General features: G+C 42.4%; 1 protein-coding gene across 3 annotated transcripts; it reads left to right on the forward strand.

The window, feature by feature from the left end:
• Positions 1-35,901: 35,901 nt before the first annotated feature.
• KLF3 (KLF transcription factor 3) lies at positions 35,902-60,561 on the forward strand. 3 transcript variants are annotated; one of them, XM_082482863.1, is made up of 9 exons: positions 35,902-36,054; positions 40,163-40,201; positions 42,907-42,981; positions 43,086-43,227; positions 46,962-47,058; positions 52,945-53,440; positions 53,891-54,041; positions 58,598-58,758; positions 59,933-60,561. In XM_082482863.1, exons 5-9 carry the CDS (start codon positions 47,002-47,004, stop codon positions 60,112-60,114), a joined length of 1,047 nt encoding a protein of 348 aa, XP_082338989.1. In that variant the 5' UTR covers positions 35,902-36,054; positions 40,163-40,201; positions 42,907-42,981; positions 43,086-43,227; positions 46,962-47,001; the 3' UTR covers positions 60,115-60,561. The 3 variants fall into 3 exon arrangements, with proteins under 3 accessions (XP_082338989.1, XP_082338990.1, XP_082338991.1); XM_082482864.1 differs by lacking the exons at positions 42,907-42,981; positions 43,086-43,227; XM_082482865.1 differs by lacking the exons at positions 35,902-36,054; positions 42,907-42,981; positions 43,086-43,227 and having other exon boundaries at positions 40,063-40,201.
• Positions 60,562-60,948: the final 387 nt, after the last annotated feature.

A 60,948-nucleotide genomic window follows, 5' to 3' on the forward strand; every position in this document is an offset into this window, starting at 1 on the left:
TCTTCGTTCAAAACCAGCACGCCTCATTGCTTTGATAAAGTTCCCTCTTCTGGTGGGACTGATCTTTGTATCACAATTTGGTGATGGACCTTAAAAAGCACCTTGGAGCAAGGGAGGCAAGGAGGAGCCGGTATTGTGCATAGCGACGGAATAAGCAGCACATTAGGATAATGAAGAGGGACATGTAGCTATTAGAAAAAGAGGGTGGGTCTGAATCAGTCCAGCTGCCTGCCACAGCGATGCCTCACCTACAGCGAGTGAGGAGGAGCGCGGGCGGCTGCGTGCTCCCAGCCCCTCTGCACGGGGCCGTCCAGCGCCTGCGCCAGCTTCTGACCTAGCACGCTCTGGGGTTCCTGGTCCTCTCTCAGCCTCTCCAGCCACCCTCGAGAACCAATTCAGGGTCACAGGTACCACTTCACCACAGAGAGACTGAACTGGAAATTAAGTTCCAGAGGGTGAAAACAGCTTCAGCTCAAACCATTGCACAAAACCCAGTCCCCGGCTTTCCCTAGGGACAGGCTAATTTTCATCCATCACTTTCATCCTGCCCTTTCCTCTTCCACCTCTTTCCTGCTAGGTCCGTTCCCATTCCTGTGTCAGTGGCATGTCTTTTTTGTGTCACTTGGCTGAACACCAGCAGAATATAGAATCATAGAATCAGAATCATAGAATCATAGAATGGTTTGGGTCGGGAGGGACCTTCAAGATCACCTAGTTCCACCCCCCTGCCATGGGCAGGGACACCTCCCACTAGACCAGGTTGCTCAAAGCCCCATCCAACCTGGCCTTGAACACCTCCAGGGATGGGGCACCCACAACTTCCCTGGGCAGCCTGTGCCACTGCCTCACGTCCCTCAGAGTGAAAATTTTTTTCCTAATATCTAATCTAAATCTACCCTCTTCCTGATTGAAGCCATTACCCCTCATCCTATAATTTACGTGAAACTGATATAAGACACAGGGCCACTTTTCCTCTGTTGGAGAATCAACAGCCTCAGGGGGGGAGAGATTATTTTCTTTTCCTTCTTTGTTGTGCTGGGAGTGGTACGGGGGAAAGAGCTGACAAAATGATATTTTTGAAGATGTAGTCCCATTTAATAAAAATGGAATAAAAACAATAAAAATAAGCAAAGAGGAAAATGTCTTATGTCTGCATTCTCTGTGATACTTCACTTGCAGCATCCAGCCATTGCATTGCTGCTGGCACATTTTCCACGCAGCGCTGGGCTGGTGAGTGGGCTGCTCTTGTATATCACTGCCATGGCAGCACCAGGCAACACGTCTGCCCTCATCCTGAAATCAGGAAGCTGAGAAACAGAGCCTCTGCACTTATGGCTGCCACTGCTGGTATGGTAAAAGCTATGTAAATCTGGATTTGAAGCCTATGGACTGGGATCAAAAATACTAGAACCCCACGTGCAAAGCACTGATCTAGTATAAACTCACTCTGACAATTCCGAATGAACAAAAAAAAAATCTCTGTTGGGTTGACTTTGACTGGTACCTGCAGGCTTTATGCCCAACCCATTACCATGCCTGCCTGAGCCCCTCTAGATTTTCCCCAGCCAGGCCAGCGCACAGAGGCAACAGAAATGTGCTCTGGATGATTACACAGAAATGCGATCATGTGCCACACCTCATCTGAATCAAACATGTACTTCTGGGAGATCCAGTCATACGCGGATCCAGCGTTAATAGTCATGGATTTACAGCCCGAGAAGTTTCCAGAGCGAAAACTGCAGGGCCAGGAAACAGTCATGGAAATTGAAGGCAAAATAAACCATTACTGCAAATTGCTTCTTTGCATAACAAAGCCTGTAAAATCTTGTTCTTTGAGAGCTATCAATTAAGCAATTTTTAATTCACTTAATGCAGTGGGATTGTACTGCTTTCCTGTCAGGCACTTTTTCAGTCAATGTCATGGGGACAAACGCTTTTCAGAAGCCTAAAGAGTGGCGGAGGGTGTATTGTTAGCCCAATTCCTAATGTGCGGGGAGAAATGGCTATCAAATCGAAATCTAGCTACTACAAAACTATGTGGCCGAGCATTAATTATGCAACTATCATTTCTGTTCACTGTGTGCATGCCACAGTGGCCAGTCCACGATTTTACCTGGGATCGAAGCAGTTTCCCTGTTCGGTTTTCCACATTTTTTTTAAGCCCTAGCACAGGCAGATCTTTGCAGACCTCTGCCAGACGGCTCCGCGTGCTGAGCTTTAACGCGGGCGGTACAGAGAGGCACTTTGCCAACTTCGGCAATGCTCTGGGGAGCGATCTGAAAAATGTTTTAACTTCAGCAGTTACTGCTTCGTTGTCCTCCTCGGTGGGTAGGAGCTTGTTTCTGCCCACAGCAGGCAGAGCCGGCGCAGCGGGGTGTGAGCACCGCAGCCACCCAAGGGCGTTTGCACATCTCTCCCCTCCCTCCACGACAGCCCCGCCAGAACCTCAGGGCGAGATATCTCCTCCCTGACCTTCTCCACAGGCAGTGGGCAAAAGGCGGCCTGGTTAGGCCTGGGGTATTGGGGCTATTGGTCTCCAGTCCCTGCGGCAAGGCAGGACCCATAGAAAATACGCCGTATTGTGCAGCCCGATCTGCTAATCCTCTCTAGGCTGCTGGAAATGCTCTCGTCGAAGTGCAACACCCTGGCTGTGGGCTTTGGGAAGCCTGCTTGCAGTAATTACAGGCTGTCATAACATGAGTTTATTACAATAGTCGTGTTCGTGTAATAGACAGAAATGTTTGTTCACTTATGAAACGCACAGATGCTGGAAGATTTATGTGGGTAACGCAAATAATAACGCCATCCCAGATTACGAACCACACTTGATCTGCATATACTGTACTGAAGAAATAACGACAGCAATTTATAAAGTTATCTGCCTAAAGCCAAGATTTCAGTAAATTATTTCTCTTCGAGGAAGCGATATACCATCTCTCATTGCACTTATTGCGTTTATTGACAATCATAAGTTATTTGCTGCCACTTAAAAATAAAACATGAGGGGGGCTGAGGGGATTTGTCTGCTCGGGGGGAGGGTTTCTGTTGGCTTTTTAAGCGTGAACAGTCCCCTCCAGGAACCAGATACAGCATCGGTATGTCCAGGTAACGCCAGCACAAGCAGGTTTTAATTCCTGCACTCTGTTATTTTGGCTGCCGTGGCAGGCACCCTCTAAACACAACGGTGGAGACCTTGTACGCCACAGAACAGGCAGCCAGACCCCTGCGCCGCAGCTTGCTCATGGCAATTCCAGGAGCTGAAGGCCCTTAACACTAAAACAGTATTTCCCTGCCCTTTTTGATCAAAGAACCACCTCATTTCAGGGTGAAAAAAAAGCCCTTGAATCGTCCTCAACAGTACAGCCACAAGACCCATACACAACTTCTAAAAATTAATCTCTCGGTGTTCGTTTAGAGCGTTTTCTTCTGCATAGCTTGTTTCCCCGGGGCTCGCCCGCCTGGCAGTGTGCAAGCAGGGTTTATATGCGTTTTATTTCTTTGTGATTGCTTCAAGAAGCCTTTCTGAGGAAGTGTAGCTCCTCTGCCACTTGCTGACAGCGTTCTAAAGGATGGGGCCCGAAGGCGGCTGTGGCAGGCGGAGGGCTTGTGCAGCTTCTCAGGCCACTGATTCGTGTCAGTGTCACCCGAGAGATGCTCTGCATCTTCCCCCCAAAACCCCAGCTGGCGCCTCGGCAGCAATCATCTGCGCCCAGCCTTGAGAAAGATTCCATGGCACGGGTGACAGTTTAGTTTGTGTAAAACTGATACTTGTCTGTTGAAAGATAAATTTGTGTGACAAGGTTTGTAGCTCCACCCTCCTGCTTTCATTAGGGCAAAATTTGCAAGGGATACTTATTTTGCCTTCGGCATAATGGTTCATCTGTTTGTACAATCCACAGTAACATCTCTTACTTTGAGTCGGCTCTCTGCACACGGAGGTGTTGGCAGGACGCAGAGATGAGCGTAGCAGTGACACGACTGTTCCCTCGGATCTGCTGTTGACTCTACTTAAGGTATTTTTACTTAAGGCATTTTCCTCCTGCAAAGCAGCCAGGTACACACCAGTCAGGCACTAGTGGGGAGACCAATCAGTATTGCCTATCACTTAGAAAGCACCACAAAAATACTTGTCACTTTACAGAATATAAATTCAGAAGTGTTGAACAAACACGCAGGATAGTCCCTGCTCTGAGCAACTCAATTTAAAACCACGAGGTGATACAGTTAATGATAAAAAAAGAGGAAATAGAATAAACGTGCTATTGAAAATGATGCTAAAATCTTCTCTACTGAATAAAATTAATTACTTAAGTATTGCTTCAGCTTACTGCACCCTTTCAGAGCTCTCAGTGTGCTTGATGCTTCACTTTCTACTTAAATTTAATTATTTTTTGACACCATTGAAGGTCCTAGCATGCATAATACCCAGTGACAACAAATTCTATTTTAACAACGTGTTGCCTGAAGTATCATCTCCTTTTATTTGTTTGAACTTCCTACCCGATGATTTCATTTCATGCTCCCTAATTCTTGTACCACAAGAAACGGTACGCAGTTCATCCCCCACACAGCTTCTCCCTTCCGCTTCGTCTATCGATTGCCAGTTTATCCTCCCTCAGTTATCTCTCCTTGGGCTCAGGGATCTCGGTCTATTTAAGTATTCCTGATAGGAAAGCTATTCCACATCTTCGGTGATATTTGTTGACCTCCTCTATACTTTGTATAATGTTACTGTGCCCTTTTTGAGAACGGCACACAGTATTCAGGGTAGGGGAGTATCATGGATTTAGACAGTGGGGTAGTTTTACTGCAATGAGCAATTTAGTATCTTCAGCTTCTAATTCAATTACATTTTGGAAAGATGCAAAATGATGACAAAAACTAAATGTAAACCTGTTTGTAACTTCGGTGACCTCCCACTGATTCTGTGCCTTGATATTCAAGCTTAAGTTTCTCAAGTCTAATTACTGATTTGGGGAATCGAATTGCCTTACTGGGGCATCTAACTCTAAGTAATTTTGAGGCCGTAAGCAGAGACTTAGGTGCCTACATCCTCAGCTGTGGTTGAAAAAGATGTGATCTTTTTATTGTCTTCTCCAGATTGCTATGTGAGAATGGGACGGGAATGAAAACTCCTCCTTTTGTAAGTTAAAACATTACAAATTACAAATCTCCTCCCCACCTCTTTTTTCCTACTGCTATTTCTCAGTTTGCTCCTAGAAGCTAAAGACACAACCCGTTGCTGTCATTGGCCAGAAATAGAATCTTAAAGAACTGTATTAAGCAAATACATATATATATATAATTGTAATGGTCACACAGTAAGGAAAGCTTTTCATTTTATGAAACTGGTTATAACATATAGCCTGTCTACAAGGGTATATTGCATAGGTGGAGTACTTCTTATCACAGAGCATTCACGTATTTTGAACAAGACCTAAATCAGCGTAGGTTCTCTGAAGCTAATGGAGACATGCCAGTTGAAATTAGTTGAAACAGGATAAAGCAACTTTCTGACCAGGGCAGAATTGTAACTCCCCTATCCCTTTCCAAAGGACTTCCAAGAGCTCGAACAGCATGATTTACCTTGCTTTAGGGAGGTCCAGGCAATCCTTCTACTGCATTTGCAAAGCTTTTTGGTCACAGCCCTACTGCTGACAAAGGCGTTATTTACACTGACTGGTCTGATAAGAGAATGTAAACACCTTAAAAGTGCCATTCCTCTTGCACAATTAGCTGCTGGCTGCTGCATCAGCGCTCTGGGGACAGCGCTGCCTGCCAGCCTCGGCGGCTGTTGTTCAGCCCGCACCTATATCTGTGCTGCCATCGCACCATCTCTCTTCTTCAGGGCTCCGCTGGGGCCTCCGAGAGCCTAGCAGAGCCTTTTGCCACTCAGCACAAAATTGTCGTGCTCCTTTTCTAATCCCAGTATTTCATAAACTACCAAATCAGAAGATTAGCCAGCAGGGATAATGCCCTTTCTCACCAGGGCGGGAATAAGCGGTGAAAATCCTTACCTTGCATGCGTTTACCTTCAGGTCAAGTGCGCTGTTCCTGAATTACCAAACCAACCCCCCCTAGATTAAAAATATGAAGAATCCCAGTAACAACTATCGATTGTTTTAAAAGATTTTTTGCTTAATTTTGTAGGTTCTTGCAAGCACCCAACAACTCCAGGCAGTAAACCGCTGTACGATCTGGGTAGGGACAGACATCCTGCGTTTGCAAAACACACAGCACCACCTGAAATCCTTCATCCATTCTGGGTAAAAATCAATGGATTTGAACCACAGATAAAAGTTTATCTTTGATTATCATGTAAGAGATGACAGCAGAGCTGCTGATATGATCCAACAAGTGTTTGCAATCATATTATTGCATTTCATAAGCTGCCACTCCACATCTGTCAGCACATCCCTCAACCGTAGCTACTGTGCAGGCTGCAGGGCCGTAACATATAGTCTGGGTGCTGCGATCAGGTGGAGATGCCCAGTAAAAACAGATGCCCCTAACGGATTTGGTGGGTGCTCACTGCAGCTGTGTCACGGGAAGGTGCAGAGAGGAGAGAGCCAGGCTGCCCTTGGAGGTGCACAGGGGCAGGACGAGAGACACACGCTGGAACATGGGAAATTCCGGTTAGCTACAAGGAAAATATTTCCACTACGAGGGGGGGGAACATGCACTAGCACAGGTTGCCCAGAGAGGCTGCGGAGCCTCCATCCTTGGAGATATTTAAACATGGGCTGAGCAACCTGCTCCAGCTGAGCTGCTCTGAGCGGGGCCGGGGGGTGGACAAGATGACCTGAATTATTCTGTGATGCTGTGAGTTTATGGCCACTTACTATATTTCAGTTGAAGGAGTGCTAGTTAACAGGTTACGAGGATTTTCACATCACTGGAACTGTCAAGGGGAAGTAGCAATAAAGAATTAAATATAATTCAGGGACTAGAAAATAACAGTTATCGACAGAAAAAGAAACCAGAAATGTAGAGGTTGGAGAGGTGCTCCCCAATCACATTATCAGCTGGTGGCACAGCTCCTCAGGAAACTGAGTTCATTTAGACCAGGGGAATTTCCAGCACGCCAGAGTCTGTTTTCAACCAGATTTGAGGTGAAAAATACAGATGATATATTTTACAGGAAAAATCCAAAATATTTCAATTAGTAACAAATGTTAATACTGTTAAAGCATTATCATGTAATACACACACGCACATACATGCATGCACATAAATAATAACAAAAAAAATTGAACTGGAACAATAATACCAACACTGAAAGTTCAGGAAAAGTGATGCAGGAGAATCAAAATACAACAAGAAGAGACTATCCAAATGGGATCTTACATTTCAATTTTTAATTTCTTTGAAATTTTCCCGTTCAAAAAGCTAGTTGTTTTCAACATTCTGCTTCGTGAAGTATATTTTGCACCCAGTGGAGCAGCATTTACCAAAGGGAAATTTCCATTTCAAAACTTTGTATGAGTTCTCTTCAGCTATTCTTCTAAGACCCAGTATCTTTGAGGAATCTGGGCTTTCTTCACTGATACTACTTCATTTTTCCTGAGCCAGGATTTTCCTTTCCTCACAATAAAACCATGAATTCTTCATGTTTGTTACACATTCCTGTAGTGCTTTACAAAAAGACGTCTACAAATTTTAACTGCCCTGTTTCTTTCCGGACCACCCTAACAAACAACTTCTGCTTTATTTTGAGAATTAGCCTTTCTTGCTGGCTTTTATTTTCCTGTGCAGCCCCAACATGATTTACTGTAATTCAAATTTAACTATTAGCTTGCCGCTCTGTACACCTGACGCTATGGGACAAATAATACCTGTTCTCTCTCTCTCCAGGTAGTTCGCGTCCCTCATCACGTAGGCTATTTGAGTACCCCAAATATTGACAAAGAACATAAATAACATACCTCTCTTGCTTCAAAGTGTGGAGGAGAGGCAATAAGATTAGGTCCCCAGAGATCCTAGCAATCAGTCCTCACTGCATGAAAAGCTGCGACACTGCGCGTTATGTTCCTGGCTGTGAGCGTATAACATCTATGGAGGTGAGCTACAGCCAAGAAAGAAGGTTTCTACTTCTAGCGGTATAATGTGCTAAAGGTCATGTTAGAAGAACTGAAGAACTCTGTATGACAAATTTATTAAGAACCCTGATGTTTCAAACTGGTGGCAGTGAAAAATAAGAACATTTGGGGCTACCACACAGTTAGTGTGTGCGGCAGCTGCTGCTCCGCAGTCGGTCAGGAAAAGGTTAAGATTTTCTGGAAGTGGCGTCTCCACAGATGGCAAATTCCTCTTTCTGTTCAAATGAGACTGTCAAAAACAAAACAACCTCTTTCCCAGAGAGAAAGAAAACTAATTTTCCACGAATTCAACCCTTCCTTCTTCCACCACTTCCTCAGCCGTTGGTTCACTGCCAGCTCGCTGCATCCTCAGCCCTCGGCTCCCTGTGCTTCTCCACGAAGATCATGTTTGCTGCTCGCTGTTGTTTCCCAGCCCCCGGTTACCGTACTTTTGCCGTGGACATTACGTTCCCCTTTCCCCTGCTCTCATTCCTGCTTTTCCCTCTTGCCTTCCCAGTTCCATCCCCAGTTTGCAATGTCATGTGCTGTTGGAGCAAAAGACACTGCCTTTCCCTATAAACCTGACTCATTCACACCTCTGATCTCACAAAGTTAGTTGCCTCAGGGTTTTGTCTCATCTTGACAGCATCAAGCTAAGCCCATTCTCCTGATGATTCGGTTTCAGATCTGTGTATTACCAGCTGGTTTTTTTAGATCTTTTCTTGGTTTTCTGTGACAATCTTCATTTGCTTCACTGGGATCCTCTTTAACCTCAGCAGACTTCAGGAGCTGTTGTTGGTAGGCTTTTTTTTTTCCCTTCAGCCTTCCTCCAAGGCTTGAAAGGCTCCTCTTGCATCCTCCTTTTTGTTTTTTTTTCCCTACCATGTAAGAAGGATTAACTGTACATCACAACTAGTAGGAGCTCAACCATCAGAGTTAAATGTCTTAACTAACCCCTGTATCTTTCCCTGAATGCCTGAACGCTCACCCGTGAGAATGGGGATGCACAAATTGGCCATTTCTATGAACCTGAAACTTCCTCAGTAGCAGGCCCATTTGTCCAGGAGGTGTTCTAATTCTGTTCATATTCCTTGGCTCTAGGGCATCAATAACTTATACATGACTGCACTTCCAGTCAAAGTTTCTTACTTTCACACAGTTACATGAATAGTTTTTTTATATTTGAATGAACTATATAAAAATCTGCCCAAGAATATAAACAGCCTTTATTAGGTGAACAGGCCAGCAGGAAAACAAAGTTTTGCTTATCATAACTTGATGTGGAAAAATGCATTCATATGACAAGGTCTAATTTTCTAGGAATTTCTACGAAAATCCTGAATCTCAGACTTTTCTGTAGGTCTTGGCTTGGCAGATGGGCATTTAGCTCATCTCTATGTACATCAATCAGATGGCAAAACTGGAGCTGCACACTGGTGTGGCAAGGAGGGACTGCTAGTGGCGTGGCTGCCATCGTTTTCAAGCAATACAACCTCATATAATTGCTTCGTTTTCAACACACACACACAAAAACTGCAGCAGAGCTGAGGAAGAAAATCCCTGGCCTCTGAACAGCCAAACTGTTTGTGCAGCTGGATCCCACCAGCTCCTGCAAAGGAGACGCAGCAGACAGCCACCTACGCAGCCTTCCAACCCACCTAATTTCAGTGCTGCGGAACCCATTGGATATGCCACTTGCAAGCATTTATTCTGCCTGTAATACCCATGCACTCACAGGGGCTCCTTTTCTAGTCTCTCTCTCTCTTTCTCCAGCTTAGTAGAGTCAAATAACAGAGTCAAAGCAACTATACTATATGAACGATGCAATGGGTACACACACAAACGCTTATCATTCGGTTTAGCTCTATGTTGTCGTTCCAGTAATTCAGTAATGACGAGTAGCCTGGGAAAAGATGTTTAGAGAGGCTATGTGTGCTTCTGAGGTGAACTGAACTGGAGGACCTCTCCAAAAAGTTGTGCTTACAGTATCCGGAGACCAGGGCCAGCTTTGGTCTCAGAGCACATAAGGCACTTGTGACAGAAAGCCCCACTTCTGTGAGAAGATCCTGCACAAGATACCTACATCCAGGAAAAGGTAAATGCTTTCTGTAGGAAAATTGTGAAATCCTTTTAAGATGAAATATTATCACATAGTTTCTAAGTATATGGCACATGAAAACTATTACTTCATCATCTTTTCCTAATGTATCTCTACGCTTTTAACTCTGCTTTCACTCCCCTCCTAACTCTCCCTAATTAGCACCTCTCCCAAAATCAGTGATCTCTGCCCGTGCTCAACCACCCAAAGTGCCCTGGGTACCGAGCCTTAGCTGGCTGATTCACTGATGACTGTGCCAGTTACTCCCGGTGAGAGAGGGCTTTGTGGGCAAAAGGAATAGAAAGTGATCTTTCTTTTTGCTAATGATAATTCCAATTATGCAAATGGGACCCACCATTGTTTCTCTTATGCCTGTTTTCATGGTAGTAGCCATGAATTTTCATGCAGCCTTTAAGTAAGCTGTGCTGGCTGGCTAAGTTCTTTCCTTATAAATACTCTCCAGAGCTGTTGATACCTGGGCTTTCCCAACTCAATCAAGGGTGAAATCTATCTCGTTCAGTCTCAGCTAAGGAGCAACCTGTTTCTCTAGTGCCCAAATGAAGTCAAGCCAGTCAGCGTTTACATCAGGAAATCCTTACAAAATATGCCTCTAGTAATTTCAAGGAGTTTCTTCATTGTTAAATCAAACTATGCCATGACAAATTGGCACTTTTAAACAAAATGCAGTGTCATAATTCTTGCATTTCTGTAGATAAACGTTAAATGAGAACAAGGTGGCGAAATTCCAGGCAGTTTTCTGGAAAGCAGAAAGGTTAATTAATCCTCAGTGTAGTTTCAATCGTGAACAAATAAAAATTTTAAAGAGCTCCAGGGTTTAGGTTTCAGCAGAGGCTGCTATGCATACAACAAGGCTACAGTGTTCTTCACCAGTGTCTGGTGCTCCCCACAGATTTTTCTGTGTAAGTCCCACAGCTTGGGATTTGAGTTTTATTCACATAATGAGGCTTAGGCTGAACGGCTAGGCCAAGCTTACCAGGGCATCCTTCTAGCTTCAGCTTCTCTTTTCTCCCCTCTTTCCCACCTCTCCAGCACCTGATCTCTTTTCTCTTCAGAGATCACTGCTGTCAGTCCCACACCAGAAACAGGCCATGACCCCCCACCTGGCATTTCTTCCCACTGCAGACCCAAGGCTCTGCTCCACGGTAGGAATTTGTGTCCAAAGACATCTGTGACATGGAGAAGCCTTAATCACTCTTCTGCCATGGTCTTCCATTCTAGGCACCATATTTTCCCAAAAGCCCAACTTGTTTCTTTATAGAAAAAATAATGAGGCATTTTGCTGGTAATTGGATAAAACATCTAGCGAGAGATCATCATTTTAAGGAGACCCCGTACTGATATTTCTGATCCTACATCAATCAGTGGAGCTTTTTCCCATGACTTTGGTGGGAATCAAATCAGCCTCAAAACCACCTGAAAGCTACATGCGGGCAAGTCTATTTACTGCTGTCTGTTCGGGAGCGGGGCATATGAAAAATCAGACCTGCAGCTCCGGTACTGGGGAGTTCAACACAAGAGTACGTGAGTCAACGACTCGTGCAGTGAGCGTGACAAGCACAATGACTTACAGAACAAGGCGGCACACCCGGTATCAATGTTTAAAGAGCTGAAACCTGATCTGATTCCTTTGCAGAAGGACAGAGAGGTAAAGGAGTATTAATATGTATTAGGAGAGGGATGTGAATTTGAGCTGTGAAACAGTCCTCACGGAATAAAACCGTGGCCACAGCCAAAACTATAGATCTGAGTTTCATATTTCTCTGCTATGGGAAACTAGAACCTTGGATACAACTGCACCTAAATCTAGGGATTAGGACTTTGGACCTGGATCTAATCTTTCCATCTTTGTAGGTTTTTCAAAATTATGTTCAGATTTGGTCTAACATAAATTCAAACCCAAATTCAGTCTCTACTGAAAATGAGCTATCCAATTTATGCCATTCAAATCCAAATTTGTCCAACCTCCTAGGAAGTTCAGCTAAACCGATTCTGAAGTTCTGCGGTGAAGTTCATATTCAGAGGCCTGAAACATCTGGAGAAATTAGGATACCTAGAGTAAGAGGAAAACACAAGGATGGAAATCAGAAGCAAAATAGTGAAAGGACCAGCTGACTGCCAAGAGAGGAAAGACACACCGAGAGGGGAAAGAAGACACTGTTGTATAGCTCTGTTCACACTTCTATCAGGTAGGACACAGAAAGCCAGTTCTAGCATGGAAGCCATGGAGATAGGTCAGCATGCAATGTGTCTATTCCAATAAATCTTGCTTTTCAGGTAGACTTGCTGGAACGGGAACACTCCCATCCTGACCAGTGATGCAGCTCTGGGACTAGAGTTGATTTGCACTTGGAAGCGGTGGTACCTGACTGCCTCCAACTCGTGAGCTGGTATCTAGTATTTTAGATAGGTGACACACCGACGCAATGGTGTAGACATGACATGAGTCTGGGGTAACAGGCCCAAGCAGAAGTAACTTAAATCAGTACCAGTGACATCTTTTCAGCTGCTAAAGACCCTCATACTAAAACCAAACTCTCGGTTTAAATGTGGCATTTCTAAACCAAAATGGTAAACTTTTTACTCCAGCCCTGAGAAGGTAATTTCCATAAATCATAGAATCATAGAATGGTTTGGGTTGAAAGGGACCTTCAAGATCATCTAGTTCCAACGCCCCTGCCATGGGCAGGGACACTTCCCACTAGACCAGGTTGCTCAAAGCCCCATCCAGCCTGGCCTTGAACACCTCCAGGGATGGGGCATCCACAGCTTCCCTGGGCAACCTGTTCCAATGCCTCACAACCCTCAGAGTGAAAAATTTCTTCCTAATATCTAATCTAAATCTACTCTCTTCTAGTTTAAAGCCACTCCCCCTTGTCCTATCACCACATGCCCTAGTAAAAAGTCCCTCCCCATCTTTCCTGTAGGCCCCCTTTAGGTACTGGAAGGGGCTATAAGGTCTCCCCGAAGCCTTCTCTTCTCCAGGCTGAACAACCCCAACTCTCTCAGCCTGAAATGGAGCCACATGTGGAATATTACTGTTTCACCTTTGCTCTTATTGATAAAGTAGGAAACCACAAATCCTTGCTTGCCCTGTTCTACAGAAAGACAGAAGGAAAAACAAATAGCAACGCTAAGTGACCACTTGCTGTGCAAGCACCATCCGAGATGAAGAAGAACTGGTAAGAAATAAACCTGAAACATCCCTCTTTCATCTTAGAGAGACCAAAGGTATAAACCTCCTCAAACATAGCGTCTCCTTGATCAGCAAAATCCGCATGGGATATCAAACTTAACAGAAACTGTTCTGTGTTAGTGCTCGCGCTCTCTAGTCTCTCCTGTGCTCACCACTGAAAGTAACTCAGTGCTGCACAAAACCAAAAAGGTCAGTATTCAAACAATAGAGGTACATTCAAAGACACCTGCATAAAGCACCTTGCCACTGCCTTTACAAGGGCAGTGTCATTGCAGAAATTCTGCAAAATTATTGTGCCAAACTCAAACTGATTTTCTGGAGTTTTGTCCTTTCCTATTATTTTCACATTTTTTTGCTTTTGTTATCACGTGCATATGTGAAAACTGCACATACAGCCCCAGGTGCAGTTGCTGCTGTACTGTTTTGCACCCAGCTCTGCCCAAAGCTTCGACACACATGGGCCAAGGACAGGTTCCAGCGAGACCCACACAGAGCAGAGATGGTTGAGCTGCAGAAACACTCAGAAGTAAGAGCAGGGCCACGCGAGGAAAGGGAGCCCAGACTATGTGCCAGAGATGCCTGATAGGGTAGAGGTTGGAAACTGCAGGCTGGTTCTAAAATTCAGCTACAACTTGTGTGGGGCTGCAGTGAACAGAAAACTGAACTGAATGGGGTCTCTCACAAAACAGAGAGGAAATCCTAGCAGCGCTTAAAAACTTCACAGAAAGGAGAAAGGAGGAGCAGTAGCTACAGAAGCAATTGAGATCAAAGGTGGAGATTTTTTTAAGGTGGAAGAGACAAAACCTTGCTTGCATTATGGGGCAAAAAATGGTAGAGAAATGAAAGTGGAGAGCAGAAGAGAGTAAGGATAGGAGGGCGTCAGGCAGAGATGAGCCTTCAGCAGAAGTATCTTCCCTGCCTCTTGCCCCACGCACCCCTATTACCAGCCACAGGCTGACTGTAGCACGTGCAGCACAACCGTATTCCCTAGACAGCAGCTTGACTGCTGCCTGATCATATTCCTCATCAGCCATCCTGGGATGTGCCTTTAGGACCTTTTGGCTGGCCAGATCTACCTACATGACGTGGTTGCAGTGGGCCAAGGGGCTATAATGACAAACCTGAGCTGGGCTCTTGCATCTATGAGCATGGGCACCATATAGACTTTGGTTGGGCATGACAGCAGGCCCAGGCCTGTGCTCAAAATAAACTATATTTTTTGAAGCATTTTTTTCCAAAAATGATGGAATAGGCCAGGAAATGAAAGCTGGTCTCCAGGGCATTATGCTGGGACCTACAGTGCGTTTTTTCTTCCATGGCCCAGACGTGGCGATTTGTGGGTGTATGCATGACCGCTCACATGGTGAACTGCACTGCAACTTGACATTACCCACTCAGCAAATGCTGGGAAGTATCTTCCAAGTTAAAACATTAACCAAATTCTTTGACAGGCCTAGAAGAAGTTAAGTTAAAGTTAAGCTTTTCTTTCGCTTTTTTTTTGTTGTTTTTATGGGACATTCGGCACTTGGCTCAGACCCAACATTACGTTAAACGTACTTGGTGCTCACTTGGGTATACGAGAGTTTGAGGATGTTGAGCATCCCAGAGGACTGGGGAGACAAGTCCAAGAATAGACTTTTCTTAGGAAATCATTTCAGGTCACCTTTAAAATTACAGGGCAAATGGCAACAATAAAACAGGTGATAAATTACTATCACAACCAGAGCCCCATATCTCCTGGCAAGCAAACATCTGAACAAGACCAAACTACCGGCAGTGCAATAAAACACAAAGGGTGTGGAGTTTGTGTAACATGAAGACATAATTTCTGCTTCATGAATCTACTTATAGAAAGAGGAATGAATTTCTGGGAAGTAAGCAAGTTTGTTTAAACAGAAAATAAACTTCAAAGAAAACAATAAAAAAGGGAGGGTAAATGTAGAGATGACTTTATTTTGAACTCTGTACAATTGCTCAATAAAAATGTCTGCTATTCAGATTTAATTTTTGGTTTAAACATTATAGTTTCTTTTGCTACTCTTGGCAAAATGCTGTCCTTATCCTGGAGGCACTTCCGTCATTATTCTTTTCGTTAGTCTCTGACTTTGAAGCTCCACAGGAACACCAGAATTCATCCCCAGAGATTAGCTTCCAGCATTGGGGGTTGCTTATAGCTTGTCAGAGGGAGTGGAGTGATGTTTTTCAGATATGGACACCAAGGTTTTCCTGCCAAAACAGTACAGGTTAGCTCAAAGTTGGAGAAACTGGCTGTGTCACTACTGTAGAAAAAAAACATAAAGTCCCATTCTTCATTATTTCTTTTCAAACTACAGCATAAATTTCAACTATAAGGAACCTACATTTTTAACTTAAAATTGCACATTTTTACAGTAGTGGGGGGTTAGCTGGCAAGACAGCCCCTGCTTTTTCTCTGTCTCTGATCCCAATTCCTCTTTTAAAAGACTCTTTGTGATCCTCTTCAGTGAGGCATATCAGACATTTACCTATGAAAGAAAGAGACTTAGAAGCAAAAGACACAGTTTCTGTTTACTCACATGCTGTCTTTGAGAAGGAGAAGGTGGGATTCTCTGTAAGGAGATATGCTTCAGCAATGCATACTATCAAGTCCTTATTTTCAAACTGATATGATTTCAATTTTTATCAAGCGGCGTAGCCATATTTTACCCACAATTTCCTTATTCTCCTGAGAGCTGAACCAGCTGACATTTATGGCTTTAACTGCTAGCATGATGTACGTGATATAACTGAATTCACGTATGCACTCTGCACACAGTGGCAAGGATTGCTAAAAGAAAAAGCAAATTTTAACAGTTAAATTTCCTATGGCTTCCAGTGGACCTAGATCCCTTTGGGGACCTAGCTCCTTTCTCAGCCTTTGAAAATCCAAACAAATATTAATATTTAACAGTCTTTATAGCAACCCTTATACCAGGCTTTTAATGTTCTTTGAACAGATTAATGAATCAAACCTTCTAATACCCAAGAGAGACAAGTGGAATTTGCATACAACAGATCCCAAAGACCTCAAGAAGATAAAAACAAAACCCAAAGCCCACTGGAGCCAGAGGAAAGACATGGGCTGACGCTAGGGTTGTCAGGATCGTGGTTTCAGCCAGCCACTGCGCTGAATGCTGGAAAAAAAAAGAAAGTTCCCTATTTACCCACAAGCCTGTCCTTCCCTTGTAAACATCAAACTCACTCGGAGCATGAAATGTTTCTGGAGACTATGGCATTGTTTTGGTCTGGTTAATATTTCTTTTCATAAAGCTTTTTATCATGCTTTTCAAATGGTGTTAGCACCAAAATGACCTGCCACCTTTCATTTTTAAAATATAATTGGTCAGATTCATAGGAATAACTATAAAAGCCAGAGGGCATGTGGTAGCCAAAGATCTTCTACACTTATAACCAAGTAGTTCTATAAAACTTTGCTTCAAGCAGAGAAAATGTGGCAGATAAGGCACTGCTGGATGACAGTTACATTTTCCTCAAAGTAGGAAAAACAATGTCGTAGTTCCCAAAGGCCCCATGTCCGTAGGCTTGAAAAAAAAAAGTAAAAAAAAAGTAAGCACTGTTTTCCATTTCTCTGCCAGTAATAAAAAGACCATGGATAAGCCTTTGTTGCACTGTACGTTATGTGTACAAGTACACATGCACACAAATACACAGAGATGTCAAGAAAAAGAATGCCATTAATGCAACCACAGAGTTGAGAAATCAAGCATTTCAAAGGCAGGAAAACACAGTCTTAAAATAAAATGCTTTCCCTGAACTTTACCCTCTTGCATTTATTCTAAGATACGGGATTTGTTATAGAAATGAACAGGAGAAATATTGGTGATTCCAACAGCACAAACAACTTAAAACCACTTTTTGTACAACTTAGCATAACACCCGCTACCAAATGCAATGTTTGGCCCTTCCAGATGAGAAGGGCTGGAGAACTTCAGATCAGCTAGTTTTCTGCAACCTTGTCATATTTGAATTGCAAAGGTCTATTAATTTAGCTAACTTTAGTTAAACTGTCTTATTGCTCAGCTATTCTTGCACAAAAAATGTGTGGCTTTATCTGAGGAAAAGTTATTTAATCCATTTGGAATGAAAGATACAGTAAATGCATTCTCCTGGCTGCAATGAGACAAACTATGAAACCCAATTAAATTTGGTAAAATTGTGCACAGTCAGGACAAGGATTTAGAAATCTAAACTAAAGATCTCCCTTTAGTACCCAGTATTATTACTAATATCCTTTTTAACCCACCCAAACACAAATGTACTCATAAATTAGGCAACACACACTCTAAGTACACCCAATTTTTCTTTGGTTTATGTGAAATAAAAATAATAATAATGAATTAATTAAACCTCTGCACTGATATCAAACACTGACATTTCGTGAAATGCTCTCCAAATCCACCATTGAAGAAAGTGTTACTGTAGGTTAAAATTAAATGAAATGTAATGTTAATTCCTGCATCAAGGGATTAGAAACAAGAATTTCTGCAGCATGGTAGAGGTTATCAACTGGAAACACAAAAGAGAAGTCTGAGGATACCAGGATCACTGGATGCCCATTAGACCCAAATGTAATTATGAATTAAGTAACGTGGTCCTGGGATACCTCAGACAAAATGTTTCCATTAGAAATGGGACAATATTCATGGCAATGTGCAAAGCACTGCTGCACCTTCATCTGAAATATGTTGTATACAATTCTGCTCACTCATTGTTCAGGAGGGATGAATTCAGGATGCAAAGACGGTGCAGATGACTGGCATGAGCCAAAGAATGGGTAGGCTACCATACATAATACAATAGCCTCGTTTGTTTAACCTCGTGAAATGAAGGTCAAATTGGGGATACAGCAAAAACACCAGAAAGCTGAAATAACTTATTCAGCTACTGAATAACGATGAAACTTGATGGAAATCGGAATGATGAAATTTTCACCATAATTTAGATTTGCAACCAGCAAAGAAATTGGGTTCTGAAGCAGACCATAGGGAAAGTGGAAATAGAACCTAACTGGTTTTACAGAGAAACTCGATTAACTTGTGAAAGGGATTATATGATACAATTGTCTGCAATGGGAAAGACACAGATTTGATGATCCAAAAGGTCCTTTTGTATTGTATCATCCTACCTGATAGGTATTAATCCTATAGTGATGGTATACCCCACAGGTTTTCTGGGGCTCAGCCACCCATAGAAGACCAGGCATCACCAATGTTTCAAGAATCGCAACAGAGGACAGGAACTACCACCTCAAAATCACTTTTTAATTTAAATTGAGAGCTCTCGGGCAATGCCTACTCATGTTTACTTTTTTCCTGAAAACACTCTGGGTTGCTGCAGCTACAGATGCACAGACAGTGGTAGTCACTGCTGAAAACACCTTCAAGTTCGTAGGTTATCCATGCCTGTGCTCTGCAGGCTCTTGGCCTCATCCCTGCCCAGGCTCCTCTGCCAAGCACTGCCCAGTGACGCATCCCTGCAGCAAACCACCACACGCTGAGCACAAGCACTCAGAGAGCTAGAAACCCTGCACGAAATGTGCAGTAAACCCAGAGGACTGCGTGGGGGACTAGCAGCATTGAAGCAGCCAGGATTTGGAAATTTTGGCTCTCAGCAAGAGGACAGTTTGTTAACATGAGCTGTGGATCCTAGAGCGTTCCAAGCCCGGCTCTTTGACTTCAGCCTGTTTTCATCAAATCCCATCTTTTCAGATGGATGTGGTAGTCCCACCCAGGGGATTCCTTCTGGTCCATCAGCAACCTTGTAACTGTGCATGATCTGGAAAACTGCCGCTATTGCGTGCTGAAAAGAAGCCTTGCCCACCTACAGCCATCACTTTCCATTCCTCCTGCAATCTCATTAAGCCGTGTTTTGCTTTGCTGACACCAACGCTGCCAAAGAGATCAGTTGGCGAAGGAGACTGTATTAGTAATGGGGCTGGCGTTTTGCCTCCTGCAGTTGAGATCACTTCTGAGCACTGACTCTCTACTGGTCCACTCGGATGGATGGCCTAAAACCCTCTCCCTCTGTTCAGCTTCCCAATGATGTAGTGTGCTTGCAATTGGGCTATTGCGCTGCCCTTGCTCCACAGCAATGATAGTATCTATAATTACTATTTTTCTTGCCTTGTATCTTCTCTTCCCTTGCCAGCCACCTGAGTTGTTGAAATACTTGGTGAGCCTGTGTCCCCGTTCTGTTCCTAAAGCTCCAAGCAGCCCTACAGCCCAACTCATGGCAACGACTTCACTTTGCTGGAAGATTTTACTTAAATTGTTTCTAATTTGGGTTAGAATCTTTCTTTTCCGGGTGTTCCCTTGTGAAACATGCATCCCTCTCATTCCTGCAGACCTTTTCATTTCAGAGATCAGAGATGTGAAGTGCAAACTCTGTCTTCTTTGCACAGTGTATAAACAAGCATAAATGTAGCGTCCAGGATGGGCTTCATTTCACTTCACCTTAGCCATCTAAAAGTCAGCCACACTCAATCATCTAGATTCCCTCTATAATTACTGGAAAGGGGAAATTTCTTTCGGAAGGAAAACTCCTCTCATGCTGACACATGGGGAGGTCTCACCCTCTGGAGAGGTCTTTCTCCACCAAATGCAGAGCATGTCTAGGACAATAACACTTAGAAAACTAAAGGTAGATGAGACTGATGATTGAGGTTTTATGTCTTGACAGTATTTTGTAAACAGAAACAAATTATTTCTGGCTCTTAAAAGCTATGTAAAACTTTCTAGCCCATTTCAGAGAAGTTAAATAGAAGCGCTTAGAGAATATATGACCTGTCAAAAGACAAGACTGGCAATCAATGTCAAAGTCGCAGGGAGAACACAGGAGACCCTCAAGCACAGTACTGTGCTAAGACCATTAAAACATGCCTCTTTCAACAAACATCTTTCTACTTGTTGCCAGCAAACATCTCAATAGCAGTTTTACATGGGTTATTAATTGCCTATAGTGCCTTGCCTTTCAATAGCAATAAAAAGTGGTCACACACAAAGAATTCTCTGGAACTGGGTGGCCGGTTCATGTCCCCTAACCCCTTTGAGCCGGCTTGAAGAAAGAAGCCAAGTGCAGCATCCAGAGCAGCTCCAAGTGCTCCTTCGCTGCTCTGGATTCAGTAAAATTCCAGTGGAGACACAGTTGTACCAGAAAAGGTTCGGGTTTTTTTCCCAGGAAAGAAGGGATATGAGCAAAAGCAATCTTTCCTCTGATCATAACTGTGGAAGGCTTTCCAGCTCCAAACATGTTTTCTAGAGTAGAGCAGACGTCCAGCCTTCACAGGTACTTTATCATCTCCCATCCATAACAGTCAGGCCAACGAACCTTCAAGTTCGTAGTTTATCCAAGCCACTATAAATCTATATCTATGTGTGTATCTGTGTTAATAGTTGTACATTTACATATTGGGGTGTATCCAGGAGTGTTTGCATGTGCACGCACACAATTTTATAATTTTTAGGAACTAATCCTCGATATTTAAATATTTGGTATACAGCTCACCAAAAATTTGTATGCGCCTATACAGGAACCCTACAGGGATTTTTTTTCACTTTATGAAGCTGGACCCAGCCTTCACAGCACTGAAGAGACGCACAGGACCAGGAAGGGAGAAGTATGGCCATAAAGCCAGGGTGAATAATTAGTGGTGCAATGTAGTTGTAAAATCACTGGGCAAATCCATACCCACCGTGTCTCTAGTCCAGCGAGCTGCTGATTTCCCCGTGGGCTGGGGAGGGCATGCCGTGGAGCAGCTCAGCTGTGTCGTGCAAGAGGCTGCATGGGAGTCCTGAATTCTTACCGCCAGCTTATCAGAAACAGTGATAAGACAAAGAGAAAGATTTGCTCTTTTTTAAAAAGTTCAGTAACTGAGAGGAGAAAATAGTGGGTTTGTTTGTGGTAAAGGCAGCAGTATATCCTGCGCTCACTTTGCTACAGTGCAGAAAGAGAAAACGTAAGAATGCAAAGCAATAGCATTTTTATTTCAGGTTGTAAATGCTATATACCTTGCTCTTCACGCTCCGTGCTTCATGCCGAGGAAAAGCTGCAGCATGCCAGAAAGGAGCTCTTCTCAACGAGCAGAAACTAAACTGAGGAAACTGGAAATCTATATTATTTACTGCATGTAAACCTCTTTCTTATGGTAAGCAACAGCCCCGGCCAGCAAGCCGCAAACCAAAAGACACCTTAGTGGTCCAGGAAGTTCAGAGATCTTTGAGTTAAATATTGAGCAATGCAGGTGCAGGCTGCAGATGGGAGGTTTGGGTGTGAAAGCATGCCAAGTGCATAACAAAACTCGATTGAAGGAAGCCAATTTTAAGATCTCAGTCTGAATTCATTGCATAGAGATGGCAGGAATTCCACAGATACCCTGTCTGAGAAACAAGAGTTTTCAAGGTTCCTCAGTGCGTGAGCCACTGGCATAAAAAGGGACCTGCTTTGCTTTGCTTTCTCACAACTAACAGTTATCACTAGGCACGCCCAAGCATATCTTCTGTTAAATATGCAGGGGCAAATAACTTCTTGGTGTAACTGAAATGAGCAGGGAATTTAGTCTGTATTTGCAGAATCAATGTTTTTTCAAGATTTGTGTCTAATTATTTTAGAACTAAGAACTGAAGATTTTGCTGAAAGCAGGAAGGCAGACCATCCATATTTTAATTATTTCCACCTTACTTCTTCCACTCATCTTTTGTATTCTTTGTGTTTCCCTATCCACTGCGATATACAAACCATTTTTAAGATTGAAAGAAGTCCTGTTTTGGTGTGTTCTTCTTATCTATCTATAAAGAAACAGAAGCTCTAGTCTGTAAAATTGACAAAAGTTCAAGCAATAAATTAAATTATAAAAAAACAAACAAACAAAACACAAACAAACAAAAAAGAAATGTTGGGAGGGGGATATTTGGAAAGAAATTGGCTTAGCCTGAAAAGACTGGGTGCTGATGGGCAGACAGAGTTTACCGTGCTTTCAAACCCTGAATTCTCCACATTTCTGCAAAACAGCCCAATGAATAGTCCACCATTTGAGGGGAAGAAAGTGTCACAAAGAAAATACAAAGCCAATGTAGCATCTTCGTAAAGCAAATGATCCTTGCTTGGCTACACAGCAATGTCAAGCAATGACTCCTGCAAGTGTTAAAACAGTGGTGACCACCCAAGAGAAATCTACCTTGCATGGGGTGTTCTACTGAAGGCTCAATGGCCTTTTGGTGAACCTACTGGCTTAGAGCTTCCTTGAACAGGATCTTTAAAGAAAAAAAAATAAAATTTGGACATTTTCTTCTTCATTAGGCTCCCTAACTGCATGATGTATCTCTATTTAACATGAATTTTAAAGTGAGAAAGCTATAACACCAGCTTGCCTTACTAATGCCTGGCTACGTAGCTACATAATAATGACTTGTTTGATTACTTAAAGTGTTTTCCCCTAGCTTTGCTGAGATGTTTATTAATATTAAAAAAAGCAAACATCCGTTTCTTACCCCATCATGCTATTTCATCTGTAAACTATAGGTAATAATAACATAGGTGACTGTGCCACATGTAAAGTTTAGTGACCAGCAACCCTATCAAAGTAGCCCCTTGCATTTTCTTGGAACTATTGCATAAATATTGGCTTTTTGGATCTGGACCATTGTTCATACAGTGCTTTTGACATATAAAGCCCTATGTGTGCACTAACTACTCTGTTACTGTTGACACATACTTAAAAGATCTTATGATTTATTCTTCATGACCTACATTTCTTTGCTTAGGTCCCAATTCCACCTGACCTTTACATTTTAAGTTCAGACACTATTAGTTATTATATCAGAAATATTTGCAGTATATTAGGTTAGGCACAGACTTAAGTCTTTGCAGAATCCAGGATATTTATTAATTCTCAAAGACTGAAATTCTCTCTTCTCAAGTATGCCTTTGAAAATACTCCTAAACATTTACTCCAACTTAAGGATGTAAATGGGATTTATGTGGGAAATGGGCTGTTGCTGGCTGTTTACATGTGGGTGGATTTTGTCCAGTGGGTGTGTATGTTGATTTTCCACTCTAGAATTTCTGATCCTCCCAATTCTTCATTACTACCTGCCAAAATCACTGTCATTAGTTTGGGGTTTTGTACGCTTAAAGTCAGATTTATGACCTTTGCAGTCAAAATATTCCACATCTGATCCTTTTTCCATTCACCTTTAACTCTCTTCCCCACCCTGATCATAACTGCTTAAAAAAGTTTAAATGGATCAGCAACCTTTCTATTCATTACTCGTGCAACTAAAAGCTAGTTTGTTAAAAGAGTAAATCTTGGTTTCTGAAGTACTGTGGAAAAAGTGTGTCACTGAGGACTTCTCTAAGACGATGGTGCCTGTATAAGAAGCTCTAACTTTCTCAAGTGCTTATTTCTGCGAACTTCCAGCCCCAAAGGACTAATGTTTATCTTTGCAACAATTTTCTTTGGGAAGATTTGAGAGTTTAAAGATTTCAGACTTAGTGGCAAATTTTGCAGGAAGTACATAGCCCTTTTTGAGGAAACATTCATTTGCATTTTTAATTATATAATTATTTTTCCCAAAGCAATAAAAGTCAACTGCTTTTGAATATGAATGTTATTTTACATGTCATAATTTTAAAAATATTTCCTTAAAGCTTGACCCTTAAATTTAAGCACCTTTTCTATTTTCACTTTACATCTTAAATAACCGACACATTTTATTATCATGTCTGAAAGCCAGTAAGTAAAAAATCTGATTTGAGATTTCTGTATTCTGAATTTATACTTCTTGCCTGACATAAGCACACTCCAAAAAGAGATGTAATTTTGTGCTAGAATATAATCCTACAATTATATCACATTTCCTTTTCAAAAGTCAAGCATTCAAACATGGTAGAACAACAATAAAAAAGTAAATCGTATTAGAAGCAAAAGCCATTAGGGTTATCCAAGAAAAATACATATTTTCGGTATAAAACTGGAGGCTCCACAAGCCCCAAACTCTAAATTTCCAACTATTCATGCAATATGTGGCTCACCAGCAGCAGTTTGTCTAGGCCTTTTATTAGAAGTATGCACCATATATTGTCCTCTCCTGATGCTCTCTGCAAAGGCTTCATAAAGAGAAGAGATGGCAACAGGCACAATGCAAACAGGCCAAAGGAAGATTTTGGATACTGTGTGCCCCAAAGAGACAAAAGAGCAGATTGGATGCCTGCAGAAATAAATACAGTACTAGTGCTCCTCAAAGTATGTTCACAGAATAAGCATGAAGATATGTGAATAGACACCTTTTTTCAGATGTTTCTGAAAGCATCTCTGAGAAGTGGCCGCGTGGCTGTCCTCCCCCATTCCCACTCCAGGTCAATTGTCTCCTCTCTGAAGACCTCTTCCTCTGTCTCTCTTGCATACTGTGAAAGGAGACAATAGGGATAAGGATCTCATCTACGGCTTATATAGATTCATCAACCCAAGTTTTGCTGCCTGTGTGACCCAGGAGAGGTAAGATCTCATTTCTGGATAGTTTTCAGAAAATTTTTCCTGTTTTGGGAACTGTTTTATTTCTGTTTAAGTGTTACTATAGATACTGGGATTCAGCCTCACAGAGTTACACAACCAGGCTGTGCCGAGGGGAGGGCAAGGATGCCAGGAGGGACACAGCATCCTCCTGTGCGGACCCCATGCCGAGGAGAGCGTTCGGTGCGAGAGCGCTGGGAGGGAAAGGGACCCCTCACAGCTCTCCCCAGGTCTGGGGGGCTGCCTGCCCACCCTCAGACCCATACGGGACTGAACATGGCTGAAGCATCTGGGAATGATTGGTTGAAACTAGTCATAGGACAGTCATTAAAAACATTGAAAGGGTAACAGCAGATTTTGTTCAGACGTCAGGAGAAGGCAACACACACAAGCAGACATTCCACAGCTTGGAAAGAGGAATGAAGGTACACTGCGTTTGCCTGGACTATTCAGGACAGGGACGTACACAGAAACCAACCCACCTTGGAAGAAGCGAACTCCAGGCCCAGAGTGCCAGTGTGGCCACACACCCCAGCTAACTAGCCTAAAAAGCAGAGCTAGTCAGCTGTCGTGTTGTCTCCGTGCCCGAGGCCTGCGGTGGTGGCTGGCTAAGTACAGTCCAAAAGTCACTAGCTTGCTGAGAGCAAACTCTGAGCAAAGTTACCTAACCACGGTGGTATGCTCATGGCCTCGGGCATTTTTCTATAACTCATGAATATTTCTTTATCGTATTGTAGGGAAAAAGAAGTTTCTAAACTAACTTGTAAATGCTTAGAGGCATTTGGCTTTTTCACTATCCTGTTCACAATTTTGGAAACTACTAAGAAAAAATCCACTACCCTCAAAGCCTATCAATTCTCTATTGCTCCACCAAATACAACAGCATTCCAAGTGGGCACCTGCATGTAAGAAGGGGAAGGATGGTTCCCATTTCCCAATGTTCCCCAGTTTCCCAATGTTTTCAAGAAATCCAGGCTCAGCTCTTGACCCCTAGAAACATCAAAGTCCATATTTCCAAACCAAGATAGGCATTTGAATCTTTATCAGAGAATCTGCCAATTCAGACACTGTCATTTTCCCCCTTCCCTGCTAATACTACCTCCGTTCTCCACGCGCGAAATGGTGATCATGCTTCCCCGTTTCACAAAAGTGCAGCAAAGAGAAACTCCCTTAGTGAGCATGTGATGCTTATCATCAAAGTTTGATGAAAAAGACAGCTGAAATGGAGATTCCCTGCATTGCAGGGAAAAAACAGGCCCACCTGTTTTTCATTCAAACTAATGTCAGCTATAATCTCGCCTTTCTTGGCAACTACTACGAATGCTCCTTTTACAACTGGTACAGACGCTGCTGCTGCTTTTTCAGTGAAACAAGGAGAGAGCTCAACAAGACAGAGACATAGGCCACAGTTGTTTAGCACCAGAAGTGAATAAGGATTAATTAACATCACACAGCAATCTAGGTAGGCAGATTTTCTGAACAGAAGCCCTGTTTCACCTTCCCTGTATTTTTGCATATAGCTGCCAGCCCAGTTTTATATCTCAGAGCTCCTCAAATGCTCCTCAGTTATACTGATACTGGAGCTTTTAACTCGTATGCGGTTTTTAATTAAACAAAAGTCATTTAGATACTCTTCAATGATCCAAATATTCACAAGCGTGCATGTGTGCAATACTGTACTTGGAATAGTCTCTGACACCATTCTAAGTAAGTGTACAGCTAGTCCACTTTAGTAGAGTTTTTCCAAATCATGTAAAACAGGTCAGACACAGGTCATTTAAAAGACAGGGTTTATGTAAATATAAAAAGGGATATTAAATGATCCAGCACTAAGAAGGCAAGTAGGTGTTCATGACTACAAGTGCTTGTAGTGCACAGCTACATAGAGTAACATGTCAATTCTATTTCCTCTTTCAGTCACCAGCAAAAAAATAATAATAATTAAAAAAAAAAAAACCAAACACCAAAAAACAACAAACAAGCCCAGTTTGCCTTAAGAAATGCCAACAGAGAATGATCTCTAGGGTGTACTGACTCCACTTTTTGACAACCTGGTTCCTTCAAAAGTGCCTCAAGATGCACATTGAAAAGCTGAGGAGTTAAAAAGGACCTGATCATTTTTGAAAATATAATACTAACATGAATGGTTGTAGGTTAAGGAACAGAAGTGGTGAGTCTTCCCTTAAAGCTCAGACTGGAAAATGTTTTCCTGGTGCTAGTTTTATCTGATTCATGAAAAATTACGAAGGGGTTTGGCGAAACACACTGTACAAATGTATTGTATTGAAAAAACTATGAGTACAACTGGAAGACTTGCACAGATTGTGAAATAGTTTCTTTGCTTTCACGTCATTTTAATGTCGCCCAATATTTCCTAATGAAATCCTGAACAACAAACTGAGCTGTAGGCAGGATACCTATGCAGTATCCCCTTACGCCTTTGGATGCTCTGAATGCCATGTCCCCTTCTATCCCAGTATGTTTTCTTTTACAATCCCACAGACTTTGCTTGAATTCTAACTACTATCAGAGTATTTCAAAGAAATTCAGGCCACTTTAACCAATCAGTTCAGCGTGGTTCTTTGCTCAGAAATGCCAGTGTGACCTTACCATTTGCTGAATCTGTAAATAAGTAATTATTTGGCTTACTTATTAAGGTAACACACCCTAGCTAGGATGAAAAACCAGACCTACAAGATAATCCTCATCTCAAGTTTCTGCTGGCTGTACTGTCTCAAAGTATTTGCCCATATTGTATTAGTGAAATCTTATCTACGCTTCATGCTGTAGTTGGAAGTGTGAGGCACGGGGGGGTCAAAGCAATAGTCATCTAACAGGTGTTTTCTCTCATTAATTTATGAGCTTAGAATCTTGCTCTGCAGATACAAAGATATATATTCCTTACTATAGAAACTGTATTGCTAAGTATGTAATTAAAATTTTCTGTCAAATCACTTTTCATTAAAATAGGTGAATCAATAATGATATTACTGGGCGTCTGTAATTACATTTCATATAAGGGTACTATATTTCACACCATAGCTGATATCAGCCAGAATATTAATCTTTTTGTTTATAGATTGAAATTCTAAATAATATCACTTTACAAAAGTAATTTGGAAGTATCATGAAAACAGCAGTTATGTTAAAAAATTAGACATGCTGTTATAAGAAAAAAAATATATAGGATGTGCAGCTGTATTTTTCCAAACACATTTTTTCTTTTAATACTTAGAATATGCAGTAAAGGAAAAAATAATAAAAATTGATGGTATTGCTGGAAAAAATAGAGAACAGCACTTGTTTTCTTTTTAACCAAAAGATACAATTGCTGCTGGAGTATATAGTACCACATACAGGTAGGGAAGATGGTAGCCACTGGCCATTCCTTGATTTTGTTGTTAATGTCTGCATTATGGTAATTTTAGCTTGCGATTTGTTTTCATTCAATGAGGTTTTCTATTTAACAAGTACAATGTTTTATAGGTAGTGGCTGCCATGAACAGCTTGATTTTAAAGCACATAATGATCCTTATCTTCCCCTAAAAGTGGTACTTAATGCAGAATCACAGCATTGGTCAGGTTGGAAGGGACCTCAGGAGGTCAGTTTAGTCCAATCCCCTGTTCAGAGTAGGTTCAGCTCTGAATTCAGAACAGTCTAGGCTTTGTCCAGTCAGATCCCCAAAACCTTTCAAAAAGATTTAAGAGCCTCTCTGGGCAACCTGTTTCAAAATTTCAAGGCAAAAGACTGATTTTTCTTGTTTTGGCTGGATCCCCCTCCCCCTCCATTCCCTCATTTTTATGACCACTGTCTCCAGTTCTCACACTGTGCTCCTCAGCTTCAGCTTCACCTTCTCAGTAACCTCCCCATAGCTGCTGGGGGGCCTGCTGTTAGGTCCCCCTGAAGCCATTTCTTCTCCAGGCTGTCACAGCCTTTACTGAAATATTTTTTTTATATATATACTGATATTTTTAATATACTGGTACATATTTTTAATATACAAATTGGCAGTGAGTCCAAACTGGTCAGATTTTACAAAGTTTTTTCAAACAAGGGAAGGAACCAATATCATGCCAACTTCAGTACATCTCTTCAGACAAAGGAATTAAATTCTATGGTTTGTCTGACAAGTCACACACCAGGATCTCACAAATCACCAAAGAAATGTGCTAACTTTTCAGTAAGTATTAATAACATTAAAGTAAAAAAGAGACAACATTTGCCAATCCTACATTAACTTCTCAAATTGTGCTAGCATGCATTTTTCATGCAATACCAGCTTTGCAAGAAAAAAAAAAAAAATTGTTTCCCAAAACTGCATGCTTTTTGAGGCTTTTTTTGAATATTGAGCATTATGAGTCATTTGTGACTGTGGAAATTCCAGTAAGTCAATGGAGTTATGTCAGACCTGAATTGGATTCTTTAATTTCTGACAGTACATCCTAAACTACACAAACAAACAAACTTCTCAATCGTGGAAGGAGGAAAAAATAATGCAAAAATGGGTGTTAGCATCTTCCATATTCTAAGAAACCTCTCAACAGCCCACATTAGATCCAAAGTTGTTCCTCCATCCTAGCAGGACACCTAAAAACCTGTGACCTCTGGATATATGAGATCTCCAAAGGTCAATCTGTGTCCTACTCAAGTGATATAAAGCTAAAGCAATACATAATAAAACATGACAAAATGGGGAAAGAAATGCTTTGATTAAACAACAAAAATTTTAACAGAATAAAATAAAATTTATCTATTTTCCCGTTAGTCAAACAAATAAATAATAACTGGAGGTACAGCAGCCTTAATGATAGGCTACTATAGTTAGATAGCCTTAACTATCTCCTGGAAGATCCAAGATATTCTTTTCTCCTAGGAGTAATCTGGCATTTCATCCATCGAGTTGCCTGACTGAGCAAAGTCAAAGTGACTTTTACATTATATGGGCCCTCAGTAGACATTAATAGATACACCTAAATTACTTTTTGCACAGCAAAGTCAACTTTCATCTGCTAACAATTCGACTTTCTGTCTAACTGGTGCATAACAAGATTTTTTGAGAATAGCAAAGAGCAGAATTACTTCTCTGGACTTAGCATTGATTCAAAACTCTGACAGCATATTTTGGAACATGCAGCAAATCTTTATACAGTGAAAGTCAACAGCTACATAAGCAGACTAGTTTACGTTTTATATCTATGAACTGAGCTGAACAGAGTAACTCACTTCTTATCCACGTTTCCCATTGCTTTCTGTTGGGAAGGAACAGTGGACAGACTAAAAGCAACAGAACTTTGATAACCAAGCTACTGACCGCATATAATTTTTGTATGACCAAATCACATCATCTTTCTGTTTTGTGTTCTATACTCCGAGGAGAAATTCCAGTCCTAGTACTGAGGAAAATGTCATTATAGTAATAAAGCTTAAGAACAGTATTAAGACACAGAGCATCTACACAGATGGCGCTACTGTGTTCTCAATTACATCAACATCCACACCTCCTCTTGAGTTCACGTTAGCATAAATTTGATGAAAATTTGGTCCCCAGACCCAACAATCTTTACACATACATATCTGCTATTACTTCCAAAATTGCTGTTATTATTTATTCTTTCTGCTGTGGAAATCTCAAGTGTCCCTCAACTGCATCTTGGACATCAGTACTCAATACAACAATCTTTCTACACTTCAAATAATGAAATTAAGACCAGCAGCCTTCAGTAGCAGTTACACCTGCAACAAAAACATGCTTGCTCTCAAAAATATCAACATGTAACAAGAAATTCAACACACACACACCCCGACCCCAAAAGATGTCTCTGTAACTTTGATTGCTGCAGTGGACCTGAGGGCTGACCCTTGGAGGGCTGTGTTTTTATTAAAAGCAGTCACGTGCGACTCAGCAGTTTTAACTAGAACGAGCAGCCATCCATCCTTTCCTTGTGCGAGGCGATGAACACAAAAGAGTCCTGTGTTGTGGTGTTCGAAATTTGTTTCTGCACAAAATGAGAACTCATTTCAGGGGTGAGGAACTACGGCAATTGCCTTGGTCCTCAGGCCACGGGAAGGGGCAGGCGGGGAGGAGGAACCTGGGCCAGGTCAGGCAGCAGGACTCGTCATCCAGCGTGTGGGCAGGAGGAGGGCGGCAGGGAGGGGTTCACGCGTTTGCCTCTGCCCTAGGCACCATGCACCTCAACACCAGCTCTGCCCAAGCTCCGGTGGTTTCCTCTTGCCCGCACCTGCGCAACAGAGCTGGAGAGCCTGGCTGCTCGTCGCCGCCTTGCCCTTCCTCCGAGCAAACCATAAGGTCCCAATTATGCAAACATGCCGGTTGACTCACAGGTTGCTCACGTGCCCGAGCAGCTACGCGATGAGAGCCCACCGTTTCAATCCGGGAAGTTTCAATGCAATATAAGCGCATCTTATGTTGTACTGTGAGGTTTTCCCGGGGGAAAAAAAGCTTTTCCTGGGGACCTGTGAGTTGACGCTACCCACACAGCTCCCAAAACAGCATGGGAATCTTCTGCCAAAAGATGGGGCTGAGTCACAGAATTCACAGGAGGGTATGTCTGTACTATAGTCACAACTGATGTGACTGCAATACAATGTAAACATAGCTGGGCAAGCTTTAAATTAGCCAGCTTGGGCACTGGCAGTAGTCTAGCCATTGGGTTCAGGCCAGCCTAACCACTCAAGTATTTACCCAGCTTTTTGGGTATGTTTTTCAGCCGGCTCCGAGTTCCACGCTGCCACAGCTGGATTGCTACCAGCTCCCCAGTTGACTAGTTTAAAACCAGCTCAGGTATGTCTGTGACTGTAGCGTAGACATACCTAAGCTTCTAAATCATTTAAACTCCTATTTAAACTCCTACTGTCTCAACTTCCACACTTCTAAAAACTTGGAATGACAACACTGGCCTGTGTTGTCACTGTACCGCTGAGATTAAACATTTGGGGTGCGATAAATAAATACCACGTTAAGTGAAATTTATGGTTCTTCCAAGATGTGAACCATGTTTAACAAAAATAATGAATATCGCTGGCTATGTAACGACCTCTCTCTCATTCATTCCAGAAGCAGTTCAGTGAGTACCAGATGTACGAGGTGACTTTCTGACCTGAAACTCTGCAGAACACAGTAAGGTTATACACAGATATCCAAATACCTCAAACATGTCTAGGCCTTACCCTGTATCTGTGGACGAAGGGAAAAGTCTGCTGATTCCAGTGGACATTTTCCCTGCAGAAATACCACTCACTGACTGTATAGTACATTTTGTAACACAGAGCAACTCGGAAGAAATGCCAGCTTAACACTTGCGTTGTTTGGGACCAGCAAACCACTCCAACTTCACTCCATAACCTGAAGTTGAACTAGGGACTGAAAAAGTACACAAAATTCTTAACTATTTCTTTTAACTGATTTTTGGTAAGCAGAATATGGCTTTTACCTTTAAGAGCCATAAATTTGTGTACAATTCATCACAGTGGTAATTTAGCTGATTGCAGCAAGAGTTCATTTCACCATGGCTGGATTTGGTCCTCTAACAGACATCTGAATATATTATACCTTTTCATTTAACTTTTCAATACCCATTTGTTCACCCCAAAGATCCGTATGTTCCCCTCCACTCACTCTACATACCATCTCCTATCTGGTTACACCAGAAATTTTGTATCTGCCTAATGCTTGGGAGTATGGATCCTCAAGGCCCCATCATGCCAAATGCTCCATCTCACGGCAAGGGCTCACGCCATGTGCTACAAACCAAAGGACACCCAAGCAACATTCTTTATTCTTTCAATACCAAGGACTTGCATACCACTGCTCTTCCTTCTGTTTTGAGAGAGAAGTCATTCAGCACGTCAACATTTGAAATGCTGCGGGGATGATGGGCAGAGCAGGGATGGAGGAGGTGTTGTGCTGGAAGATGTTAAGGGCTGCCATCAGCCAATCCTTTGATCTAGAAACACTTCCAGACCTGGTTAAAACTGCTGGGTCTGCTAACCAGATGGCAAGGACTCTCTGTGTTTCCAGCTTCTCCCTCCTGGTTTTTTCATTTCCCATTAAAATCAATGAGATTCTGCTCCTTTCAGAATTTGAACATCCCGTCAAATTTTCGAATCAATAAAGTATGAAAACCAAACACGGGAAGGCAATGGTATGCTGACAGGTGTACAATCTTGCTTGGCACTGCAAAAGTATCATTCACAATCCTCCCCCTTCCCCCGTTTGCCAATATAAATCCAAAGTGCCTTCACAAGAAGACAGTAACATTACACCAGATTAAAACCGGTTCATCTGAGGCCAGAAGTAGATGATAGCAGGAAAACCTGGTGACTTTACCAGGAGCAGCATGCTAGCTGCTACTAAATATTTTGGCATTTCTCATTATTTGACATCAAAACAGCTCTGCCTCTGACCTAAGGCTTCTAGTTAGCTGTGTAACCTCTGCTAGTTCCCAGAATAAAACAATGCAAAACTGGGACACAACTACTTTATCGTGAGCATGTTCATGCAAGAAAAATACAGCAGTGCCTTTTCAGTCTTAATGAAATGTTTTGTGTCTGTGTGTATGTTCTAAGACAGAAATTCTGTTTATTTTATAGACTTATAATAAAAAAATGACACTTTATGAGCTACATGATAGTATTTCAACAATACCTTGTTGTGACATGATCTGGTGAAATTACTTAGCAGGGAGATACTACAATGTATTGTTACGTCATTGAGTCATACCCTTCAGGGCTTCAGATTGGTGTCTTAGTTTGCTTTTTAAAGCCACACAGACCAGCATGTTGAGTCAAGGGATACAGTAAAACATCCTAGAAATAAAGAGATAGATAAAACATGCGCCTGCACACAGCAGCATGTTTGAAAACACTTCCCCAATCCTTTCTCCTTCCCTCTTTGTTTTGCCTTTACAGCATTATTGACTATGTTAATACTAATCAAAGAGAACAGAAATTTCAACCCAAACATGCAAAAAACAGGTTATGTTACATTGGGGTCTTATTCAGGCAGTTAAATGCACAGACTGATCCTATGTAGCGAGAGATGCTACCACTGACTTTACCCATGAGACAAAGCACACCGTGGGAGTCCCACAGAGTGACCTCCCCATCCACAAGAAGCATCGCCGGCTTTTCATCTGTCCAGGCAGCGCACACAGCAGGACGCAGCATTTGCCTTTCCTTGGCATCATTTTTAGGTGCCTGGAGATGTTCAAGGCCAGGTTGGATGGGGCTTTGAGCAACCTGGTCTAGTGGGAGGTGTCCCTGCCCATGGCAAGGAGGTTGGAACTCGATGATCTTGAAGGTCCCTTCCAACCTAAACCGTTCTATGATTCTATGAGATTCTATGAATCAGGAGAGGACGATTTTATGTGGCATACTATAACAACCATAAGCACAATACAGTGAATTAATGGCAGAACCTTTCCCTAACCAATGGAGTTGAGACAGTAGGCCAGCATATGTGTATTTTTTTTAAAAAAAAGCATTGCTCTGGATCACGTTCCTAGGTCTATCCGTGGGTATGAAGCAGCTCCCGTTTCGCAGGCGGTACGGGCAGTGCACCCCGCCAAAAACCCTCTCTCGGGCACCAAGTGCCCTGCCTTGGGACAACTCATGGGACAAACTCACACCCGCCCCGCTCCCCACTGTGCCCCCGTGCCCCACGGGGCCGGGCCGGGCCGGGCCGGGCCGCGCCTCCTCAGCCCAGCCGCCTCCTCAGCCCAGCCATCCCCCTGGGCAGGGCGGCAGCCGCCGCCGCTTCCCCGCTCCTGCCTCCCCCAGCTGCGAGAGGAGCCCGGAGGGGGGAGAGGAGTGGGGGACACATACACACACCCCTGCCCCGGGCCGGGGCCGGGCAGGCAGGAGCAGAGCGGGGGGAACCGGCAGCGCCTCTCCCCGGCCACCCCTCTCCCTCCGGAGCGGAGCCTGTCCCCGGCGTGAGGCGGGAGCGCAGCCGGTCACGATGGGCTGATCGCAGCCATAAAAACAACAAAAAAAAAAACTACAAAAATCCCACCCCGGCACGGGCCTCAGGCAGCCGGGCAGCTCCGGCCGCCGGGGCGGGCGAGCCGCCAAGCCGGGGCGGAGGCGGGCCGACACCTCTGCCCCACGCCCGCCGCGCTCCGGCCGCCGTGCCCTCGCCTCAGCCTCAGCCCCGCCACCTCCCCGGCGCGACGGGGCGCGGCGCGGGCAGCCCCGCGGCGGCAGGGCCGAGGCAACCCGCCGCCCGGCTCCGCGCCGCCCCGCTGCCTTTCCCAGCCCCCGCCGGCGAAGCCAGCTTCGGCGGCAGCGCCCCAGAGCCAGCACCTCCCTTCCTTCCCCCCACCACCCTCCCTCTCCCCGCACACACCCCCTCAACCCCCCCCGGGCGCTGGGTGTTGCTGTTGTTTTGCTGCCTTCGCCGCCGCAGGTCGGCCGGGGTGGGCGCGGTGGGAGGGAGGGGAGGGGAGGGGAAGGGGTGCGCTGCGCTGCGGGGCCGGGTGCCAGGCGCACGCCTCTGCCCGACACACGGGCGGGGAGGAGGAGCTGGCCCGGCAGGTTTGTCAGCGGGGCGGCGGCAGCGGCGGCCCCCGTTCCCCTCCCATCCCCTCCCCGGGCTGCCGGGGATAATGAGTGTCTGTGCGAGTCCGTCTGCCCCCGGGAGGCAGGGCGGGCGGCGGGGAGTCAGTGCGTGCCCGCCTGTTTGTGCGCGGTGACTCGCCCGGCCCCTCGGCGGAGCCTCCACCCCGCGGGCGGGGGGGAACCGCCCGGCCCGCCCGGCCGCGCTCCCCGCCGTGACCCTCCCACCGCCACTCACCCCGCCGGCCCGGGGAGCCTGGCAGGGCGAGCGGCGCCGGCGTCATGTGACAGCCCGGCCCGGTGCCAGGAGCCCGGGGGGGAAGGCGAGCGGGCGGAGGGGCGGGAGGCAGGGCGGCGGGCGGGCAGCTCCTCCTCGCACACAGACCCGGAGCCACGGCGGAGGCGCCTCAGCCGCGGGGACGTGGGACACGCCGCCCGAGCGCCCCCAGCTTCCTCCCCCTCCCCCTTCCCCGGCACCTAGCGCGACCCTCGGCACTGCGAGAGCCGACGGAGCCCCGGCGCCCTCCGCACCGCCCGCCGAGCGTAAGTGTGAGGGCGGAGTGGGGGGGAACCGGGCCGGGCTGGCAGCGGGGTGAAGGTGCCGGAGGAGGAAAGTTTCCAGGCGCTGCGAGCGGCGCGGCAGCGGGTTGGGACGCCGCCGGCAAGCGGGGGAGCGGGAGCCGCAGTCGGGCCGCAGCTGAGGAGGAAGGGGGAGTGGGGGGAAGGACTCGCCGCGGGGGGCCCATGGTGGGGCTCCGTCCGCCGCGCCCGTGGAACTTCCTGCGTGGCCGCCGGTGAGGCGAGGGGGGAAGGTGGGGGGGTGGCTGCTGCTGTCCGTCGCGCCCGCCCGGGCGAGCAGCGCACCTGTGTGGCCGCGGAGCGCCGCTTGGGGCCGCGGCCGCCTCCCCCGCCGGCAGCGCTGCCTGGCGGGGGGGATGTGCTGGGGCCTCCTGCCCCCGGCGGGAGGGCCTGCGGGGCCGCCCGCCCCTCAGGGCCACCCGCCCGCCGAACCGGGCCGCAGCCCCCGGTCTCCCGCCGGGGCGTGACAGGCTTGTCTTGGGTGAGAGACCGAAGCGTCGTGGGGTCCCGGGCGGGATTACGGTCCGGGACGACAGTTGAGGGGAAGGGTATAGCGGGTTGCCTCGGTTCTGAGGGCGGCGGGGGAAACAGTGCCCGGGCCGCAGCTGAGCTCTTGGCGGGGTCCCACCGGGCAGCGCGAAGCCGATGGGGCAGCGTCGTGTGCCCGCTTCATTAACTCCCGGTGAGGCCGGCTCTCAAAAACTCACCCCTCGTATTGCCATCCGACCGGAGCATCGCTTTAGCCGTGGCGTAGGCGAAAGTAAAGCGCTTGGGACAGCACCGCAGTTAATGTATGGAGTTAGAAATGTGACCATGATGAGCTTCCCTTGTTGGGTTGCTTGGGGTTTTTCTTTGTTTTAAGCCAAAATGGGAATAGGAGTTATTTGGTTTGGACCTGTGTCAGGTGAGTGCCCGGCAGAGCTCGGGAAGCCCTGGGAAAGGCAGGTTCGGCGAGAGGAAGCCCACGCTGGGCGATCACAGCACCTCACCGAAGCTGGGAGAAAGACTGATTTCGGAATAGCTCCCGAATGGTTGTTCAAGGGTTAAATGAAGAAAAAAAAATACATTAAAGTTGCTTTGCGTACTCCCCTGGTGAGTCGGTTACCTGCACTGTCTGCTGTGTTTTATTTGCTTCCTCGCCTTTGAAAATTCAGGAAGCGTCCCTATTTGTGGAGCTTCTGGACTCTGAAGGTTTTATTGTTGGGAAAAGTTGAATTTGGGTGGCTGATAGGAGAGCTCCGAAGACTTGACTTTATTTAAACTGACATCCATAAATGTTCATTGCCTGTATTGAAAACAAAGGATGACATGACTGCTCACTAGTGACTTTTCCATAGAATACTGTAAAGATATGCCGTCTTGATAATCGCATGAGGAGCTGCTTCTTGTGTGAGAGGAATTACATCTGGGTTTGATAATCCTGCCTGACCCAGAAGAGATTTATTTCAACCTAACTCTTCTCTTGTACTTTTAAGAATATTTTGTCTAGTTTCAAAATACAAAAAAAACCCTTAAGCTGACTTGAGCGGCCTTTTTTATTTTTTCACAAGCAGGCAAACACTTTTTTTTGTTTGTTTGTTTTTTCACCCTGCACAACCCTGTTATAGCTATGTTATAGACCACGAGGAAAACTGGGGGTAAGGGCAGGGGAGGAAAAAAAGGTTACTAAATGATCTGTCCCTTCCCTGAGAAACCGAACAAAATTTCCTCTAAGTAGCAGAGCTGTGAGGGAGCCCTTAGGTACTGTGAGGATTTGACCTAGGTAACACCTGTTTAGCCAAAAGCAAAAGTCTTTGGATAAATAATGATGTAAATGTGAGTGAGATTAGTCGAAGGCTCAGAGATAATAGAGATGGGAGTTATACAACCACCAAATTACTTACATTTCCAGATATTCAGTATGAAGAAAGTAAGGAACTGATATTATCGGTATAACACCTACACCCACAGGTTGCTGTGTAGATGCTGTACTAGCCGGTTGTCACCTCATGTACATTGTTGAACTCCAGCCATGAAACCCCACAGCAATTACTAGTGTTACTGTGGTGCTTGTCCACATAATTTGCTGTAACACATTCTCACATTGGATAATACTAGATGTCCCACCCATGGTATATAAATAACCAATGCAAAGTATGGGAGGGATGAGAGAATATTTGAAACCATGGCTTGGGAGGAAAATGAACGTTGAAGTTATTCTATTGCATGGCATCTAGACAAGATGTGCCTTTCCTCTGCCTCGTTTCATCAGCTTATTTCATTTATGCAGCTGTGTATTTGGGTGCTTCAAAAATAATAGTATGTCCATGGAAAATCAGGTCCTGAGATGAAACCTGAAGGCTGATGTAGAAGGCTAAGCATGTGACGGCTTAGAAAAAGATTCTTGGGTGCACTGAGTGGTGCTGGTCCTCAGCTATCGAGCAGTGCTGAACAAAAGTGAGACACTGCGTGCAGGAGCAGCCCCTTGCTTTACGAATCGTGCCTGCAGTGGTCCAATCCCCCTGGCTCGCTCTGCGAAGAAGGTGCTTACCGGCAGGCTGGGCACTGCCTGTTTGATGTCACAAAGCCGTAGCTTCGTTTAGCTACTGGCATTCTGGAAATACAGTAATAAACCAGCTGGTCCCAGGGAAGGTTTCAGCTAATCATCATAACCTGTGGTGTCTAAAAATCTGCTCCCTCACATTGAGGGAGCCTGTTTGTAAATAGGGCAGGTCCCCTGCATAAGGACAGTGTTTTTATTCACACCCAGTGAACAAACACCTCCACCCACTGTTGTTGTTTTAAAAGACTCCAGCTGCTCATGAATATAGGGTCAGGGAGGGCCGCCTAAATGTTTCTCTGTGCTTTCTCCCCAGCGCAGCCAGCAGAGCTGTTTCCTGTTCTTTGTTTCAAGGCTGGGGTTTGCGTCACACATTCCAAGTGGCATATGTGGTGCTCTTTCCTGTTTCAGGCTGTTTTCTGGCAGATCGGTAGCCTCGTCCAGGCCCCTTGTCACTGCCCCTCAACTCCCAATCCCCACCCAGTGAGTTATCGTGTCTCTACACACTCACGATTGCTTAAGATGCCTGTGTTATGTCATCATGAAGTTTCCAAGTTAACCTTTAACGTACGCCCTCAACTCCACTGTAGTTATGGGGGTGATACTGGAGGGCTTCGCTCTGTTGGCTGAAATACTCCAGTCTCCAGAAAGTTGTGAGCCAGTTTTCTGTGCTCACTTGCTCATCAGCTGATCTGGAATAGCTCCATTAAAGTCACGGAGTTACACTGGTGTAAAAAGAGCGTGAGAAGAGAATCCACGTCTGTAGGCTCATACTTGCAAGAAGGTTTTGTCTTCCGTCCTTACCTAACCCGAATGGCCCACCGTAAGCACTTTGTATTTCCAGATGTCAAAAGGAATAGATATTTTCTCCTTACACAAACTAGAAGGTTCACTGTCTTCCAAATGTAATACAGAAAATGAGGCACTGCTGGCTAAATTTTCTTTGGAATTAATAGGTATGGCTGTCCCACAGCTAGCATTTTTGAAGGCATAAAAATGAATTTTTTACTCCGGTTTTTATATTTGTCTTTTCCCCCCACCCTGTTACAGGCAGACATAGAGAAACATCGAGAGGAAAATCAGAAAGAGAACATAAATCTTTCTGTTGCTTTGGATCTGACAGAAGAAGAGCTAAAGGACCCAAGCCAAAGCTCATTGAAATCAAGAGAAGGACTTGCATTAACTTCAATAGGCTTTGAATCAGGCCCTGGATAAAAATGCACGATGGAGTGTTTATTCTTCTCTGTCACTTATGGGCCAGAATATGCATGGTTTCTGTACACACAGAAATACTTCCACCCCTTCATTTTACCCTTTTTTTAAATTTCACTCATTTTTAAGTCATCTTTGTGTTCCTGCTGTTGTTCTTTTGGATGCTAAAAGTTAGCTGTTTGTGATCATTGCAGGTATCTTTTAAGAAGTATCCAAAATACATGCTTTAAACTTCCTCTTTCGGGGCTAATTGTATGTGAAAAATAATTTTTACTGAACTATGTGCACATCCTTACATCAGCTTGTTTTTTGTCTGTTCAGAAATCCAGATAACAAGAAGTATTTGGCCACACAGTTTTGGTAAGTTGTTTCTTGATTATTTTCATTTGTTGCTCTCAGTTGGGTTTACTTAGTTGTTTTTCTGTTAATTTTAAAATACCATGGATGAGTTTATCCATTAGAACCTGATCAAATATCTTAATACTGTTAATTTGCACAGGATTTCAAACATATTTAATCTTTTTTGCCATGACAGTGGAAAAGTGTTGCATTTAACTGCATTTAATATTGGAAAACTGGTGTGTAATAAATGCAGTAAATTTTGTGGTTCGCACTTTTTTGTAGCCAGAAGTTCTACAAAATCAGGGACTGAGATTAAAATTATAATAGTTTTGTAAACCAACTTTTTAATATTAATTAACACTGCTAACAGGAGGTCTTTTAGAGTTCCTTTTATGCTGTCAGCATTGAAGCTTTGTGTTTTCATTCCGAGAGTAGTTGCTTCCAATCCAGAATATGAAGTTTGGCAGAGCTGGTTTTAGGAGAGATTTAACCCTTCCCTGTTTAGCATTCACTTGATGCCGAGGCTTCCTTTGAGGGCTTTTGTCAATGTAGTCGATATCTCCCAGGGGAAGGAAGTGTAAGTGTAGATCAACCAAATGGAAAGATAAAACTCTAACAGGTTTTTAATAGTAAACTAAGTCAGAATGGAAAAAAAAAACACAAACCAAACGCGTGGTCTGCCTATCATGCAGTCAGTGTGTGTTACCAACCAACTAACTTGATCCGTGAAGGCATGACAGACGTTCCACTTTTAAAGAGTCTAAGCTGCTTTGATCACTGTCTCATTTGTACCCACTTCACTATCCAGCTCTGCTCCCTTTTTTTTTTCCCCACTTCTGTACGTCATAGAAGTTCATCGACACTTGCCCTGTATTCAAATCCTCATTCAAATTGATCCTTTAGGCTATAAATGTACACTTCCTTTCTTTAGGATTAGATTTTTTTTTTCTTCTTCCCCACTCTATCAAAAATGTTGAATCTCTGCTTCATCTGTTTAATGAAATAGCAGAACCCTTTACCTAAGAAAACAGTATTTTCTGTCATTCTTCCCTCGTCATGAAAAGATAGGATTTATATTTCTCCTTTTAAATTATCTCTAAAATTAACCTCTTAAGAAAAAAACAACAAAAAACCAAAGTTCAGTTTGGAAGGGAAAGATTATCATGCCGTTCCACATACTTCACTTGTTTTCAAAAGTCTGATCTTTTATCCTTACTAGACTGTTTCTCCTTCTAAGAAGTAGCTTGAGACAGGAAACCGGACAGCAGTCTGCCCCGATAAGGGAGAATATTGTACAATGGAGGTGCCCCAAGAGCTTTCCTTTCTCTCCCCCCTTAGGTTCAGTAAATGTAGAACTGAAGGTTGAACAGGGTTTACGTGGGCTCTGTTTTTCCTTGGTAGAGAAGGTATTTTCTTAATGACCACTGCAAGAACTTCTCTGCCCAAAGTTTTTACATACAAGAAACCCATTTCCAGGCATGTGGCTTCAAAGAGCCTGCAACAGTATTATCGTAAATTTAATGGAAATACTGATTAGTCTCCTACACGGCTGATAAGTGATTATGTCAGAGCAGTTCTAGGTCAAACAAAGTGACATCAGCAGGGTTAGGATTCACAAGTTGTGCAAAAAAACAGATTTTTCAGCCTGCTTGCAGTTCTGAAAGGAGGAAGGTACAAGATTTTCAAGTTCATAAAAGGCAAAAATAGTCTGAAATACTAAATAACAGAGTCCTATAGAAAGTCTTTTTGTTCATGCCTATCAAGTAAAACTTTCAGCAGAAAATTTTTGCCTGGGTACCATTTTCTTTTTACACAATACTCTAACTTTTTCAACAGTTACTACTGTTTCCCAGTGGAAATCCAGTGAATAAACAAACACAGAAGGCTGCCGATCAGTGAAACGTTTTCTTCGTGGTTTAGTTCTTCTCGATTTTTTCCCCCTGCTGTTCTCCTTCTTGTGCTGGCTGCTCCGGTCCCTTCCCCCAGCACCGTGTCTGGGCCTTTGCTCCTTCCCCTGCTTTTGCTTGCTTTGACTGAGTCTGGCGGCTGTGCTGAGCTGGAGAGTTTCTTTGCCTGCTGCTATTTTGGGGCCCAGTGCAGTTATGCGCTTGCTTACTTCCCATTAAAGTTAATGGAACTTTACAAACACTTTTTTGCTGACTCAGGTCTTGATGAGCAACAGTAAGTGCAAACACATCTTTTTACTAGCCCTGGAAAACTCTTTTTCTACCCTTTCCAGGGAATCCTGCTCTCAGAAACAGGTTTTTCTCTGTCAAGCTCTGTTGTTTCAAGGTGCCACTGAAGAAGACCTCTCACACAGGTTCAGTAAACCTCCCCACCCTTTGGATTTCATCAGTGGAGAGTCTCCTGATCTTATCACTTCTCCTTAGTATCAGGGGAAGTTTGACTCGGGGCTCACAGAAGTCACAGTTTCAGAGCGACAGCCTGAGTCCCAAAGGGCTTGGACTGAAGAGCTTTGGCCGTGTGACTTAACGTTGGCTGCTAGATACCAACAGCGCTGCAAGAGCGGCAGCGTCTTTGCTGAGGGCACTCATGCGGTGCTAATCTAGCAGATATCATTACAATATTCTCTAATTATACCAACAATAACAATCATACCTTGAAGCTTCTAGGCAAAGTCTCGCTGTACCACAGAGCAGCATTCCTTGCTTCCCCCAGGCACAAAGATTGAGAAAGCGAACCCCTTACATGTTTTCATGCAGGGTGAAGAGAGGCAGAATTCATGGTCACCACCCCCCTGTCTGCAACGAGAGTCAGGTCACCAACTACTCTTCCAGGTATTTAACGAGAGCAAAAGCTCTATGTTAGAGGGAGGCTTTGTAGTTGTTGGATGTGCACAGTCAAAACTGGCTCTCCACCCCACCCTTTCCTTTCATAACAGGTCTGCAGAGTTGGTGGACCTTGAAGGTAGATGTACGGAGCTGCCAGGAGTAGCTGCAATGCGGTGCTCTTCTCCAGCTGCTCTGCAGTGCAGATGTGTAATCTGGGTGTAGTCGTTAACCGCTTTGCTCGATTCATCCAGGGTAAATAATCTGTACAAGTCCTTATTGTCAGAATACACGTTAAGTACCTTTAAGCTTTCGTTTGCTCTTAATTATGTCTCTGAAACAGTAAACCATACCTGTCAGGAAGTTAATATTGAGAAGTCTTCAATCCTGACAAGGCGATGAGCTCTACTGATGATGAACATCCCTTCTGGAAGGGATACTCCACTGCATATTGGATCATAAGGGCAGAGTTTGTGGGTGTTTTCTGGCTTGCTGTCTTCACTGGACTACAGATAGGATAATACCGAGGGACTTTGCCTGGACTTTACCTTGCACCTGTCCTTATTTGCATACAAAACCCAATTGCTTCATTTGTCTTTCTGAAGTAAAGGGTGTGAGCAAAATCTTATCAAAAGCCATGTCCTGTTTGGACAAGTTGGACTGACTTGGCAGAGATCCACAGGGTGGAGTGAATGGGAGGAGGCAAGAAAGTAAAACCGGGTGGCTTGTTAGCAGAAAAAGAGAGGGAGAGCAAAAAAAAGGAGAGGGTGGAATGTTTGCCTACTGGATTGTAGTTAATTATTTCGTTTCAGATTACATGCGTTTTAAATTCTTTTAACCCACATGAAAAAAACCCTTAAATGCAAAATAGTTTATCTAGTAACGTGAAAGACAAAGGCCCTTATTTTTTAATACACTTAATATGAATATATTGTTGTCTCCTCATTCTTTTTTCTAGGGTATCCCAGGAATGAGAGGCAGTATTTTTATTTTCCAGAAATTAGTTGTATTTACTAAACAATTTGTGGGCTTTCAAACAAGTACATTATGAAATCAGTGTGTAAAGTAGAACCCAACTGTTTTTTCATTCCTCTGTAATAGAAACAGATAAGGCTGTTTACCTTCCCTATTGCCCCTTTCTCAAATGTTGAGGAGGGAAATATTGGGAGTTTTTTACTTAGTAGGCAGGATTTAATAATAAACCAGGAAAAACTACTGACTTCCTGAAGAAGCGTGCTTTAATTGTGTGTGAGCGTGCATGCATGCGTTTTGTTTGTGAATGTGGTCCGGTTTGAAGCATTACTTTTAAATACAAAGAGAATCGTTTTGTGAGTTTACTTGCAGCCTTAGGACAGCTGGTTTATATTGACTCTGTAGCAGCTCTGTCAGTTTCCACCAAATAAGAATCTGACCCTCTGATCTGGACCGACAGGACCAAGCATTGTATATTTATTAATTTTCTTGAAAATTGGTTTCCAGTCACTATCAAATGGGGGAAAGAAACCTACCACTTAAGAGTAACATGTGATAAAGAAGTGCTCGGTTTCTGTATTATGATGCAGCAATAAAAGTAACGTTTTCCTTTGTTGTTCTTAGATGACTACACCTGAGAAAGATAAGGAATTACTTTTCACTTTTATTCAGGGTATTACACTTTCTGTTGTCTGTGTCAGTCTAATTTCCTGCACAGTAGTTTAGAGCCCTCCTAGGAAACACTCAAATGCATAGCATGAAAAGTGAACTGTGTATCAAGAGTCTTTCACAGACTTTTTTAAAGTAAAAGGTGAAAAAGAGTAACTAGTAAATTGAATAAATTCCAATTTTAAAACAACAAAAATGACAAAAAGAGTAGTCTCAGAGCATCACTGCCTCCTTAGAACAAACTCTCTCCTTGTCTTTCTCTCTCCCCCTTTCTCCTCTTGCTCTCTTTCTCTCTTCTCGTTCCTTCTTTCCTTCCTTCCTTCTCTTTCTTTCCTTCCTTCCTTCAGTAAAGTACAAATTGGCGTGCCACTTTATCTATGCACATATAAATTAAACATTGAAAGTTTCTGGAAACCTGAAAGCAGGTAGTTCCAAATCCTTATATATGAGGTCTGAGGTGCTACATTTTACTGTAGACATTTTTTATGTCTAAAAGTATTTTTTTTTTCTCTTTTCACAATGCATACCTATGTGTGGGAACCTTTGTGAGTGGTGCATAGATACATATATATTTAATGCATAGATATGTGGATATATTTCTGGGAAGACAATCTTCTGAAACGTTAGTTCTAGCTATGTGAAATGTTAAAACCTGAAAGAGATAACCATTTAAAGAAAAACAGTATAGTTAATAACCTTCTCACAGACATAGTTAAAGTATTTACAAAAGTATCACAACTTTCAGCAAATAGTGCCATCTTAAACAACTGCTTCTAAAATAAAACTACGTTTTAAGTTTAAACTGGAAATTGTGTTGAGCTGCTCTATTTGTTTCACTTTGGTTTTGTGATCTGGTTTTGTCAGGCCTTTCACTTCTGTAAGAAGAATTATGAAGATACGTTAATTTACTTTTGATACTTGTTTGTTTCCATTACACAGAATTTACACTGTTGTAATACATTTCCATAAGCCTTTAAACTTTATTCATATACCTGAATAATTAATGATAGACTTGTAACAACTCATGCCACTTTCTCTGGAAGCTCTTAACAAATTTTTATCTATAAGCACACGTGATAGTTAATTGCAGGATTGTTCATTAGTGTAGGCTTATTAGAATTGTTTTAATTTGAGCTGGTACATCTTAAAATTTTCATTTAGATTTCTGGGAGAATTTTCCAGTCCCAACTACAAATCTGTTGTTGAGCCTTTAGCCTGCCTCCGCAGGGTGAAATTCTCTGGATGGTGTAGTGTGGCTGTATTCGTTTATTTCCAGTGCCATCTACTGGTCGAAATTGAATTTGTGGGTTTTTTTTGTTGTTGTTTTTTTGGGTTTTTTTTTTGTCTTCGCATCTTAATAGAGGTAACACCACTTCCAGGCAGGGCTGTGCACTCTACAGTGTATGGTCAGAACTTGCTTTTTTAACATCACTTATATAATGTGTAACCTGAAGTGATTTATAAAAATTTGCCAACGTCTAAAATGTCATTGAGAACAATTTTCCTTTGCTTCTCTTGGTTTTGACGCTGTACTCTTATGGCTTACCCCAGAAGAGATATCTCCTCCTTTCCTTCACAGCATCTTTCCCAGTTGACCACGGCAAACGTGTATTATGATAGTTATTACATGCTTTATACTAAATACTTTTATTTCAGGCAGCTTGAGATAAGCTAGAATTGGACAAGGGAAGTTGAACACTCTGTAGAAAGAGCAACTAAAGCTGCATGGAGTACAACCAGATTTTTGGAAGTGCTTTTCTTTTGCACAGTTAGCACAAATTGTTGTTGAATTGTCACTAAATCTATTACCTCAGAGAAATAACTGATGCATTTTTTATGTTAAGTCATTGCAGCATGTTGAATGTACCGTTCCAAATTAGTCCTGGATTTTAATCTTTCTTTTGCATTGATTTCAATGTCAATGTATGTGAAAGTTTCAACTTTTATGTCAGAACAAGAGATATCCTCTCCAGAATCAGTTCACTGTATTATCAGCTGAACAAGATTATTCTGAAGTTATAATACTGAGGAGAAATGCACAGTCTATACTGATGTGTTTACACACTAGTGACAGCTAATGAAAGTGACAACTCTGTGATCTTGGTATGCTGACATACACAATAAAAATTCAAATTAACTTTCAGCAAAGTGAGCAGATGTCTCTTTGGGAAATAATAAATTTACAATAACTGAAATATTTAAATGAAGCCCAGACAAATATTTAAGAAGATATCTTAGAGATGGATAAATATTCACATTAATCTGACAAAACAGTAAGTTCTTTAGAGTGCAAAAAGTTGACCAGAGGGTTTCCTGCAGCTTTCTAATATCATGTCTTTCCCGTGCAGGCCAGGACATCAGAGGCATCAGAACAGGTGAATAAAAAAGATGCTTATGTTTGATCCAGTCCCTATCAAGCAAGAAGCCATGGAGCCTGTTTCAGTGGTGAGACTTGTAAAATATTTTAGCCTTTGTGATGAACGATTTTTCCATGTTTAAATTCATACCAAGTTTTCTCTAAGCTTTGGACTAGCCTAGGAAAGGCAGAAGTTACATTTTGCTTTTAGGGCCATCAAATTTACATTCTAGGAAAAATTCTTCTGTAGTGTATGAATTTATCACCCCTAAACGACCTGCTGCCTTACCTCTGCTGGTGCTCCCATCCCCAGAGCAGACGAGAGAACATCCAAGTACTCCTCAGCCACTGCAGCGCAAATATGATCTCTGCAGTTCATGCAGCTGATGGAGGTGGGTTGAAATTAAGTCGCAGACTTCACAGTGAAGTGGCAAGAGCCTGTGGTTTCAAGGTTTTCAAACCATTGAGCTAAATGAACAGCTGCTCACTATCCCCTTTTCTGTTTCTCTGTTGGTCTTGAAAACATGTGCCTGGGGCTAATTCTGTGCTCTGAACAGCAGAAAATTAATCCTGACAACAAAAGTAATGGCTTTTTGCTGGGTAAGCTGGGTGCATGACCTTACCGTGTGAACAGATGAGAACCAGGGCAGAGGAGGAGGAATGGGGAAAAAAGGGGAAGGGAAGACTTTTTTTTTTATTATTGGGTTAATTTTCCATGAACTAGGTGTATAGGGTCATCTCAGAGAAGAGTCTGATAAGCAAGAGCAGCAGGAACATGTAGCTGTGAGGAGATCAATGGGAATTGTGGTGATTTAGGCTGCCAGGGGCATATGGCATTAGGAAGCAGTTTAATGTATACTTTACCTCTTCCACTGCAGGCTGCTGTTAAAGGGGATGGTTCAGGCGTTTCTCCCTCCTTTCCAGCATTGTGTCTCTTTTGTATGACATGAAGCAATTATGTGGCCACAAGAATGATTTGGATCCTTTGGATCGGCTCATTGAATGGTCAGGATTGCTGACCAACCAAAAATACCTGTATTTTTTGGTGGGATCAGGAAGCTGATGTGACTCATTCTGCAGCTGCTCAATGCTAGAGCAAGGGGTGGGGGGAGGATGAGGGGACAGGACCTCCCCTTTCAAAAGTAGCCTGCAATCAGCTCAGATTAAGTGTTACATGAAACCACACCCTGTGAAAGGCTGATCAATTAAATGGGTGAAGTCAGTGTGCATAAATCAGAGTGCGTTAAACTTATACTCTGAATGGCATCTTTCAGTGAAAAGTTTGCTTCCTGTCCCCAGCACAAACTGCTCTGAAGACACTTCTAAAGGGAGGAATCGTGGTATGAAGAGAACATAGAAAAGGCTGGCAGCCACTGCGTGTGTTAATTTTCTTGACCATTTGAGAAGGTGGAAGGAAAAAGAGACTGTTCGTTGATGTTTTAGAGGTGCTGAGCATAGCATTCAGTTCACTGCGGGCTGACATAATTCTTAAATTGAGATTTATTTGTATTTCTGATAGTATCATTAGAGGCCAAACTAAATGAAGCCCCTTAGGAATTATTCATCATTTTACCTGAACATACACTGTCTGTAGGTACAAAGTCTGTCTTTAAAAAGTCCCATTAGTTGGGGTGGGAGAAGGAAACAGATTATGGTTCTGACACCACTGTATTTCAGGGTGTGTGGCTGAAAGGATTAACTATACTTCTCAGATAACTATGGCTTGCACCCACAGTATTTCGTCACACTACCAACAGCTCATGCTATTTATTGAATTGAATTATTGAACACATTTTATGATAGTTCTTAATGAACTAGTGACAAAGTCATCTGAGTCCTACCCAGATATTTGCTGTGAGAACTTCTTAAACGTTTGGACAAATACCAGTGACCATGTAGTGAAAGAAGTTGCTTTTTAATGTGTTACAATCTTTCTTTGAATTGAAATAAACTGTTTTTCTCTGCCCTTCCATCAGTCCCAAAACTACTTGTTTCACACATTTTTAAAGATAGCTGTGTGCTACATGAGGAGTTGAGGTCTTCAGTAGTGTACTGGAATACAAATTTAATGTGGTGAGAATGCTTTTTCATGTATTAGCTACTATTTGGATTAAATCCTATTCATCCTCTTACATGATACCAATTTGACAAATAGTGTAAGTAAGTAAGCGGGTTCTTCACCTGTTTCTGTTTTTCCAAGAGGCTGGCTAAATTTTTATGTTAAATGTATAGGGCTATGTAGTTTATAAAAGACTTGGTGAATTGCTTCAAAATCTGTTCATTTGTACAACAAAGAAGATGTTTCACTGTGGCAGTATAACAGAATTTAGCAAATTCTGTCAGATTAGTGCTTGATGATGTCCCCTTTTGGAAGCAGCAGTCTTCTGAGTGGTGATAGGTGTGCTTGTCACATATTTGACCAGTATGTTTTCTTGATAGATTGTCAAGAGGAAAAGCATGGCAATTCTTTCTTCTTTTGGATTTCTTGATTTAATTGTATGAGCCACATGGATATGACTCAAAAATACTACAAGTTCCTTTGGTTATCTTCCAGTTTCTTTGTGGGTTCAGTGCTCTGGATTTTATTATGGGGAAACAGCAAGGAAAGGTAAATGAATTGCTTTGTAAGGCCCAAAGAGGGAGAGTGATGATATCAAACATAAAAAAGAGTGAGATGGAGACTTTAAAGAATGTATGCTGAAATACAGTCCTGCATCTTTATAGTGATCTACTGAGTTACCATTCTGCACAGGGATGATGAAGAAAGAAGAATTTACAGGGAAGTGGGAATTTGTTGGGTTCTTTTCAGTCCATGTTAGACCAAACTCCTGCATACACTGTTAATACCCATAGTAGAAATCCATGTTAGACCAAACTCCTGCATACACTGTTAATACCCATAGTAGAAATCCAAGGAAAATGTATCAGCTTAAATATTTTAGGTAAACAGAGCAATGATATCTAATTTTCCATTGTTCCACCAGAGTACTTCACATAAGTCTTAGGACAGGTGAGAAAAGACTGCACTTGCAGGCTATGAAGTACACTCCTGCTTCCTGCAGTTGCTGGCATTTAGAAAACCAAAAAGGTTGGGCTTTTTTTTTTTTGTTTGCTATTGTTAATAGTCCCTATTTACAAAGAGAGACTGTGAAGTCTTCCTTACTCTCCCATCCCATATCCCCCAAGGGGTACTGTCCGCTTCCCTGGCAAAGAAAGGGAAAGTGACTTACAAAATTTGAAAGCAGTGGTTCATATCAACCTAATGGTGATTGCTGTGTCCTGGGGAGCTAGAAACTGAAACTTTGCTAAAAGATGCAGGAAGCTTAACTTCAGAACTAGGAGACAGATCTGAGTGTGACTTACTCCAAACAAACAGGGTTTCAACCACACTTTGTTGATAGTGAAGCAAAACTGTTTTCCACCAGAGTGTCTGATTGACAGCAGATATTCTTTTCATTTTTCTAGCATTCTTCTCAACTTTTTCACCCGTTTTCTTCTCAATACAGATAATTTGTCACCCGACGTTTTTCTATCACAGCTTTATCTGCAGTTCAGATAGAAACATAGCAATTAAAATCACAGAAGGAAGAAAAGCTTGTAAAAATGATTCAGCTTCCCCAGACTGCCAGAAAATATAGCTGATGTTAAATCTATGCCAGCTTAATTACAACAATTGAAAACCTTCTATGCAAAATAATGCAAGGCATATGGGGTAAAATACCAAGTCCCTAAAATAATCACTTCTTTAAAACGTCATTCTTTTCTTTCTTGGAAAGTATTTCTTGCTTGTCTAAATACGTTTTACTTAACTTTTCCAGTTTACAGTTCTCTGCGCAACATTTTAATAGTTTGGTATTTTTTCAACACACACACCTGGTGTTACTTGAAGAGGGTAACTTCGTATAGAAAGGTTACAGCTTGGAGATGCTTTGTTCTTTAAGAGACTCACTGACTGAAAACATTCCATAAGATTTAAATTATGTAGTCTTTTTCCTTTCTAGTATTCTTGCAGTGGAAGAATTGTTCATAGATAGTGACCTTGTGATCATCCCTGACAAACGTGCAGCACTGTAAATGTGCTGATGCGTAGTGGTGGGACATGGACAGTTTGTTGAAGCTGGGTAAACTTTGTACTGTAAACCCATAACAGCAATTTTAGCAGAAGTACTTAATATCTCTTATGTGTTCAAATTTTGAATTTTTGCCCATAACTTGATCAGATTTAGCAGACATTAAATACTGTTAAATATTGAACTCTATCAATACTCAGTGGCCTTCATCACTTAGAATGCTAATAATTTCATCACTTGGCTCAGCAGTGGTGGCAAATCTATAGAACTTGTTTTAGGCAGCACTGCTTGCAATAATGGCATTTTAATAGAATTCTGAGGAACCAATTACCATTGAAGATGGAAGTTTTTATAGATTGCATCCGTAAGAACAGTCATAAAGAGAATAAATAACATTTCACAGGTTTTAATGTAGTATTTACTATTTGAAGATTAATCGCCATTGTGTATGCTGCTTTATTTTAGTATTTTATGGAATGGGTGACTCAGCTTTGTTGTTTTATCACGGTGCTATGAATGTAACGGAAAAATTTAACATTTTCTAAACTCACTATTTCAAACAGTAACTGAAAAGACGAAAAATACGTTTGTGTCATTTTGCAAAAATACTTCTAGTTAACATTGATATTTAAAATCAACTAACTGCCCCTCACAGGGAAGACACAGATAAGAAACCAGAAGTACTGCTAGAAGTTTTCACCCAGGAAAAAAATAATTGAAATGTCACAGAAATTACTGTATAAAAATACAGTGGTTTCATACTTCTAATCTACTTCACTTTCAACCATTTTGAATATTTTTTAATCAAAGTTTTTTGGTGCCAAAGAATTCAACAGTTTTTTAGTGTTAGTGTGAAACTGCTTAGCCTTAATGTGATGCTTTATGTACCTAGAATCCAAAGATAGCATTTTATTTCAAAAAATTTACAACATCTGAGGGCTATAAAACTGTGTAGATTACATTTTCTATGTCTATGTGCTATGTTAAAACATCACACTGATTTACATTGTAAGTTACCTGTTAGTAAACAACCTCAGTTTTCAACACTCTCTAATTACAAAATTGATCTGAATAGTTGTTTAGTAATACTATACTCTGCAATGAATGTTAATACCTCTTGGTTTACAAAAATTATTTCCACTAAAATGTGGAGATTGTCACGTAGGTCAAGATTAGCCTTGTGGTTTATATGATCTTCTAATGAGAAGTGCTAGCTACCACTAACAGGAATATTCTTCCAACACGCCAAAAGTTTATTCTTGTACTAGTTTTCCAAAATCAGACTCGCTAGTTAACTGCTTTATTTCTAACCAAAAAAAAAAAAAAAAAAGGTTTTGAATTTACTTTTTGCACTCTTGAGTTTCTCACCCGTTGCTTATATAGTTCAGCTGTGTATTTTTTATTGCTTGTAGGGTTCAGATACATATTTTATTTCTTTAGTGATGATTGTTTTCCAGTTACTTAAGCAGCTGATTGGGACCCATTACTTGCAATTCTAAGTCCAGTTTTAACTCTCCTCTTGCTTAACTTCATGATCCTCATTTTACAGTTATATGCTGGGCATAGCACCATGTATCTCCCAGGTCAGTTAAGTAATGTGCAGCATAGTATACGAAAAGCAGTTTTTAAGGGAGAAAGAGAGTTGAATAAGCCTCAAGGATGTGTTTTCATCATCTGTTTTACATTGCTTCTGAAACTGTTTGTGAATCTACTTGAATAACTTCCTTTGTGTGAAATCTTAGGCTTTATTTAATTCACTTTTATTTAGAAAGTACATTAAAGTGCTTTCTTGAAACTTTTTCATTTTGCCTCAGTTGTATTAGCCACCTTTCTTTTCAAGCATAATTGCATGTGTGTTGATTTATTATCTGATTTTCTTTATTTTTTTTCCACTCCTTCTGACAGTCATACCCGTCCAATTACATGGACCAAGTGAAGCCAAACAAATACAGCGTCATTTATTCAACACCGAGTATGTTGCACAATAAATTCTACTCAAACCCTGAAGGACTATCAAATGGAATCCAGATGGAGCCAGTAGACCTTACAGTGAACAAACGGAGCTCACCACCTTCAACTGGAAGTTCTCCTTCCCCCCTAAAATTTCAGACTGTGCATAGGAGAACTTCACCTGGATTGACTCTGTCCTCACCCAGCTCACCTCTCAGTAAATTTACACCATCACCCCCAGGAGTACAGCCTATTTCCATGCCAATAACAATCCCACCTGTAATGGCTGCCGCTCTTTCACGCCATGGACTGAGAAGCCCTGGAATACTCCCGGTTATACAGCCTGTTGTGGTCCAGCCGGTTCCTTTTATGTATGCTCCCCATCTTCAGCAGCCCATCATGGTGTCCACGGTTCTTGCAGATGAGATGGAAACTCCAAGCAGCATGCAAGGTTGGTGGTGTCAGAATTTCTTTTTTATGCCATCTCATCCTTGGCAAATAACTGTATATCCAAGTACTTTTTTGTGTGTTTTTCGTATTTTGGGAAATGGAACATAATTCCTGTTCTTCTAAAATACACAAGCATAGAATTTACTGTGTAAATATTTTACCAAACTTACCAAGGTCATATTCTGATTTGTACCTGCATCAAGCTGTTTATCTACTGAGATTCAGACTGATAAAAATGTTGGACTGATGAAGATGAATAGAACTGTTTTGAATCATAGTTCATCAGGAGGTAGACTAAAACAGGAAGATTCTGTATTTTAGCATAAATTGTTGCACTAAAAATAGAGCTGGGGGGATTTCTTTTGTTTTAACTATAATTTTTTACATACATAGTTTTATTTCCATAACTCTCCATACTTTTGATGTCCCTCTCCTACCCTCCCCTCTACAGTGCCTGTTATTGAGTCTTATGAGAAGCCGACACTGAAGAAAACAATCAAAGTAGAGCCAGGAACTGAACCATCGAAGACTGACTTCTATCCTGAACAAATGTCGCCTCCGGTGATGACCTCATTGTCTCCCCAGCAAGTAATGTTGCAAGAGTAAGTAGCTAACAGTAGTCCCAAGATCAGCAGAAGAATGAAAAGAAGTTCATTGCAGCAGTTACCAATTTTGAAGAGTGGGAGGGAGTGTTGCTGTGCTTTAGAACATGGGATAAAATACAGAAAAACATCCTTTCCCCCCACTGCCACTGTGAAATGTTATTTCAACTTTTTTTTTCACTCTTTAGCAACATAAGAGTTGATAAGTGTTTATATATGGCAAGTACATAGATGTGCCATTTCTACAATGCATTTTTAAAGTAATGCTAGTCCAAATCCTACAATTTACTGAAAGTAGAACTCCCAGTAAGCCAGTGGTACCTGTTTATGCAAAACCAGAAGCAAGCTGGAAAGATACTGTAAAGACATTTCATACTGATCTCTGTATTTATGTTACCTAAAATACCTTCCTTTAAAAAGATTCTTGTGACTTTCTTTTCTTGGAGGACCTTTTTGTCTTCTAAAAAATTTTGGCTGCTTGGTGGAAACAACCCCCTCTGGCCTACAAGTTCTGTGCATATCCAGTGAAATTCCATGTTTACCTGAGGCCATTGTTCTGTGGGTGGGGTTTTTGGCAGCTCCAGTAGTTCCTGAAGCTCGCTTTCCTCCCAGCCACTTGTTTCCACCCCAGTACCAACTCATTGTGCTGGTACAACTGTTACTGGGGCCACTACATGAACTGGATCACAGATCTAATTGGGCTTAAAACAGTCCTGTTTGCAGAAGAGCTAGAAGGAAGTAGTGAGGTCTGGAACAGCAACTTTTAAATGGGAAATACTAAAAATTTGTCAGGAGGTACCTGAGGAGCCATGGGCACCCTTCCATTTCCCATTTTCCTAGGGAAAATTCTGTCAACTTAGCAAAATCATGGAGTGTCCCGGAGCCTGGTGCATCCTTTCAGCAGGCAGTGCCCTGGGCAGGCACACAGGCTGCCGGCGTGGCTCTGGCAGGAGCTGACGTTGGGAACTGAGCTGGGCTCACGGTACATGACCTCAGAATCCATTTCTGCCCTTTCTTCCTCCTCACCATCGCCCTCAGAGCAGTTGTATGGGCCCTCTCCTCCTAGGGTGGCGAAGGAGGGCTCCAAGCCAGACTCCCAAAACCAGAGGGCGAGTGCAGGGTGATTCAGAAAGAGAAAGCATGGGACGGGTGGTCTTCTGCATTTCCCTTGGAAGGCAGCCTCTTCCTCCTGCTTGTGACCGTTCCCAGGTTAGAAGGCACACCGCGGCTCCAGGGCTAACTGCATTCTGCGCAAGCCGTCCTGTGGGCGCCCCTCCTTGTTTTCAAGTCTCTAACCAGCTTAGATGCAGCTTCTAGACTGCAGGCTCTTTGCAATTAACGAGTTGCCAGTTAGCTTTTGTAAACTGTATGCTATTTATTTAAAAATAACCTCACATGTTTATTATAATAAACATAATAAAATAGTAAACATCCATGTTTACTAGGTGGTTACTTATCTCCCGTAATGGGCCTACCACACCAGAGAGTCAGGTCTGTATGTACTTGGAGGTAACTTCTTCTAGGTCAGAACTACCAAAGGGTTCAGTTTACTTTTGTTCTTTGTTAGGCTTCTTTAACAAGAGCAAACCAGTAAGTGCTGTTCCTGGCTGATACCACACCCTTTCTCCAGGGCTGAGACTTCTGCAGACTTGTCACCTGCATTAGCGATATGCATTAATTATTTCTCAACGAGTCCAGTTTCCACAGGAAACCCATCTGCTGAGCAAAGAACGTAAAATTTGGTATAATGTGCCAGTAGTGTTGGTACAAAAAATACCTGAAGAGTCCATGTTTCCAAAGCATCTCCTCTGCTTGCCCGTGCAGAGCATTATGTTTATGGGGACCCTGTCTGCACGTTGTAATGGCTTAAATGGCTTCCTGGCTGTCCTGTAGAGCTGCAGCTCTTGCTTGTTCCCAAAGCCAGTCCCTTCAAGTCCACGTTCTGCTGTATCCGCAACAAGAAGTTCGTAAATGGTAGTTTTTATCTTTTTATCCTTTAAAAAAAATACATAGACTAATTACATGAGTTACAAGATGAGACCTACACCTTTATAACATTTCCTGTTGTCTCACAGCTTCATCAGCCTCTCTCTCCCCATGATGAGCTATAGTTAGGCAGTGCTTTTTTATAATTTTTTATGGGTTCCAGCTGCCCAAAGTGCACTGTTCAGACACATAAGCTACATTAAAGGGGCATAGGAAACCTTCAGTCTCACTTCTAAGTAACTAATTTTGCTTTAGTGTCAGTTTTTGTTCTACACATTATATATATAAAAAAAATGTTGGTGGCATTTCTGTAGGGGTTGCTGGACTTTCAAGTATGTCTGATAATTGACATAACTGTGCAGTTATTTCTAAAATCAAACTTGAGGTAATAATCTCTGACCAAACATAAGAAGCCTTATTAATGTTATATTTTCTTGCGAGTGCAAGTGTCAAAGTCTAACTGATGCTGTCAATAGTGTGGTCTGTTAGTAAAAGAAGGAGAAGAAGCTGTTGAAATTGTAACATGATTTTTGGAAGATGCTCTTATCTATTAAAGAATGATGCTTAAATGGTTAGACTTACCTGAGTTTGTATCTGGTTGTGTAAGAGGGAGTGAAAGAATTAGGGCTGTGCATTTATTATTAGCACTTGCCTAACATTTACCTCTGATTTTTGGCACCGCCTTAACCATTTTTTTAAAACTGCCACACCCTATCTGATTATTGATAACATTATGTAGTCTTGCCAGCCTCCTTTCCTCTAAAGGGAAAATGAGAGAGAGACAAATCCTCAGTGCTTTATTTACACAGTCTTAGATGGAAAAGCATCACAAATGTTGTACAGTCAATATCCTTTTTCTCCCTTTTTCCAGTTACCTTCTGTTACCCTGTCCACGGGCGCAGCCTCCATACACAGGGATTTACACTAAGTTTGTTTGCTGTCCTAAAACAGAGCTTCTCCAAAAAGACTAGTGTGCAATGGCATTAACACTGAGCATTGCTTTAAAGATGCATTTCATGGGAAGCTAAAAGCCTGCCTTTCTTATTTGAGAGTATGGACATCTGTGTCTAACATCACCGTCTGAGTTTTTCGGCCATTACAATACTTTTAGCTAGATTTAATGTGTACTGGAGGAGTACATCGCTCGACAGTCACAGGAACACCCAAGAAAGAATTTGGCTCCCAATTTCAAACTTGTAACTCTAATAAAAGAATTAGTAACAGAATTAAACTTCTTCCACATCAGTAATTCCCGTCATGCTGCTGTGGAGGGTAATGTTAAACGCACAAGATTTTTTTTTGCTGTGCCTGATAAGTCTTTTTTTATTTGGTTTTAACCAAAGGACCATTAGCACATGTCCTTTATTTTGCTGAGAGAAGTAGGTATTCAGTGCTTCTGAAAATTGGGCCCTAAAGGAACTTGGTTTAAGTAACTAATGTAGCCTAGTGTTATAAAATGTAATTCAATCAGTAAAGAAATGTGAAATACAGTAACTGAGAAAAGATGGGAGTTCCAGAAAGCTTATTTCTGTCACATGGAGGAGCTGGTTTTGCAACAATGAATGCTAATATCCGCACATTATATATTAATCTTCAGTTAAAAGCTAAAAAATATATTAAAAGCACTGATGCAGATCTGCTAATGGGTTGAAAAATGCAACTTTGCGAGGTGGCAAGATTTGTAATGCCACTTACCTTTTTGACAAACATACTTAATTCCTTTTCTAACATTGACATGGAGGAAAGAATCAAGATTGTCCCCAGTTCTACAGTCAGGGTGTTACTCAAACCTAAATATCCACAGTCAATGACATGTTTTAAGAAGCTCAGTGTGTTTTCACATGCATGAATGGTGTAGTTAGTACATGCCTTACCTGCACTGTACCTGCGGGCTTCAAAAGCAGAAAATGATGTTTATGAAGGTGGAGGGACAACTTCAGACATCCTGTGGGTGTGCCACACAGGCTAAACTCTACTTTTAGGAATTGACGTCAGTGGTATAGGGAGGCCGCACCCTCCTGCCAGCACCAAACAGGAAATTCTTAATTACTCTCTAAAGGAGTAGCTGGAACAATAAAGATTGAGTTCTGCTTTAAAACCCTGAAGATACCATTTCTTTAATAATATGGAATGGCTGGTCCCAATTACAAGTGAATTAGTTACATTTGAAGGAAGAAGAAAATTGTGAACAAATGCAAGAAAAGTTCACTGTGAACTAGAGTTTGAGGAATCTGGATTTGACTGAAAAACAGGGATTTGACGGGGATTTTTCCTACTACTTTTTAGTAGTAGGATTTTAGGATTTAGTAGTAGGATTTTTAGGATTTTACTACTAGGGGCTAGTAAAAATGGCTACATCGTGCCACAAAGTGAGTGAACATTTTAAAATATTACTGCTAGAATACACGAAATTTGCTAAACCCTCTTGAATTTTTCGACATGCATGTAATGTTGTTCTTTCTGCCAAGAGACAGAATAGTAGTGAATAAACGGCTCTGTTATGAATCATATTAGCTGAGGTTTGCTGTGCTAAATGTTTCTCATTTTTAACATTCAATTTGACTTTGCAGGAATCACCCTTCAGTTATAGTTCAGCCAGGAAAGAGACCTTTACCTGTGGAATCTCCGGACACGCAAAGAAAACGCAGGATACATCGATGCGATTATGAGGGCTGCAACAAAGTCTACACTAAGAGCTCCCATCTGAAAGCTCACAGAAGAACTCATACAGGTTTGAGCATTGCTATGCTTTTCTTTCATCAAGTCTATGGTAAAACAGTAGACAGAGGTTTTTAGTTTGTGCTCTAATGGCCAGGTGACCACAGGTGTAAATAACAAAATGACAGAAATTTGTTCTGGCATAGTTCTGTATATAATTATAGGCTGAGCAAAAGACAGAGGATGTAGCAGGAAAAACCAAAACCAAGAGACTGTAAGCCAAAGCGGGATCATGGCGTACGCTATTATGCTTTACATTCGCTGGCACTTTGCTCATTTTCTGTCCAGTTCCTTGCAGATTACTCATTCTGCACACCCTGTAAACACCAAATCAGTTCAAATTGCACGACCTCACCTCTTACATCACTGTTAAATTTGACTGAGACTTCCATGGGAGTAGCCTATTTGCAAAAGCCTGGACTGTGTGCCAAATACAAGCACATCTGCTTCATGTGGACACAGTAACCACTGGTCCGATAGCGCTCTTTTCTGGGCGGGTGTTCTGACAAACATATCCCCATCTCTGTTCTCCGTAGAAATGTTCACCTTGGCATGCTGATTGATGTACATATGTATATCCAAGATTTTTACAAAGATACGGGATGCTTTTAGATAAAATGGAGCCCGGTTCAGGCCTGTCTTACATCTCTACACAAGCCAGCCCTTTACCTGTTGGGCAGCACAATGGTGTTAAGGAGGAGGAGGATCACAAATTAGAAAGTAATGGTTGACAGAGATCTTAAGTTGAACTATTTGTGACATTGGTGCCAGTTATTTTTACTACAGTAACTTTAAAAGGTCACAAGATTTCTGCCTGCTGTGCTGAATGGTAGCACCAGTCCGTTTCCCCTACTAATCTAGAATACAAGGTCCTAGTTTTGAAAATACTTGAACAAATGCTTAAGCCTTCACAGTTCTGGGCTTGATGAGACAAAACAAGTGCTAGTATGGCAGAGGGAGGAACAGAGAGACAATAAAAAAATAAGTTGTGGCAGGAAACAATTTTTTGATCTGTTGACTTCGACTACACAGTTTCTAGCACAGTTTCTAGTACTCTGCAGCCCAGTGCTGTTTGGAGGTTTTTTGAGTAAGCGCTCAAGTACTTGCTGAAATTTGACAAACACCTGTTAGATATTTAACTGGTGTGTTTGTGTCTTAAATACCCACTTCTGTGTTTCATTTTCCAGGTGAAAAACCGTACAAATGCACTTGGGAGGGATGCACGTGGAAGTTTGCTCGTTCTGATGAACTAACGCGGCATTTCCGCAAGCATACAGGAATCAAACCTTTTCAGTGCCCAGACTGTGACCGTAGCTTTTCACGTTCGGACCATCTTGCTCTTCACAGAAAACGCCACATGCTAGTCTGAATGTCTTCTGTCCCTGACTCCCCGACTCCTGTCACACCCTTTCTTTTTTTTTTTTTTTTTTTTTTTCACACATGCATTTTAGTTTGGATTCAGCTGGTCTGAATCTCTGAGTTTATACCATTAAAAGCTTACGTATGGTCAGTAACAGATGTTATCTAACCCTTCTATGTCCTTGCCACGGGTCAGACCTAAAGAATGTGAACACTTCTTTTATTTTTTTTCTCCTGGGGATGCTAAGCAAACCCTTTCTGCAGACAGTATGTTTAATGTATTCCATTGTGAATAAGGGAATTTGTAAACTAACAGCTTTTGTTGGTTTCTTCATATAATCAACCCAGCATATACTGATAAAGTAGTAAATGTTATTGAATATCCAAAATGCTAGTCCTTGCCAGAGACTTTTATTTATGTGCCCTGTGAGGGATACACTCTCATTTTATGCTCAACAATGCAATGAATGGACTCTCCCAACTGTGTTGATTTCTGTAATATGGTTAATATAACAGTTTTAGAAAGGCACCTGATTCAGAAATCCCATCTGCCCAGACAGTGAATAACCCGGCAGAAATAAATCTAAGCAATATAATAACTTTACAGAAAGATTGAGTCACAGCATCGTTTACCCCAGTCAAGAAGAAAAATTGGCAGGAATTGGGACTATACATAATACTGTGCATCTAAACCAATGTCATCTGTCCTCTGTATTTTAGTGAGCATATATCCTTGGTTTTATTGCATAGTGCCCTGGTGAATTCGTTAAATGAAGACCTTGTGTGACACTGTATGTCTGGTTTGTGTGCAAGCGTATGGATGGAACACACACGGTACCCTCCT

This window comes from Vanellus vanellus (assembly GCF_965231255.1).
Source record: "Vanellus vanellus genome assembly, chromosome: 4".
In the NCBI taxonomy this organism is placed as follows: Eukaryota; Metazoa; Chordata; class Aves; order Charadriiformes; family Charadriidae; genus Vanellus; species Vanellus vanellus.

Coding starts and splice junctions, on each gene's coding strand:
- KLF3 (XM_082482863.1), top strand. CDS start 47,002: ATGCTTATGTTTGATCCAGTCCCTATCAAGCAAGAAGCCATGGAGCCT. Junction 47,059..52,944: donor CCATGGAGCCTGTTTCAGTG/GTGAGACTTGTA, acceptor TCCTTCTGACAG/TCATACCCGTCCAATTACAT. Junction 53,441..53,890: donor AACTCCAAGCAGCATGCAAG/GTTGGTGGTGTC, acceptor TCCCCTCTACAG/TGCCTGTTATTGAGTCTTAT.